This window comes from Lithobates pipiens, unplaced genomic scaffold, assembly GCF_037356315.1.
Source record: "Lithobates pipiens isolate NorthernLeopardFrog02 unplaced genomic scaffold, aLitPip1_a1.2 Scaffold_1, whole genome shotgun sequence".
Lineage (NCBI taxonomy): Eukaryota > Metazoa > Chordata > Amphibia > Anura > Ranidae > Lithobates > Lithobates pipiens.
The window spans coordinates 127,337,668-127,409,756 of record NW_027507685.1 but is presented as its reverse complement, the minus strand read 5'-3'; the positions used below and the strand labels follow the sequence as shown (position 1 = coordinate 127,409,756).

The 72,089-nt window shown below is 45.8% G+C and overlaps 1 protein-coding gene across 1 annotated transcript; it reads left to right on the top strand.

Annotated features, from left to right (window-relative positions):
* The first annotated feature begins 42,906 nt into the window (after positions 1–42,906).
* Positions 42,907–64,089, top strand: CDK20 (cyclin dependent kinase 20). Its single transcript, XM_077476333.1, has 8 exons — positions 42,907–43,083; positions 52,614–52,727; positions 54,146–54,334; positions 54,418–54,539; positions 57,258–57,320; positions 57,392–57,515; positions 57,591–57,746; positions 62,840–64,089. Exons 1-8 carry the CDS (start codon positions 43,009–43,011, stop codon positions 63,017–63,019), a joined length of 1,023 nt encoding a protein of 340 aa, XP_077332459.1. The 5' UTR covers positions 42,907–43,008; the 3' UTR covers positions 63,020–64,089.
* The last annotated feature ends 8,000 nt before the right edge of the window (positions 64,090–72,089 follow it).

The window sequence follows — 72,089 nt, the reverse complement described above, 5'->3', positions numbered from 1 at the left end:
ATCGTGGGCAGAGCTGGACTCCCAAGTTGCGTTACGTCTAAATAGCCACACTACAGTGACAAATGTCGGTGATGAAACTTACAGAGAGCTCTGTAGATATGAAGTGTATTAAGATCTCGTCAGCCTAATCCTGATTTTCCTAGTCAGTGGTGCACAAAAAATCCATCAATAGATCATGATTGCTATTTTTTGAACAGCTTGATGCACATGGGAAATCTGATGTCATCATCAAGAAGCCCAATCTGTTCTAGGTATGTGATGCCAAGACCTAAGGAGGAGCTCTGGGTAAAACTTTATTATAGTTCCGGATAGAAAGGGCTTGAAGCTCCCTCAGGTGTTAATTGCTGTCTAGAATTTTCCTTTTAAGAAACATAATGAATGTGATAGGGGTACTATTGCCAAAACCGAGAATGCCTTAGCCCTTGTACACACGGTCGGAGATTCCGACAACCAAATCCGTCTGAGTAATTCCGATGGATTAATTCTGGAAGAGGTCCGGAAGTGATGTTGCATACACACGGTTGGACTAAGTTGTCGGAAAATCAGATTGTACATAACGCGATGACGTTATTTCGTTACGACGGAACTACGTTCAGGCTAGTAGCCAATAGCTTTGGTCTAGGAATTTGATCTGAGCATGCGTGGCACTTTGTCCGTCGGAGTAGGCTACACATGATTGGAGTATGTCCGATAGGAGCATTTTGTCTGAAAATTTTACCGGCAAGTTGGAAAACTTGGTCCGTCGGATATTCCAACAGAAACAGTCCGATGCAGACCACAATATCTGACCAAGCGGTCCGATAGGAAACACTCCGTCAGAATCTCCGACCGTGTATACAAGGGCTTAGGCAGTACACAAGGTAATAAACCCATTTGCACAGGGCTTTCAAACAGTAGTCTGCCTTTAAGAAAACCAATATTAATAACCGCATACTCGCCACCTTGCCCCCTTGTTATAGCAGCAGGTTAATAAAAGTCCTATAATACTTTCCTATGCTTCCTAAAACAACGCTCCGGTCTCCCACAGTAGTCAGTCGCATTTGAAAAGTAAAGAAAACATCAGAATTCAGGCAGAACCTCTGATTGTCCAACTCTATCTGAAAGTTAAACTCTTTTCAGCAGATATGACATGACCAAATACCTAAGCATATTCTCATGTGACTGTGGGATCTGCAGCATAGGTACGTTTTTTTTTATTGTAATAAAAGGACAAGGTTGTTATGATGGAAGGTTGGGTTTAAAATTTAGATGTGCATTCAAATAGTAGGTCTCAATGGTTTCCTCCTACACACATGCTAGTAGGTAAATTCACCCAAGTATATGTACACATGCATAGCTCCCAACTGACTCTGATTTGGAAGGACTGTCTTTTTTTTTGTAACCAAATTAACTCCTCTTTTGTCCCTCCTTTTGGTCTGATGCATGTGTTGCACTCCCCCATTCCCGCAAGAGCCGCTGGATAGAATGGGTCCTCTTTTTCTGTGCCTCAACTTCTTTAATGACTTCAGTCCCTCTGACATTCTAGGTTACATGCACAAAGCCTGCAATAGCACAGAAATCACTAGGGCAATACCAAGTACAGTAAAACCTTGGATTGCGAGCATAATTAGTTCCAGAAACATGCTTGTAATCCAAAGCACTTGTATATCAAAGCAAATTTCCACATAAGAAATAATGGAAACTCAAATGATTCGTCCCACAACCATTTATTCATAAGTCCTTCAGTTTATAGTCCTTATAAAAAGATTATAGCAATGTGATCAGCTTGTGTAATCATGAAATGTCCGACCACAAATGGAAGCCTCCACAAGGGGATTAGAAAAATACAGCAGGAGCTACAGAATATTAAAGAAAAGAGAGGCACCTCTAAGTGTAGCAATATGTTGCTAAATGTTGTACCTTCATTAAATGTAACCATATTTCTTCATTTAGGCCTGATTCACACCTATGCATTTTTAGTGCTTTTTGCATTTTGCAGCTACGCTTGTCAGCATCCTCCCCCCCCCCCCCTCCACTGCCACATTTGGCACTTTTGGGGGGGGAAGCGGGAGTGGGTATTTGATTCGGCCCCTCTCATCCTTTTCTCACAGCCAACGCATGCGCAGTAGGGAACCGGCTGTGAAGGCTTCACAGCTGGTTTTCATTAGAGGAGATGGTGGTGGCAGTACCCAACTGGAAAATCGGCTCGGATGAGGACACCGATGGATTCCTGGACAGGTAAGCGTCCTAATATTAAAAGTCAGCAGCTACAGTATTTGTAGCTGCTGAATTTAAATTTTTTCTGAAGGAGCTTGGAGTTCCTCTTTAACCCCCCTGGCGGTGTTCCCGAGTCTGGCTCGGGGTGGAAGTTCTATACCAAAAGCGGTAACCCCAAGCAGACTCGGGACCGCATCGCTGAATGCAGGAGGAGGTTTACTTATCTTCTCCCTTGGATCCAGCGATGTCCCCCCCGCTGTAAGAGCGTCTCGTCCTCCGCTCGATTCATCACGGAGCCAATCTCCGTTCCCTGCAAGCGCTGCGACGCACGGGAACGGAGATCGGCGCCAAATTCAAAAAGTGAAACACACACATTACATACAGTATAATGTAATCTTACAGATTACATTACTGTAAGTAATTATTTCACATCCCCTTTGTCCCTAGTGTTCTGCCCAGTGTCCTGCATGCAGTTTTATAATATAAAAACTGTTCTTTATGCCTGGAAACTGGAGATTGTCCATAGCAACCAAAACTGTCCCTTTACATCAAAAATTATTTTAGACCAGCTAGAAAACAGCGATAATAAATTGGAATCACTCGCAGATTGAGCTATAGCGAATTGGGGGGAGATCCGTCATCAAATACTGAAAAGTAATGACAGTGACAATTCTGCAACTGAGCAAATTTCAATGTTTTTGATTTGATTACATTATTGAATAATTTTTATTATTGTTATATTATTATTTGGTATAATTATTTATAGCTATTTATTATATTATAATTTATGATTTCATTTTTCAAACTTTATCATACCCGGGATGTCTGCTAGACTCTGGTTTGGACAGATTTAAGTGAGTTATTCCTAAGAATTACAGGCTACAATATAAAACGTCAAATTTTCATGCAAAATAATTGTACCGCTTTCAGCACTTAAAATACGAAATAATCATACCGCCAGGGAGGTTAAGGAAGGAAAATTACAATATACTGTCAAACAGTATGATTCAGGCATGATCGTGATTTGGTAATAGTAATAATGCAACCCAACATACGGTAAAACCAGTAGTTAGCAGTAGGTATAGGAGAATGTTATGCACCAGGATCAGCATAAACTGTTGCAAGATCACAATGAGTGCAGCAATGAACAGTGATGTGATTAGGTTTACTGTGTTCAGGAGATTACACTGCCAAAGTGCATTAAGTGTGACTATGCTAGGTCTAAGCAAACTGGATGGTGGTACCCTTTATGAAAGTAGTAGAAAACAAAAAGGGGGGAGGGGGGCTTGTAGAATGGCATTATAGGAGGTAGGCTTTTGCTGGCTATAGTTGGGGCCCTTTAAAAATCATTGCTGCACATAACAGTCCTGATAAACCAGCATGCAGTATAATAAAGTATGGAACCAGCACGCTTCAAAGGCAACAGTCTCAAAAACAGGCAATCCAATTTATCCAATAAAGGGCATGTTTCAAAAAAAAAAAAGTCCTAGGTGTATCTTGTTCTTTTTTTTATTCTTGATATCACAAGTAAAAAAGTTCAAAGTGCCAGTTGATCACGAGTGGATCTTCCTTTCCATTGATAATGTCCTTGAAAAAAAATAATACGTAATATATTAATTCTCATATATCTCCAATATATCACCAAAAATCCTCATTAGTTTCTTCCTTATATACACTTGCCTGAAATTATTTAATCTGGTTTCTTTTAAACCACTGTGTATTACTACTGATACTGTATCCCTCTCGATAATCCCCCTCCACAAGTGTTTGCGAAATGAACCAAAAAACAAAACACTAAAATAGTGTGATATCGCATTAAATGTGCCACATTTAAGAAGTCAACTTGACGAAGCGCATCGTAGATGACCTCAGACACCAGAAGTGATGTAATTACACATCAATTAGTGACTAGAAGTGTTATGCTGCAGTAAAACAATATATCCAACCACCAAATTATAACATTTTCTGGTTTTTAATGCAGGAATAAAGAAAAAGTAGTGGGTAACAAAATCACTTGTGGTATAAAGCGCAGTCAAAATTTTAAGCACAAAAATCAGCACAAGGTACATAACATACAGTCAGCACGATGTGTCCCTTGTGCTAAGGCCTCTTCTATTAATTGAAATCCTCATCTGTCCATGACCCCCATTCCCCTGCCGTCTCAATCTTCTGATGTGGCTAGTAGGGTTAATACAACTAACGGCTGTCACATCTACTCATCAAGAAAGTCAAATTATGGGCGCTCATTCTGCACAGCTGAAGCTCCCTTCATGGGGGCAGAGCTATCAATCATGCTGCACACAAAGATTTCTCCTGATTCTCAAACGATGCTTTAGTTTGTGAATGAACAAAGCTTTCTTGCCCATTCATTCTGTCCAGCTAAGGCTGCATAAATGGAGATTGAGAGCTAAAAATAATTGTAATATATATATATATATATATATATATATATATATATATATATATATATATATATATATATATATATATATATATAATTTTTTTTTTTTAAATAAACAAAATAAAATGGTCAAAAACAAACTAACAAAAATAAAAAAACTACTGACACCAGTGGACGAACTACCAGGGTCATAGAGGTCACCGGTCCGGCACTGTGGGGGGGGGGGGGGAGATGGCAGGACGAGGGCCTGCTGCAGAGCATGTGAAAAGGTCCTGCTGTGGGACCATAATGAAGGGCCCCACAATGGGAGTAAACAAACCTCCCAACATTTTGAGATGGGAATGAGGGACACCTACTAGCAAATGTATGTAGGCGTAGGACATGCCCCCCTGCCATGCCCCTTCAATGGGACATAACCAAAAAAAAGGTTAATTAAATCCACAAGTGCTTTTTTTTACCACTACTATTCCTGTAAATTAGCTTTTAAAATTTACAAATGCAGCAATTTAGAATTTGGATGAAAAGTTTAGCACTGGGAAATACTTTTTGAAAGATAAAAAGTGCATTTTATATACAACTATATGAATCAGACCACAATGAGGGATACATGAGGAGAAATGAGGCACAGGGACGGTTCCTCAAAATCGGGGACAGTTGGGAGCTGTGGAGTAAAGAGCCCAGGATCAGTGGTAAGGGCCCTTGGGCTGGGAGGTTTGCATGGTTTCTTGCACTGGGGCCCTGAAGGTTGGTATGTGCATGTGAAGTATGGATCTTAGAGGGTAAGCTCTGTGAGGGCAGGGACTGATTTGCATGTACAATATGTAAAGAACAAAGTGAGGAAAAAAATTTTCTCTTTAGTTCATTCACGAACACAGCTCCTTTAAATCTTTAAAGTAGGGTTATCACGCCACCTTCAGGAGAGGACTAGGCAGAACATGTAACACATGTAAAAACAGTAGAACTGCATAGTTCCGCCCAGGGGGCGGTCCCTCTGGCTATAACCCCTCAGCCTGCTTCCCTCAGCTCAGTTTTTTTCTGCCTAGTGAAGGAGAAGGACCTAGGCTCCCTGAAGGGACCATTGGAAGGGACCATTGGTCCTGAGGTTTTTTGGATTTTTTCTGCAAAATTTTGATCCTGTGATCTTCTATCAACAGACAGCTGGGTGACAGGCTGGATAATGTAGATCCTTGTAGTCTCCCTAGCCTGGTCAACGATAGTGAGCAGGCCTTAGCTACGTGCTGGGTCGGCCATGACCCTTCTGCTCCAGGGGCGGCTGGGGAGCTATATGCTCCGGGGGAAAACATATGACTGGGCTACTGCTGTCTGTGTCACAGTGTGCCGTGGCCAGCAGCCACCCCGTACTGCTCGGGCGATGGGTCTGTGATGGAATGCGTTCAGCTATTCCGACCGGACGGGTAAGTACAGCTCTCCCTGTCTTGGCACGGTAGAGCAGCTGGGCATTCCCTGGGAGGTTGATTAGGGGGTCTCTCACTCTCCTTTTCTCGCTCCCTATCCCTTTTTTCCCTCCTTCCCCTGCGGGGGGGGGGGGGCGCTGCATGACTGGGCATGAGGTGCGGTGTATGTACCTGGGCCACGGGTCCTCCGGGGGGCTCTGTACCTTGACAGGGGCTGCGCTGGCTGTTTGGGTCCATGGGTTGTTTTTTCTGCCCCTTTTTCTCTATGTCTGCAGTGCCTGTGTAAACTTTTCCTCAGCATGTGCTGGCGCCATTTTCCAGCGGCCGCCGCCATTTTCCCTTAGTTTCTTTGCAGAGCATGGCTGTCAGCCATTTTCTAGAGGTCTGGCGGCCATTATCCTGTTTTTTTGTATACAATAATGGCCGGCGAACATTTTTTTGTAGCCTCAGAGCGGTTTTACCTCCAGTGCTGGGTCATTTAACCTCAGAACAGTTCGTTTTTCTCTCTAGGCACCTGTGACTAGACACAGAACACAGTGGTCAGTGGCAGCACGGCGCAGCACTCGGTCAGGGTGGTGAGTCCTGCGGGGTGGGGCCCCTCAGTCTGTGAGCAGCTAGGAGGGTGGGATCATGTACCTTGTCCTAAGTCCCCAAGTGTGGTAGACAAGGTGGGTCAGCATGGCGTCAGAAGCTGGCGCCTCTTCCCCAGACATCCCTGTAGTTGCAACTGGCTCACCTGCAAACAATGCAGTGCCTATGGATGCTTTGTCGGCGGTCCTGGAAACGTTGCCGGGGTGGAGGCGGCTTGTGGGCGCAGGGGGAGTAAAAAACGTTGTGTCAGAGGATGCGGACCAGGACCATTCGGATAGTGAGGATGATTCCGTGTCCGGGTCAGCGCAGGAAAAAGCGCTAGTAGGAGCACTTATAACCACTGTGCGGGATACCCTGAAGATGCAGGATGCAGCAGGATCTTCTCCTGAGGTGTCGGTCCCTTTTGGGTCCCTTAAGCCGACCCGTACACCTAAGGTTTTTCCATATTTGACTTATTTTGATAAGTTCATCTACAAGGAATGGGGAAGCCCGCAACTGGCCTTTTCAGTCCCAAGAAGAATGGCAGTGTGTTACCCCTTTGAGGAAAGCATCCTTAAAAAATGGACGGCTCCTCCGGTCGTTGAACCCCCTGGTATCCACGTTAAATAAAGTAACCACGATTCCTGTAGAAGGGACTCCTGCATTCAAGGACCCTACTGACAGGAGAGCCGAGGCAGTGGCCCGGCCCATGTTTACGGTAGTGGGGTCAGCATTACGACCTCTACTGGCCACAGCCTTGGCATTGCACACACTTACTAAGTGGACAAATTTATTGCACCGTGAATTAGAGTGCTGGTCTGTGGACCAGGCATCTAAAAAAAGCTCTGGCGGATTTGCTCTTCCTTGGTGGACCTACGCTGGACAACATTATTAAGAATGTTATGGGTGGGAAAAGTACGTTACTCCCTCAGTCCAGGAAAGGTAAGTAGCCAAGCCGTAAGGCCAGGGCCCTCCTTTTCCGCTCAGAAACGTATTTTTTTGCCCGCCCAGGACGACAGGTAAGCGCTCCCAGTCAGACAGGGTGCTGAAGGACGAAAGCGCCCCTGGTTTCGCAAGCCAAACAAGCCTGCAAACAAAAAAGGTACTGCATGAAGGTTTGTCCCCACCCGACACTCGGTGGGGGTCGCCTTCAGGAGTTTGCAGCTCGGTGGACCTAACTGCTGTCCGACCAATGGTCTGCGAACTGGTTTCATTGGGCTACAAGATAGAGTTTATTTCTTGTTCACCGAACAGATTTTTTCCCTCCAGCACACCTTTACTCCCGGCTCGCCGGGGAGCCCTGTTAGGAGCATTAAAGGACCCGCTCATACGCAGGGTGATAGTGCCTGTTCCAAAGCCGGAAAGGTTTCAGGGATTCTACTCCAATCTGTTTGTAGTCCCCAAAAAAAAAGGGGTACGTCCAATCCTGGACCTGAAAGCCCTCAACTGCTTTGTGAAAGTACAAAGGTTCAGAAAGGAATCAGTTTGCTCTGTGGTCGCTGCGCTCCATCAGGGCGCTGGCGTCTCTGTATATCCAGGACACGTGTACTTGCATATACCCATATGCCTCAGGCATCAGAGGTTTCTGCGATTTGCAGTTGGGGAAGAGGACTACCAATTTGTAGCTCTCCCTTTTGGCCTGGCGTCAGCACCCCGAGTTTTTACCAAAGTGTTACCAATTCTGGTGCTGTTAAGGCAACGTGGGATTGCAATCGTGGGTTACCTAGACTACCTCCTTCTGAGAGCAGCTTCCGCCTCAGAATTAAGGGAGGATGTGGCGATCACCATGCAAACTCTACAGGAGCTTGGTTGGGTGCTGAACCTAAAAATGTCGGTGCTCATGCCGACTCAATGCCTGGAGTACCTGGGCTTATTGCTGGACTCCGTGGAATCGAGAGTTTTTCTCCTTTCAGACAAGCTTCCGAGCCATGGTGAAGTTGTTGATGAACCGCAGGTGGTTGTCGCTGCGCTTCTGCATGCGAGTTCTGGGCCTCATGGTAGCCTCCTTCGAGGCAGTACCATACACCCAGTTTCACACTCGAGTCTTGCAGAAGGAGATCCTGTCAAAATGGGAGTTATCCCTTGATCGTCAGATTCGGGTGAGCCAGTTAGTCAGGGATTCTCTTCTCTGGTGGCTGAGGTCTCCGGCCCCTCATTCTGGGAGATCGTTCTAATCTCTCCATGGACGGTGATCACAACAGACGCCAGCCTGACTGGGTTGGGGTGGAGTGCTGGGGGTACAGTCGACCCAGGTCCTTTGGTCGTTAGAAGAATCCTAGCTGCCGATCAATGTGCTCAAACTTCGGGTGATCAGGCTATGCCTCTCCACTTGGTCAACGAGGCTACAGGAGCGTCCGATGAGGATCCAGTCAGGGTATATAACCATCAAGGAGGAACAAGGAGCTCAGCTGCAGCATGGGAGGTTGCTCACATCCTCCAGTGGGCAGAGTGACACGTGCTGGCCCTGTCGGCCATTTACATCCTGGGTGTAGAAAACTGGCAGGTGGACTACCCAAGTCGCCAGATGCTGGACCCAGGAGAATGGTCATTGCATCCGGAGGTATTCAGGCTTCTTTGCCTGCAGTGGGGCACACCAGATGTGGATCTCTTGGCCTCTCGGCTCAATTGAAAGGTGCAGAGGTTTGTGTCCAGGACAAGAGACCCCTAGGCGGACGCGTCAGACGCGTTGGTGGCTCAGTGGGAGCAGTATCGCCTGATTTATGCCTTTCCCCCACTCAAACTGTTGCCACGTCTGCTACGCAGAGTGGAGGCTGAGGGGATTCCAGTAATACTGATCGCCCCAGATTGGCCTTGGCGTCCCTGGTACGCCGACTTAGTACGCCAGGTGGTGGATGCTCCTTGGTGGTTGCCGATGCGAGAAGACCTCCTATTGCAAGGTCCGATACTCCATCCTGCTTTACCGTCGCTGGTTTTAACGGCGTGGCTGTTGAAAACCAGGTACTAAAGGACCGAGGTCTGTCAGACTCTGTAATTTCCACTATGCTGAGGGCACGGAAATCTTTTTCTGGGAAGATTTACCATCGTACATGGAAGGCCTACATCTCCATGTGTGAGGAGATGTGGTTGTCGTCCGCGCACTTATTCGGTTTCCAGAATCCTGCTATTTTTACAGTGAGGAGTTGGTCAGAAACTTGCCTTAAGCACCATCAAGGTACAGATATCAGCCTTGGCTGTCTTTTTTCAATGCCCCTTGGCGCCTCACTCATTGGTAAGCACCTTTGTACAAGGGGTTCAGCATGTAGTCCCTGCGGTTCGACCACCTCTACCTCAGTGGGATCTGAACCTGGTGCTATCGGCACTTCAGAAACCGCCGTTTGAAAATATCAGGGAGATTCCCTTGGTGACTATTTCCCAGAAAGTTCTCTTTTTAGTGACCATTACATCTGCCAGGAGGGTTTCTGAGTTGGCGGCCTTGTCTTGCAAGTCACCCTATCTGGTTATCCACAGGGATAAGGCGGTGCTACATCCGCAACCCTCTTTTCTTCCAAAAGTGGTTTCGGCATTCCATCTCAATGAGGACATTGTATTACCATTCCTTTGTCCTAAGCCAACATATCCAAAAGTTGCCCTACATTCCCCGGATGTGGTCCTGGCTCTGAGGGTAAATCTGTCTGCTACGGCTCCCTTCCGGTAGTCAGACTGTTTGTTTCGGTGACTGGTCCGAAAAAAGGTCTGGTGTTCTCGTCGGCCACCATTTCCCAGTGGATCAGACAGATCATGGTTCAGGCTTACGCCTTGAAGGGGCAGGTGCCCCCCTTTCCTGTCACGGCCCAATCCACCAGGGCAATTGGGACCTCCTGTGCTTCCCGACATCAAGCGTCTGTTTCCCAAGTGTGTAAGGTGGCAACTTGGTCGTCCGTTCACACTTTCACAAAATTCTACAAAGGTGATGTAAGTGCATCTTCAGATGCTTGCTTTGGCCGCAAAGTTTTGCAGGTGGCTGTGTAAAAGTTGCAAATTACACCTTTTTGTTTTTAAACCACTTAAGCCCCGGACCAATTGTCAGCCTAAGGACCAGAGGTTTTTTTTCAATTTCGCACTGCACTGCTTTAACTGGTAATTGCGCGGTCATGCAAAGTTGTACCCAAACGAAATTTGCGTCCTTTTCTTCCCACAAAGAGAGCTTTCTTTTGATGGTATTTGATTGCCTCTGCGATTTTTATTTTTTACGATATAAAAGGAAAAAGACTGAAAATTTTGGAAAAAAAAGAGATTTTCTACTTTTTGTTATAAGAAAAATCGAATAAACTCAATTTTAGTCATACATTTAGGCCAAAATTTATTCAGCCACATGTCTTTAGTAAAAAAAATGTAAATAAGTGTATATTTATTGGTTTGCGCAAAAGTTATAGCGTCTACAAACTAGAGCACATTTTCTGGAATTTACACAGCTTGTAATTTAAGACTGCCTATCTCATTTCTTGAGGTGCTAAAATGGCAGGGCAGTACAACCCCTCCCCCCAAATGACCCCATTTTGGAAAGTAGACACCCCAAGGAAATTGCTGAGAGGCATGTTGAACCCATTGAATTTTTTTTTTTTGTCCCAAGTGATTGAATAATGACAAAAAAAAAAAGTTTACAAAAAGTTGTCACTAAATGATATATTGCTCACACATGCCATAGTTATATGTGGAATTTCACCCCAAAATATATTCTGCTGCTTCTCCTGAGTACGAGGAAACCACATGTGTGGGACTTTTTGGGAGTCTAGCCGCGTACGGCACCCCGAAAATCAATTACTGCCTTCAGGATTTCTAAGCCCTTGTACACACGATCAGAGATTCCGACGGAATGTGTCCGATTGGAGCGTTTTGTAGGATATTCTGACTGTGTGTGGTCTGCATCGGACTGTTTCCGTCGGAATATCCGTCGGACCAACTTTTCCAACTTGCCGGAAATATTTTCCGCCAAAATGCTCCGATCGGACATACTCCGATCATGTGTAGAGAATTCCAATCGGACAAAGTGCCACGCATGCTCAGATCAAATTCCTACATCAAAGCTATTGGCTACTAGCCTGAATGTAGTCCCATCGTAACGAAATTACGTCATCATGAAAGATCGGATTTTCCGACAACTTTGTCTGACCGTGTGTATGCAACAGTTTCGGACAAGATCCGTCGGACAAAATCCGTCGGACAAAACCCGACGGATTTGGTTGTCGGAATCTCCGACCGTGTGTACAAGGGCTAAGGGTGCAAATTTTTGATTTCACTCCTCACTACCTATCACAGTTTCGAAGGCCATAAAATGCCACAATAGCACAAACCCCCCCCCCCCAAAATGATCCCATTTTGGAAAGTAGACACTATTTACTGAGAGGCATGTTGAGTCCATGGAATATTTTATATTTTGCCACAAGTTGCGGGAATATTACAAACTTTTTTTTTTTTTTGCAGAAAGTTGTCACCAAATGATATATTGCTCACACATGCTATGGGCATAAGTGAAATCACACCCCAAAATAAATTCTGCTGCTTCTCCTGAGTACAGGGATACCACATGTGTGGGACTTTTTGGGAACCTAGCCACGTACGGGACCAAGCACTGCCTTCAGGATTTAAATATAAAACGCTACCAAAAAAACTGTTAGCGATCGCAGGGATCAGGTCTGCGAACGCTGCAGTTATTGGTGGCGTTGGACGTGATATATTTGGATTTTGCAAAAGCGTTCGATACAGTTCCACACACACGGCTCATGTGTAAGGTAAAGTCTACAGGTTTGGAAACATCAGTTTGTAGATGGATAGAAAACTGGCTAAAAGACAGAATTCAGAGAGTAGTGGTTAATGATTCTTACTCTGAATGGTCTAAGGTTATCAGCGGTGTACCCCAAGGTTCAGTGCTGGGATCCTTGCTTTTTAATATCTTTATAAATGATATTGGGTCTGGGATCAAAAGTAACATTTCCGTCTTTGCAGATGACACCAAGCTATTCAGTGCAGTAACGTCCTTACAGGATGTCACCAATTTACAAGCCGACCTCAATGCTCTGTCTAATTGGGCGACTATGTGGCAGATGAGGTTTAATGTTGAGAAATGTAAAGTTATGCACTTGGGGGCTAAGAATATGCATGCATCATACACGCTCGGGGGAGTACAACTGGGGGAATCCATAGTGGAGAAGGATCTGGGGGTTTTGGTAGATCATAAGCTCAATAATAGCATGCAATGCCAAGCTGCGGTTTCCAAAGCGAGCAAAGTCCTTTCTTGTATTAGGAGAGGTAAGTACTCCAGAGAGAGAGATATCATTTTGCCCCTGTTCAAATCATTAGTAAGACCTCATCTGGAATATGCCGTTCAGTTTTGGGCACCAGTTCTCAAAAAGGATATTGGGGAACTGGAGAAAGTGCAGAGAAGGGCAACCAAACTGATAAGAGGCATGGAGGAACTCAGCTATGAGGAAAGATTAGAGGGACTGAATTTATTCACTCTTGATAAGAGGAGATTAAGGGGGGATATGATCAACATGTACAAATATATAAGGGGTCCATATAGGGAACTTGGTGTCGAGTTATTCACTTTACAGTCAACAAAGAGGACAAGGGGGCACTCTTTACGTCTAGAGGAGAAGAGATTTCATCTCCAAATACGGAAAGGTTTCTTCACAGTAAGAGCTGTGAAAATGTGGAATAGACTCCCTGCAGAGGTGGTTATGGCTAGCTCAGTGGATTGCTTTAAGAAAGGCCTGGATTATTTCCTAAGTGTACATAATATAAATGGGTACTGACATTTATAGGGAAAGTTTATCCGGGGAAAATCCGATTGCCTCTCGGGGGGATCAGGAAGGAATTTTTTCCCCTGCTTTAGCAAATTGGATCATGCTCTGTTGGGGTTTTTTGCCTTCCTCTGGATCAACTGTGGGTATAGAATTGGGTATATGGGCTGGTATGATATTTATTATATATATATATATATTATTTTTTTTTGGTTGAACTGGATGGACTTGTGTCTTTTTTCAACCTGACTAACTATGTAACTATGTGTTTAGTGTTTTGTAAGTGACAGTGATTGATCGATACTGCACTTGGGTGGGCTGGGCGGAGGGGCAAAACGCAGGTGCTAGCAGGTATCTGGGCTGATCCCACTAACAATGCATTTTTTTGGAACCCTAAACTGCTGGGGACGCTAGTATAGATCTGATCAGATCAGATATTGATCTGTTCAGATACTATACCACTACGGGAGGTGTATGCTTTGCGCGTGGGTATTAGCGGTACTGGCACTAACCTAGTGCTGCCTGGGGCGACGCAGACCCTACCTGACCCTAAAACCTAATTGATATCACCCGCGGGGTGATCAGGGGGTTAAACCTTTATTGGGTAATAAATGGTGGGTGCCCTGATGCTATAAAAAGCAAACTAACTAACCAGAGTCACCCGTAACAATTATACGGTGATCACTGGTGAAAGGGTTAACTAGCGGCAATCAGGGGTTTAAAACCTTTATTAGGTAGTATATGGGGGTACCTAACGCTATAAAAACCTGGCGGTGAACCTAAAAATATCTAGCTACCTAGCGGCACCAGTGACACTAATGCAGCGATCAGAAAAACGATCGCTTAGTGACACTGGCAAAAGGGGGTGAAAGGGTTAACTCTAGGGGCAATCAGGGGGTTAAACCTTTTATTAGTATGGGTCAGGGTGCTACCCTGGACCTAACACTAACTGCCCTGACAGTTTTTACAGTTACAACTGACACTAAATGCAGTGAACAGTAAATAAATGATCACTGCAATCAGTGACACAGTGCCTGGGGGGGCGGGGGGGATGATCGGGGGGGTGATCGGGGGGTGACAGTGTGCCTATGTGTACCTACATGTCTGTGTAGTGTTGGTGCACACTTACTATGTCTTCTCTCCTCACAGTCCGGTCAAAAAGACCGCCCCGAGGAGAGTGACATCACTGCCTGTGTTTACACTACACAGACAGGGGAAGCTTCTCATTCGCCAGGAGCGATCGAGAGGGGATGGCCAGAAACGAACGGCCATCCCCTCATCCCGCATTGCTCCTGAAGCAAAACGGACCACCGCAGCCAGCGGGAGGGGGTCCGATCGGACCCCCCACCCGCTGGAAGGCAGGCACGTACGGGTACGTGCTTGTGCCCATCCGTGCCATTCTGCCGACGTATAGTTACATGCGGTGGTCCTAAACTGGTTAAAGAAAGTTATAATTTTGTTGTAAATGCATTTTTGATGCATACGTTGGCCACAAGTTCCGGTGCGGCCGTTTCAGGTGGCAACTCCTCTGTCGAGGCGTGCCTCTGGTTGTGAGTGAAGTTATGTTTGGCTGTTTCCACCCCTCGTTTTGGCACTGCTTGGGGACGTCCCTACGGTCAAGATTTAAAGGAGCTGTGTCTGTCAATGAACGAAAGAGAAAATAGGATTTTTTTGTACTCACTGTAAAATCCTTTTCTCTGAAGTTCATTGATGGACACAACACCCACCCCTCCTATTTTATGTTATACTGCTTGTTGACGTACTGAGCTGCAGGAAGCAGGCTGAGGGGTTATAGCCAGAGGGACCACCCCCTGGGCGGAACTATGCAGTTCTGCTGTTTTTACATGTGTTACATGTTCTGCCTAGTCCTCTCCTGAAGGTGGCGTGATAACCCTATGGTCAAGATTTAAAGGAGCTGTGTCCATCAATGAATTTCAGAGAAAAGGATTTTACGGTGAGTACAAAAAATCCTATTATTTGATACCCTTCAGATTTTGCCCACTTACAAAGAAATAAAGGGTCTATAGTTGTTATCATAGGTGTATTTTAAATGATAAAAACAGAATATCAACCAAAAATGCAGAAAAAAACACGATACAAATATTATAAATTGAGTTTAGTGAGTAAAATAAGCAAAATATGACTTTGTACTTGGTGGACAAACCCTTGTTGACAAGCACAGAGGTAAGACGTTTCTTGTAGTTGATGACCAGATTTGCACACATCACAGGAGGGATTTTGGTCCACTCAAAGTGATCATTAGTAAAAAGAAGCCCACATTACACATATTACACTTGAGACACACATTTAACAGCTTGATCACCCTAGATGTTAACCCCTTCCCAGCCAGTGTCATTAGTACAGTGACAATGTATGTTATTAGCACTGATAACTGTATTAGAGTCATTGGTGATATCAGTGGCAATTAGTCAGTTCCCACTCAGTGTCATTTAGTGTCAGATTTTCCGCCGCACTTGTAGGTCCCATAAGTCGCGGTTCCATTGGTAGAATTAAAAAAATAAACTCCAGTATATATTCTATAGTTTGTAGACGCTATAACTTTCACACAAAGCAATCAATATACACCTTTTTTTTATTTTTTTTTATCAAAAACACGTAGCAGAATACATTTTGGCCAAAATGTATTAAGAAATTTGATATTTTACATTTTTTCATTGCATAAGTTTTATAGCAGAAATTAAAAAATATTTTCCTGACAGACTCCATGGCAGCAACGTGTGGGTTAAGTCCCGCCTCCACTACCCTATAGGACACTACTCCCATAAATCTTTGCTCCCTGCCCATGGCCGTGTTCTTTTTTTGTCCTCCTCCGTAGGACCCATTATGGTCTTTCTACCTGAAGATTGCTCCCACATGATTCCGTTGTTGGTTTGGCCGAAGAGCAACTGTGGATGGAATTGTCGCATGACTCCGCTAAGCCCTAGCTACTAGCAGGGTATGGAGTGGGCATTTGGATACAAGCGCTGGAGGAAAGCCAGGAGCCTAGCCACTGGCAGGCAGGCTGCGCATTCGGTCGGATAGCCCAGCTAAATAGCAGGCGACCTATTTTGCCCTGAGAAGTCCGGTATGTATTGTGCTTACCTTCGGCCTGGAGACGATCGTGTGGGAGCGGTAAGATTGTTCCTCTTTCTTTCATGGCAGCAGTTTGTGTTTGTTTCTTGCCTTTTCTCCTTCATTTTCCGTTCGTTCTCTGTGTATGTGGGTATAGGCATGGCGGTCGGATTAGCCTGCGTTCCAGCCGCCGCTCACTTCCGGGTCTTCGTTGGTACATTCGTTCTGCGCATGCGCGCGTACGGCACAGGATCGAGGCTTGGTTCGCGCATGCGCAGTGGCGGCAAATTGACGCTATTCGCGCATGCGCAGTAGCGGTACACAGGACGCGGTGATGACGTCATTAAGGCGCCTTATTTAAACTTAGAAAATAGCCTGCAAGCTTTGGGAATGCTTGCAGGTTACTACGTGACTTCCCCTTGTCCAGGTTTTCTGCTGTGGAGGTAGGTGGCCTTCTGAGAAGAGGGGGGTGGGCGTGTGTGTGTTTGATGCCCTCAGCCTTACTTATATGTCTTTGCAGCATTTATGGAAACCCCTAGAGATATGGACTCACCTCCGCCGGTATGTGGCCAGCCCTCTCATAATAGGTACTGTCTGGGGAGGAAGTAAGGGGGGGGGAGGGGTCCGGTATTAGTCAGTGTGTTATCTTTCCTTATCTGTATGTCTCTTCTATCTCTGTCTTAGCCCATCTAGATCAGAACAGCAACGCAGCTCAACGCACAGAGGAAGCGATTCTTCTAAGTCTTACCACCGGCACTCATATTCTAAGTCTAAACATCACGGCTCACCCTCAAGATCTGGGCGCCGTAGCGAGGATCGATCTCGCTCCTCCAGGGCTCATTCCAGCCACTCTGTTATTAATACTTGCTGGGGATGCAGATCGCAAGTTCCTATTGGGAAATCCCTGTGTGACCTCTGCTTTTCCAAAGCCTCTAGTGAGAGAGGGGGTACGGACCAGCAACTAAGATCCCTTGTGGAAAAAGTGGTGAAAGAATCCCTCAAGGGGATCGGGGCCAATCAGACCCCTGTGCCTCAGTCAGAATCACCTCAGTCACCAGTCAGGGATTCGCATGCTCAAGAGCTCTGGGAGTCCTCTTTAACAAGCCACCATTCAGCTGCTGCTTCAGACAGTGAATCTGAGAAAGATAGTCCCTGTGTGGGGTTTGACTTTGCCTTACTTTCCCCCTTGGTGAAGGCCATCAGAGAGGCTTTGAACTGGGAAGATGAGGTTGCTAATCCTTACAAACAGAGGAAGTATTTCAAGCAACTTAAAAGGGAGCGTCTTAACTTTCCATTCCTGTCTGAACTTGGTGAGGTCATCACGGATGAATGGAGTAAAGTTGAGAAAAAGAATAGTATGCTCTCAAAAGTCCTAAGGTTATATCCCTTTAAGGAGGATGAGGTCAAGTATCTGGTTTCAGCTCCTCTCGTGGATGCAGCGGTGATGAGACTAGTAAAACATGTGACCCTTCCATTGGAGGATACAGTTTCATTCAAGGATGCCTTAGATAGGCGGATTGATTCCGATTTAAAGAGAGTCTACCTCACTGCTGGTTTGGCATGCAAGCCAGCATTGGCTTTAGCGGCAATGTCCAAAGCCATGGAAGTCTGGACGGACGGTGTGGATGATACTCTCAGAAACATTTCGGATGAAGTCGCTAAAAACTCTCCTATCCAGGAGTTGCGGCTTGCTTCGGCTTTTCTGGGGGAGGCTTCGATTGACATCATCCGCCTAGTGTCCCGGGTCATGCTTTCAGCTGTAACCGCCAAACGGGCCCTTTGGCTCTGTCCCTGGCTGGCTGATCCAGCATCTAAACAGGTGTGGTGCCGTATCCCTTTCGAGGGTTCTTCCCTTTTTGGGAATAAATTGGATAATGCCATAACCCGGGCCACTGGTGGTAAGTCGGGGTTTCTTCCCCAGGATAGACGTTTAAAAAGCCAGAGGAGATTTTTTCCTAAAAAGCAGTATCAAGAGCAGGCCAGGGAGGCCCGTAGCTATAGACCGGGTCGGGAATATTCCAGATCATGGAAATCAAGGCAGTCATCCTTCAAGAAATCCGCCAAGAGCAGTGCGACAGGAGAGAGGGAACCAACCAAATCTTTTTGAGATTGGGCCCGCTCAGATAGGCCAGGTGGGGGCTCGTCTTCTACATTTTCGGCATGTCTGGGCGGCCTCAATCCAGGACTTCTGGACCGTCAGAACGGTCTCTTCAGGCCATTCTTGGACCTTCAGCAGGTCCCCAAGACTAAAGTATGTTCCCACTTCATTTCCAGCCGCAGAAGAAAAAAGGCAGATCTTGTTGGCCTACGTGAAATCTTTATTGGCTCAAGGCGCTGCCGTACCCGTACCAGACGATCAACGAGGGAGAGGAATTTATTCTCCTCTTTTTATGGTCCAGAAGAAAAACGGTTCTTGGAGACCAGTCATAGACCTTACACATCTGAATCGTTTTATCAAGAAGGAAAGGTTCAAGATGGAAACCTTGTCTACAATACAACAGTCAGTCCAGTCAGGAGACTGGATGATTTCAATAGACCTAAAGGACGCTTACTACATCTCCAGTTTGTATGTCTCCCGTTCGGACTTTCAACGTCCCCCCGAGTGTTCTCAAAGGTGTTGTTGGCCGTAGTGGCTCTATTGAGAACCAAGGGAATTCGTCTTCACCACTATTTGGACGATCTTCTGCTGCTAGCCCAGGACAGAGACCGTCTGTTACTGCACAAGGGTCAGGTTATCTCCACTCTTCAAGAGTTCGGTTGGATCCTGAATCTAGAAAAGAGTCAGTTAATTCCTTCCCAGTCTCTTGTGTTCCTAGGCGCACTCTTCAACACAGTGAGGGGTACCATCTCATTACCCGAAGAGAAAGTAGTGGTAATTCGAGACAGAATTCGTCCGGCCCTCTCAGCCTCCCAGTCCGGCTCTTCAGTGCCTGAGAATTATTGGCACCATGGTAGCCACGATTCCAATGGTGAAGTGGGCCCAATGGAAGATGAGACCGTTCCAAAAAGGGTTTCTTCACCAATGGCTAGGCAACAAGACGCAACCTATCCGGATCACATCTTCAATGAGAGTCTCTCTACTCTGGTGGCTTCGGAAGGAGAACCTATTCAATTGCCATTCCATTCTCCCCATCTCATGGGTAACAATAACTTCGGATGCCAGCAACAGGGGCTGGGGCGCCCACTGTTTGACGGAAGTAGCACAGGGCACCTGGGACTTTCCTTCCAGGAGGATGGTGTCGAATATTCTAGAATTGAGGGCAGCCTTCCAGGCGCTCCTAGCCTTTCGTCATCTGGTCTTAGGAACCTCGGTCCTACTCAGACTAGACAACACAACAGCAGTGGCATATATAAGGAGACAAGGAGGTACTCGGAGTCTGTCCCTTCTTCAGGAGGTAGAGCCAATCATGTCTTGGGCTCAGAAGAACCTGGTCAACATTACAGCAACTTATGTTCCAGGAACGCAGAACGTCCAAGCGGATTTTCTGTCTCGGGTCAGTCTGGACAACAACGAATGGTCCCTTCACGAAGAAGTGTTCAGGTGGATTCTAACGTTGTGGTTCTCCCCAGAGGTCGACCTATTTGCTTCCCCTTGCAACAAGAAACTGGCGAGGTATTATTCCAGGTTTCGGGATCCTCAGGCCTACGGAGTGGATGCGCTGATGGATCGATGGTGGTTCAACAAAGCTTACGCCTTTCCTCCAACTCCTATTATTCTACAGTTCCTGCGGAGACTCAAAACAGAAGCAGTAGAGGTGATAGCTGTAATACCTTATTGGCCCAACAGGCCATGGTTTCCGCTTCTAATGCTCCTCAGTGTCAGAGATCCGATTCCCTTACCTCTCAGACCCGATCTTCTATCCCAGGGCTCGAAGCTCCATCCCTGTCCGGCCCATCTATGTCTGAGGGTCTGGTTTTTGAGAGGGGAAGGTTAGAGGCTCTGGGTTGTCCAAAGGAGGCCATTCCTACTCTCATGAGTGCAAGGAGGAAAAGTACCAACCAGGTATATGAGAGGATTTGGTCTAGATTCACAAGTCACTTGTCTTCCAGGTCTTGCTCCAGTGGTAATTTGACGGTTCAGGATGTTCTGGGTTTCTTACAGTCCGGACTAGACATTCCCCTATCTGTCAGCGCTCTTCGTGTGCAAGTCTCGGCAATTTCGGCCTTTTCTGGAGTATCCTGGGCTAAACATCCCTTGGTTCAGCAATTTTTTTAAAGGAGCGATTAGACTTAGACCACAGAGGAAACCTAGGTTCCCCAAGTGGGATTTACCGCTAGTTCTCGACTTCTTCTCTCATCTGGACAGAACACTTTCAGTCAAAGAATTGTCCCTAATGACATCTTTTTTGGTGGCCATATCCTCAGCAAAAGAGTCTCTGAGATTCAGTCTTTAGGATCAAAGGAACCTTTCCTCACATTCTTCCCTGACAGAGTGGTCCTAGTGCCAATGCTGGGTTCGAACCCAAAGGTTACCTCAGTCTTTCACGAAAATCAGGACATTACCCTTCCCACCTTTAATTCGGCTGGGAGTCAGGATCTTCATCCTCTCGACATGGGAGTTATCTTGAAACGATACCTGGAGGCGACAGCTTCTTTCCGGCAATCAGATTATCTTTTTGTTCTTTTTCATGGTAAAAGCAAAGGCCTTAGGGCTTCGGTCAGATCCATCTCCACGTGGGTGGTTCAGGCGATCCAGTGGGCTTATAATGAGAAGGGCTTGGCCCCTCCTGAGGCGGTTACGGCACATTCCACGCGAAGTCTCTCTACTTCTTGGGCAGCTTCACGTCATGTGGCTCCTGAGGTTATCTGCAAGGCTGCCTCTTGGTCATCCATTCATACATTTATGGCTCACTATTGTGTTGAACCTGCCAGTTTATCTTCTGTTGATTTTGGTTTAAAGGTGCTGTCGGTGGACAGTGTTAAATAAATTTTTGTTCAGCATTTTTTTGCCCACCCGAGTGTGTTTGGCGAGTTATTTCCCACACGTTGCTGCCATGGAGTCTGTCAGGAAAACGGAAAATTCCTATCAAAATACTTACCGTAATTTTCCTTTCCTGATGGACTCCATGGCAGCAGGAGTTCCCTCCCAAAATGGCTGGAGTAGGCTAGTTATCGAACACGGCCATGGGCAGGGAGCAAAGATTTATGGGAGTAGTGTCCTATAGGGTAGTGGAGGCGGGACTTAACCCACACGTTGCTGCCATGGAGTCCATCAGGAAAGGAAAATTACGGTAAGTATTTTGATAGGAATTTTCCGTTGTTTTGTCTTATTTTTTTAAATTTCTGTCTTTTTTCATTTATGTACTAGAAAATAAAAACCCAGAGATAAACAAATGCCACCAAAAGAAAGCTATTTTACCAGTTAAAGTAGCGCAATGCTAAAAAGCGAAAAATGGCTTGGTCATGAACGTGGTACATCTTCTGGAACTGAGGTGGTTAAAAAATGACATTTGTTTTATCAAGCAGTGTTTTCAAGCGACCCTTTGAAGACAATAGGACATTTGATTAGTATTAGATACCGTATGTGTTTATGTACTATTCCCTAAAAAAGAACACTTTAGCAATTGTTCCTATTATGTTACAGAAAACATTAGCTCAGCCACCGCTAGAAGGTTGGCCTTGGTTTCCAGACAAGAGCACATATCTTCAATGATTAGAGACGCTTTTCAGAACAATAGTTTGACATGTCATCTGTCTATACATTTATACAAAGGAACAAGCTGAAGATTTAATTTCAGAAATATTAATGACTTCCTAGTAAAATGTCACAAGTAAACTTCTATTACAGTATCCACTATATTACCAAAAGTATTGGGACTCCTGCCTTTCTACGTACATGAACTTTAATGGCATCCCAGTCTTAGTCCGTAAGGTTCAATATTGCGTTGGCCCACCCTTTGCAGCTATAACAGCTTCAACCCTTCTGGGAAGGCTGTCCACAAGGTTTAGGAGTGTGTCTATGGGAATGTTTGACCATTCTTCCAGAAGCACATTTGTGAGGTCAGGCACACTCCTATGCCTTGTGGACAGCCTTCCCAGAAGAGTTGAAGTTGTTATAGCTGCAAAGGGTGGGCCAACTCAATATTGAACCCTAAGGACTAAGGCCGGGTTCACAATGGTACGACAAACACTCCGACATTGGGAGCTCATGTCGCATGACGTGTGAAAATCAATGTTTCCCTTTGGTCCAAGTTTGATCCTACTTCAGCCCATTGATTATCACTGAAGTTGGATCAAAGTCGGATCGCCGTCTTAATTGACCCGACTTTGGCATGCGACTTGTGCTCTGAGGATTTTCAAAGGGAACTCCATGCCAAATGAAAAAAAAAATGGCATGGGTTAATTTTTAGGGGAACCCTGACAATGAAAAAACAGCGTTGGGGTCCCCCCCAAAATCTATACCAGACCCTTATCCGAGCACACAGCTCGGTAGGTCAGGAAAGGGGGTGGCGACGAGCGATCACCACCACCCCCCACGAACAATACCAGGCCGCATGCCCTCAACATGGGGGGTGGGCTTTTGCGCCCCCCCAAAGCACCTTGTCCCGAGGTTGATGAGGACTAGGGCCCCTCCCGACAACCCTGGCCGTTAGTTGTCGGGGTCTGCAGACGGGGGGCTTATCGGAATCTGGAAGCCCCCATGTGAATGAGTATGGGGTACATTGTACCACTACCCATTCACCAAAAAAAATGGCAAAAATAAAACACATTACACGTATTTTTAATGTAATTCATTAAGGCAACTCTGTCATCTCTTCCGATCTCTTCAGCCCTCTATGGCTCTTCTGCCTCTGCTGGTTCTTCTCCGCTGAAGTCTTCTAGCCCTCTCCGGTTCTTCTCCCTCTGTCCGCTGTCTTCTGCCTCTGCTGGGTCTTCTCCGCTATCTTCTCGCTCTTTTGCTGGGTCTTCTCCGCTGTCTTTTCCCTCTGTTCTTCTTCCGGTGTTGACTCAACGCTCTCTCCTACTCTAATGCTGGATGCGCGGTGTGCCAGTACTTATAATGGCATGGGTCACCGGAGGCCCACCCCATCGCAGGGCAAAGTCGGATCCAAAGTGGTACGACTGCTGTGTCGTACCAGTGTGAACCCAGCCTAAGACTGGGATGCCATTAAAGTGTGTGTGTAAAGGCAGGTGTCCCAATAATTTTGGTAATATAGTCTAAGTCAGGGGTCTCCAAACTTTCTAAACGAAGGGCCAGTCGACTGTCCTTCAGACTTTAGGGGGGCCAGACTGTGGCCACTGGAAGTAGAAAAATGTCCCAGCATCAGTGGGAGTAAACAATGCTCCATCTTTGGTGTCAGTGCGAGGAATTGTGCCCCATCATTGGTGTCATTGGGAGGAACTGTGACCCATTGTTGGTGTCATTAGGAGAAAATTGTACCCCTTTGTTGGTGTCGGGGGGGGGTACTATGGCCCATTTTTGGCGTCAGAAGATTAAATATTTCCCCAAGGGCCAGATAAAAGCAAGAAAAGGACCGCATCTGGCCCCCTAGGCCGTAGTTTGGAGACCACTGGTCTAAATGATCACACACGTTACATTTGAACTGCTACCAACCCCCCCAGATAAATCAGTACTAACTCTCTTTCCTAAACCTCTCCACTAAAACAAACTTGTAACTTGGGCATCAAGTTTATGGAATGCTCAGAGGACCTTCACTCCAGGGCTGGTCAGGTCATACCAGCAGGTTTAAAGTGTAATTAAACCCAAAAACAAGAATGAAATGTATTGTAACTAGGGATGAGCCGATTGAGTCTATGGGACTCCAACATTCGAAATAAAAAGTGCTAATTTTAATGGCTAATATGCAAGATCTTGTCCTAAAAAGGGTTTGGGGACCAGGCTCCTTCCCCAGGGGACATGGGTCAATGCCTAAAATGATTTTAAAAACTGCTGTTTTTTCAGGAGCACTGAGTTTAATGACGATTAAAGTGAAAAAAAAATGTGCCTGGGGGTGTCTATAGTATGCCTGTGAAGTGCCATGTGTTTCCCGTGTTTAGAACAGTCCCTGCACAAAATGACATTTAACGGAAATTTTTTTAAAACTGCTTGCGATTTTAATGTAATGTCTGGTTCCGGCAATACGGATGAAAATCATTGAGAAAAATGGCATGGGTAGCCCCCCCCCCCGCCCATTACCAGCCCCTTTGGGTCTTGTACGGATATTAAGGGGAACCCCGTACCCAAATAAAAAAAGGAAAGGCATGGGCCCCCCAGGCCCTATATACTCAGAACAGCAGTATACAGGCGGTGCAAATAAGACAGGGACTGTGTAGGTTTGTTGTGTTAAGTAGAATATGTTTGTAATTTTGAACTGGTACATTTTTAAAGTGTAAAAAAGTCAAAAAAATCTATTTTTAAGCTTTTTGGAAAACATAGGGAAGGGTTATCATCCCTGTATAATTTTTTTTGCCGTCCGTCTTTTTTCATCTCACTTCCGTTTGCAAGTAGGAGACGTTTGTAAGTTGGATGTTTGAAAGTAGGGGCCTGCCCTATATGCTCTGCAGAAATGGGGGCCTAAGGTGTTGGTGTTGCCACAAAACTGCAAGCCCTCAAAGTGACTCTTGGTGGGCGCTGGATCGCCCTGCTGTGAACGATTATATCAAGAATTGTAATTACATACCATTGTTGAACAGTGGTAGAAAAGTTGGGCCTTTGGTGGTTGTGCTGGTGCCACAACACTATAAGTCCTCACAGTTACTCTCAGTGGGCACAGGAACGGCCCCTGCTGTGAAATATTATATCAAGAATTGTAATTACATGCCCTTAAACAGGGGCTGAAAATTTGGGCCTTAGGCACTGCTTGCTGGTGCCACAACACTGCAACCTCTCCCATATACTCTATTTGGAGTGCAGGAATGAGCCCTGCTGCAAAGAATTGCATCAAAAATTGTAATTACATGCCCCTGTTAAACAGGGGCTGAAAAATTGGGCTGGTGGCATCACCCAGAACCAAAAATGTTCTTCCAAGATATCAGCGGGATCACTGAGGAGAAAGAGGATAGTCAGTCAACATAACAGGACAGTCACTCAGCATCAGCATAGGCAGTCTTGAAGGGATGTGACACTCCAAAAAAAAATATTCCGTTACATCAGCTTCAGGTGCTTGGTAGCTGGTGGTGATCCAAGACTGATTCATCTTTATGAAGGTCAGTGGATCAACCGAGTCGGTGGGCAGGCGCACCCTGTGATCGGTTACAAAGCCACCAGCAGCACGGAAGGTGCGTTCCGAAAGAACGCTGGATGCAGGACAGGCCAGTAGCTCAATTGCATACTGTGCAAGCTCTGGCCAATAATCCATCCTCAAGACCCAGTAAGCCAGAGGATTTTCGGTGGGAAAGGTGTCCAAGTCTGACCTTGCCCCTAGGTATTCCTGCACCATGTAAATCAGACGCTGGCGATGGTTGCTGGAACCGATCATACCTTGGGGCTGCGGACTAAAAAATTGTCTGAGCGCATCGGTCAGATGGCCACCTTCTCCACCGCTCCTTCTGTGACTGACCGAAGCCTCAGCAACACGTTGTCCAGGACCAGGAGTTTGTAACCCAGTCTCTGGGAACGTGTTGCACAGACCTTTCTGCAAGGCCTCCCGGAGATGTCTCATCCTCTGCACCCTCTGCGATGGCAAGATAAGGTCCGCAACCTTACCCTTGTACCGTGGATCAAGGAGAGTGGAAAGCCAGTAATGATCCCTCTCCTTTATCAGAAGAATACGAGGATCCTTCCGCAGGCTTTGCAGGATCAGGGAGGCCATGCAGCGTAGGTTAGCTGAGGCATTCGGTACGGAGTCCTCTGTGTCACAACATGATCCGCAGCCACCTCCTCCCAGCCACGTAGAAGTCCACGGGTTTCTTGGGACTGTAAATCATCCCTAAAAGACTGCTGCTACTGATGCTGAGTGCCAGGGTCCACCTCCATGCTGACAGAATCCTCCTCCTCCTCCTCGTCCTCTTCCTGTGTGATGGGTGGGACAGCAGGAACACTGTCTGGATAAAGGGGCCCTTGAGAGGCAAGGAAGTCCTCCTCTTCCTGCTTCTGTTCTTCCTCAAGTGCCCTGTCCATTATTCCACGCAGCGTATGCTCCAACAGGTGGACAAGAGGTACAGTGTCACTGATGCATGCACTGTCACTGCTCACCATCTTTGTGGCCTCCTCAAATGGTGACATGACAGTGCATGCATCCCTGATCATGCCCCACTGGTGTGGTGAGAAAAAACCGAGCTCCCCTGACCCTGTCCTGGTGCCGTAGTCAGGTATTCATTAATGGCCCTCTGCTGCGTGTGCAGCCGATGCAGCATGGCCAACGTTGAGTTCCACCTGGTGGGCATGTCACATATAAGGCGGTTCTTGGGCAGGTTCAACTCCTTTTGGAGCTTAGCCAGCCGAGCACTGGCATTAAATGATCGGCAGAAATGCACACAGACTTTCCTGGCCTGCCTCAGGACATCCTGTAAGCCCGGGTACCTGCCCAAGAACCGCTGCACCATTAGGTTAAGGACGTGAGCCACACAGGGCACATGGGTCAGTTGTCCCCGTCGGAGGGCGGAGAGGAGGTTGGTGCCATTGTCGCAAACCACCATTCCTGGCTTAAGCTGGCGTGGCGTCAACCACCTCTCGGCCTGCCAGTGCAGAGCTGACAAAATATCTGCCCCAGTGTGGCTCCTGTCCCCCAAACAAACCAGCGCAAGCACGGCATGGCATCTTTTTGCCTGCGTACTTGCGTATCCCTTGAACGCCTACGGAGCACCGCTGGTTCCGAGGACAGAGCACTGGAGGCCATGGAGGAAGAAGAGAAGGGGGTGGAGCAGAGAGGTGTGTCACAACCAGTAGTAGCATTTTGGAGGCGTGGAGCAGAGAGGTGTGTCACAACCAGTAGTAGCATTTTGGAGGCGTGGTGGCAGAACAACCTCCAACACTACTGCACCTTGTCCTGCATCCTTCCCAGCTGCCAGAAGAGTGACCCAATGGGCCGTGAAAGATAGGTAACATCCCTGTCCATGCCTGCTGCACCATGAGTCAGCGGTAATATGCACCTTACCGCTGACCGCCCTGTCCAGCGAGGCAAGGACATTGCCTTCCACATGCCGGTAGAGAGGCGGAATCGGCTTCCATGAGAAAAAGTTGCGTTTGGGGACCTGCCACTGAGGAACCGCACATTGCACAAACTCACAGAAGGGGGCCGAGTCTACCAACTGAAAAGGCAGCAGTTGAAGTGCTAGCAATGTAGCCAAGCTAGCATTCAACCGCTGGGCATGTGGATGGCTGGGAGTGAACTTCTTTCGACGGTCCAGCAGCTGAGGCAGGGAAATTTGCCTGCTACAATCGGATGTGGGTGTACTGCTAGCAGAGTGCCCGCAAGTACTTGGCTGTGACACACCTAATTCTACACCTTCATTCCTCTCAGTGCAGGTTTCAGAGAGGACTGAAGGTCTAGTGGGGTTGGAGATCCCAGCTGATGAGGAGCAAGGAGAGGTCCGCTCTGTTCTTTGGTGTGGGTCTTTAAGGTACGCTTGCCAATGAGCTGCATGGAGGTCAACATATGTCTGGTCAAGCATGTGGTGCCCAAGCTGCTGATGTTTTGGCCACGCGAGATACGCTTGAGACATATGTTGCAAATAGCAGCGGTGCGATCTGATGCACTCATCTCAAAAAAGGCCCACGCCAAAGAACTTTTGGAATAACGCGCAGGGGCAGCGCCAGGCGGAGCTCTGCGGTGTTATTCAGTCGGTGTGCTGCCCATAAGCTGGCCCACAGAGGGCATCCTGCCTCATTGGAGATATGCCTCCTCCTCCTCTCTCCTATCAGGCACCCACGTGGAGTCATTGGCCTCGTCATCCCCTCCCTCTACATCACTGGAGCAAACCTGGCAGTATGCTGCAGCTGGTGGAACATGACTGCCAGATTGCTGTCCTCCTTGAGCATCCCCTCTCTCTGTGCTCAAGCTACTGCCTTCCTCTAGCTGGGTATCATCATCAGAGCCTTCAAAGCGCTGGGCATCCTCCTGGAGCATGTACCCAACACTGTGCTCAAACAGTTCGGGGGACTCCTCAGGAGGACATGGTGGGTCTAGGGAAGGAGTGACTGATGATGACATTGAGACGAGGGAAGAGGACACGTTGGCAGCTGCTTTGCTAGTACCCTGAGCCTGGTTGAGAGAGGATGAGGAGGATGAAGAGGGCTTGGTCATCCCCTCTACCAAGTCTTCGGCATGATGCGGCTCAACATGTCTAGCTGTCAAAAATAAGGACAAGCATGTCCCATGGCCACGTGCTGATGACAACGCACCGCGTCCACGACCAGCACTGTTGTCTCTAGACACAGAGCCTGCTTTCCCTCTTTTATTGGCTCATGACTGTCTGCCTCTCCTTGTTGGCCTGCAGGGAGATGGGAAAACCAGCAATTGGGTAGTGTATATTGTGCCGGAGGCACACAACACACACTAACTCCTGCAGATGCCTGTATGAGAGAACACCAGCAATAACGGGTAGATACAGGTGTATACTGTGCTGTGCTGTAGGCACACAACACCCACTAACTCCTGCAGATGCCTGTATGAGAGAACACCAGCAATAAAGGGTAGATACAGGTGTATACTGCGTTGGAGGCACACAACACCCACTAACTCCTGCAGATGCCTGAGAAAAGAACACACTGTCCCTGCCTATCTAGCTCTTTCCCTGCATGCCAAAACACACAACACAAGGCCCCCGCGCTGGCACCCTTATATAGTGTGGGGCGTGTACTAAACCCCCCTGAGCTATAATTGGCCAATTATTGCTCTCTTTGCTGCTGGCGCTGTGATTGGCCAAGCATGTGGGGTCACAGTGCATGCTTGGCCAATCATGAGCCAGCAATGCACTGCCGAACGTGCGAACAGCCGATGTTTGAGTCGAACATACCTTCGACTCGAACACAAAGCTCATCCCTAATTGCAACTTACAAATTCTTAGATGTGGTGGCTGCATTTGTTTTCTTTTTCTAGGCTTTTTTCCCTTTATTTTTCACCTGGTGATCTATCCAGGTCTGCTATTTTTCAGCTTCCTTTAACCACTTGACCTCCAGCATGCCCCGGGATTGTGACGTCATAAGGGGCAGGGTCACCATGTGACATCACCTGGTGACCCCGCCTCTTATGCCTATCTAAGTCGCCGCGCACCATGTCCACGGCATTACAGTGGGAGAGAGCGTTGTGTCAACATCGGAAGAACAGAAGAAGGAAGAAGAAGAAGACAAAGACGAAGGCAAAGATTAGCGACGATGACGACGAAGGAGAAAGCCGGGCTCCTCCACTAGAAAAATAGTGGCAAAAGAGCAGAAGATAGCTCAGGAGCCCGGCGAGAAGAACCGGAAAACGTGGAGAAGTCGGAAAAAGACCCCCGAAGCTGCCTAATAAACTACTTTAAAAACCTGTGTAGTGTGATTTTTTTTAATTGACACTTTTTCCCTCAGGTGAGTGGCCGGGATCTGGGGGCCCCCTTATTAAAGGGGGCTCCCGGATTCTGATAAGCCCCTCGCCCACAGGCCCTGACAACCAATGGCCAGGGTTGTTGGGAAGAGGCCCTTGTCCTCATCAACATGGGGACAAGGTGCTTTGGGGTGAGGGGGCCGCAGGGTGTCCCCCTTCCCCAAAGTACCCACCCCCCCATATTGAGGGCATACGGTTCAGGAAGGGGGGAACTCGCTCGTCCCCACCCCCTTTCTTGACCGGCCGGGCTGCATGCTCGGATAAGGGTCTGGTATGGACTTTAGGGGGACCCCCATGCCGTTTTTTTCAGCGTAGGGGGGTTACCCTTAAAACCCATACCAGGCGATGGAGCTCACAAGGTGTCCATCGGCGAGATTGACTTCCTTCTCTAGAACTGTCGTACCTGAAGTCATGTTCAAAATGAACGGACTTTAGTCCATGTGTGTTCAAGTTCGTTCATTTGGAAAGTCCGGCGGATTGTCCGCCGGATAGTCCGATCTTGTGTACGTGGCATATCTGACACTTTTTGGGAACCAGTGACAATGTCACTGTACTAATGACACTGGGACAGGGACAGGGAAGGGATTAACATCAGGGGCAATCAAAGAGTTATGTGTGCCTGAGCAGTGGTGTACTACTGTGGGGGAGGTGTTTGTACTTGGAGAAGGCCTTGATTGGTGCCCCTGCTTAGCAGAGACACAGAACGGCAATATGCCTTGTTTACATAGACAGACTGCCGTTCTGCCTTTGTACCGAAGCATCGGCGAATACTGGTGGACATCAAGTTCGACATACCTGTTGATCAGCTCCTGCTGTCTCAAAGCACAGCAGGAGCGGGCCAGTGGCAGTGCGCGCCCCAGACCCAGAACTCTGTGGGATCAGGTACTAGTTACGTGATCCTGCGCAGCAGAGCTGCCTTGTCACCATATATATATGAAGTATATGGTTGGCAAGTGGTTAAAAGATCAATCTGTCCAGCAAAAGTGACAGAGGGTGGATACAAGCCACTTACCACTGGCAGGGTACTTACAATAATCAGCTCTTATTTATTTATGTAAAACCTTTATTCCAAAATGGAAAAAAACTGTTGCTGTAACTGTTTATAAGGTGTTACCTGGAGCTCAGCTTTAATTTGTTAGCCAAAATATAATCACATTTTGTTGCGCTGTAGCCTGAAACAAAGACAGACATAGTTTATGTTTTATCCAACTGTATTTACCCAGTGCAACTTATAACATCCAAGTGAAAGATATAACACCAACATGTCAGAATTTTTTTTTGAAAAGACAAAAACAGAATCACAGAGTTGGAGAAAGGATCACCCCCCTTGTGTCAGTATTTTGTTGAACCACCTTTTGCTTTAATTACAGCCTTTAGTCCTTTGGGATATATTTCTACTATCTTTGCACATCTAGACTGGAATATGGAGCAACACACCAGCAGCATATTTATGTATCCGATTGAACATTGACCCTACTGGTGGATTTCTATGCACATTGCAATATACCGTGATTTTTTGTCTTCATATTGGGTACCTGTTGATTCTTTGTTAGAGAGAGGGTGCTTTTATCACTTCCCCTTTTTTCAAATGATGTATTTTAATGTATATCCAATAAAATGTGTTGATTTTTATACATACCGTCTCATGCTGTGCCTATAAAATCCGTGGTTTGAGAAGCTGTGGTCAGCTTCTCCTCTTTTTTGTATCAATTTAGATGTTGGCAAGGTGAGGGTCCTCTTTCCATGATTATTTTAAAGGGGGGGTGATTCTTTTCTATACCCACTGTATTTGCTAATACATCTAACATTGCCCTCTCCCTATGTTGATAATGCCATGGTGGCTCCATTGCTCCCTTATCCAGAGTGGAGCCACCCTAAGGCAGGAAATGTGTTACTGGTGAAAATAAATGGAAAAAAGCCTAAAAAATATAAAACTAATGCAGTCACCAAATTGACGGATTGGTACGCTGCAATATATTACATTTTCTTTTAGGTTTAGATACGCTATAAAGCCTAGAGCCAATTTGACTTTCTTTCACCAGACTTAGGGCCTTTTAAGATGGGTGAGTCACAAAGGAGAGACAACAATTTCCCCCAATGGCATTGCTCGGCCGTTGGTCTGGAATGCTGCAGAATCTCATTCATAGAGAGGGAGCGACGCCATAGAAAAAGGTAATTGCTGGTCAGACGCCTCGCCTGACATGGCTCTTACCTTTCCGCAGAGTACTTCTGAGAAAAGACAGAAGTGGGATGTTGTGAACATCAGGCCAGAGAGGAGTTAAATTTCTCACTGTTGGGTGTCAGGTGAATGCTTCATTCACACTTGCCCTGAGTGGGATGCCTGTTCTCTCTGCTGACGTCCTGACATTAAATATTCTTAGTCTGTCGCTGCTTTTCTATTATATAATCCTTTCTCAAGCCTAACAGCTAAAGAAAACCCTGCCACGTCTGGCAAACATTGAAGATAATATAAAAGGATAAAAGTAGGAACCTACTGGTAGCTGTATGAGTCTTCCTTTATCTTCCTGAGCACCCCCAGCTCCAATGCTTCCACCTCCATAGTCCAAACCCCCCTGTCATGCTCTCCTCGGCCCTGTTAGGGCTTGCAGTGAGGACATTCCAACAGTCCTTTTTTAACCTCGATTACATGACCTTAGACTGCACTATATCCCTATAAAAGGCACATCTGGGTCTGTCTGCTTTATTAGACCAAATGGAAAATGTCATGGTTATGCAGTGATCTTCCTGTTTGCTTACCTCCCCTCATGTGTTCAGGCTAAGAGGCCAGCCACTTCCACCTGGTGGTTTTTATAACCTCTCCTCTAAGCATTGCTCCACCCCAGGCCCTATAAGGGAACCTTATATTAACCTGTGCACTGCATGCCAATAGTGCTGATCAACCATTGTGTATTCCTTTGTGTGTTTGGCTTCCTGTTACCTGCCGTGTGCTCGTCTGTTGTTCCGTTACCAGCTTTGGCGTGTCTTTGACTATCCCTGTTTGCCTGTGATCCTGACCTTTTGGCGTGTCCCTGACTTTTCCCGTCTGCTTGTAGCCCCGACCTTGGCTTTGTCCCTCACCATCCCTATCCTCCTGTTGCCTACTGTGGGTGTGAGCTGGGGGACCCTGGGGGTCACGACCTGGAGCCAGTTGCAGCCAAGTCCATCCTCACCACTCGAGGCTCTGGTGAACACCTGCTGGCTCTTAGACTCCACGCCCCAGGGAATCTTACGCTATAACCCCGGTGGGACCTGTCTCCCGTCCGCAGCAGTCAGCCGTAGGGTCCACAACCTTGCGGTGCACTCCTGATCCCTACGGTGTGCATCTGTCACCTCGCCTCAAGGTGACCTGACAGAAAAAGTCTGGGTCCAGGTCCTCTTTTACTGACCTAATGAATGTGTGTGAATAGAGTACATGATTGCACTTCTGTTTAAATCCATCACCTTTAAGAATTACATGGGTCCCTTCCATCACATGATGGAGGGAAATGAAAACAGACATGAATATCACATCATATGTTCTTCTGTTCTGATCTAACCCAGCAGGGGATCAGTCCAGGATTCTCTGCTAAGATGTAGTAGAGATGTTAGAAGCACTGATTCTAATCAAGGGGCCGCTCCGCTGTCTCTTTTCTGGTAGTCGCTGCTCAGCCACTCTCCCTTCCAAGGTTGGGGCATCCCTGTAGAGTGGCAAGGCCCCTTTTCCTATAAGCCAAGAGCATGCCCCTAGAGGGAGGTCTTTGTCGCTAATTCAGCCTCCCTGATCTTGCACTTGTGTATTTCTACTGTTGCTTTACCCTTTGCATGGACATGCATTATAGCACAGTATAGAGTCTCCGGTCCCAGTCAATACCTCTTATGGGGAAACGCGTTGAGTGGAGCAGGATTCCTTGACGTCACCATGTATTAGCCTGCTGGCAAGATCCACAGCTGTGTGTTACGATATTCTACCATTCTTTTAAATTTACGTGCTGTACAGGACGCCAAGGTTGGGTCCTGGACGGGTGCTATGTGGCGCCTATATTCGGGATGTGGTCCCTTTAAGGGAATCATGGTAGGCCTCAGGGGGTCACCCAAAAATGGGTGACAAATTCCGGGGATAGTTTCGGGAGAAGACTGACTCGCGGTCCTCTCTATATTTTAAGAGAGATAGTTGGGACCCGGAATTTGGGAGGCTCTGAAGTGACATTTGGGTGGGAAAGAGCCTCCCTCCCTGACCACAGGGATTTGGCCCACAGGGGGTTAACGGCCTCCAGGAAGACAGACAGCCTATAAGACAGGAAGTAGTAGAGAGGTGGTGGTGAGAAGGAGAAGGAGATGAACACCTGTCTGAGGATCTTTCTGGCTGTGTTGTTGTATTTGCTGTTTTGGAGGCTGCAAAAAGATCTCTGCAAGGACTCTAAAGAAACTTTTTGGTGAAGACCTGTCTACAGAACTGTAGGTGCTTTTCTTTTCGTATTATTTGTGCTGAAGATAACCGGACTTTAATTTACGTTTTTTATATGCTGAAGAAAAGCTTTATTTTTGATTTAATTATAAATAAATATATTTTGGTTTCACCTTATAACGGTTTATGCACTTAATCCCGCGGAGCTCGTATCCCCAAACTTCACAACTGGTGTCTTGGATGCTGGCAAAAGTGCATTTGCAGCCGCAAAAAAACGTTTAAAAACTGACATTTAAAAGAGACTGTGTACAAATTGCATGTCTTGGGTGAAGCCAGCCCAGACGCTGCAAGCAGCAGGCAAAGACATGGAGGAGGTCATCAGGGCTTTGGCACAAGCCACCGTGACCCAGCAGCAAGCCACCGTGACCCAGCAGCAAGCTTCAGCAGACGCAAACCGTCGCTATGAGGAAGCGGTGGCTCAGCAGCAGCAGGCCCTGGCATAGGCCATAGCTGCACAACAGGAAAGCACATGGCTGCTAGCCACCCAGTTTACTGCTCAGCAGGAGTCCACTCAAGCACAGGTGGCTGCCTTGCAGGAGGCAGTACAGCGGCTGGCTCAGGGACGTGAACAAGTGGCTGTTGCCGCTGGCAACCAGGTGTCTGTGAAGGCCAGCCATTTTTTACAAAAATGAATGCCCAGCGATGATATGGAGGCTTTTCTCACCACCTTTGAGAGGATAGCAGAGAGAGAGGGGTGGCCCCGTGACCAATGGGCCGGCATTATCTCCCCTTTCCTCACCGGTGACTTGCAAAAGGCCTATTTTGACCTCCCAGCAGAACATATCAGCGACTATGAGCGTCTGAAGGCAGAGATCCTGGCCCGCCTAGGAGTGACCACAGCTGTTCGGGCTCAGAGGGTGCATCGCTGGCGGTACAAACCTGACCGACCACCCAGGTCGCAAATGCATGAACTGGTCCAGCTGGTTAAAAAATGTCTGCAGCCAGAAAAACTGTCAGGCCCACAGATGGTGGAACGAATAGTGATGGACTGGTACCTGCGGTCCCTGCCAGATGACCTACAGCGCTGGGTAAGCCATGGAGACCCCGCAACCGCTGACCAGCTGGTGGAGTTGGTTGAAAGGTACACCATGGTGAAGGACCTACTTGGGCCTGCCAGGCGTAGGGAACCCACACCAAGGGCAACCAGACCAGCCATAGCGCCTAGGAGAGAAGCCCTGCCAGGCGCTGGGATCCGCAAAACCGCATCATCTGCTACAGAACCTCAAAGGGTGGTTCCTGTCCCAAGAACAGGAGACCTACAGTGTTGGCGATGTCGGTCCTGGGGAAATACCCGGGCGCAATGTCCACTTCAGGAGGAGCCTATGGACTGCGGGATTGGTCGGAGAAGCTCCTTTTACATGCAAAGAGTCTGCACCACTCACATGGATCCAATTGCAGGACAGTTTGAGTGTGTAGTGTGGGTGAACCACCTTCCTGCCAGGGCGCTACTGGACTCTGGTAGCATGGTAACATTGGTACATGCCAGGGTGATTGGGAGACTTGGCCCTGTAAGGAAAACCCTACGGGTAGTGTGCATCCATGGGGACACCAAGGAGTACCCCATGGTTTCGGTGATTGTGTCCTATGGCCATACCTCAGTGACCCAAGAGGTCGGGATAGTGAGAAGCCTAATACATGACATTATAGTGGGGCGGGACTGTCCACTATTTTTTGAACTGTGGAGCCAGGTACAGATGGGGATGCCAGGACAGCCAGGAGAGTCGGAAGGACCTGGGCCTAAAACACCCCCCACAACCCACCCCACTGATACAGAGATACCCGTTATTGATAATGATACTGTAGAGAATATTAAGTTGAAGGATGCGACTGTTTCAGATTGCAAAACCGAGTTAAACTCTGAGGGGGGGGGAGTCTTCCCATTATAGGTTATGCTGGGGGAGGATGACGAGGAGCTCTCCCCATTGCAGTCCCTGGTTGAGGAAAATGAAGGGGAAACATCCTCAAGGCCAGTACACCCAGATCTAGATGTACCCAGGGGTGCGTTTGGCACCGCCCAGTTGCGGGATTCTACCTTGGTCAATGCCCGAGAGCAGGTTACTGTTGTGGATGGGGTCCCACAAATGCCGGGAGCAGATCAGAGGTTTCCTTTCCAGGTAGCAGTTCCTTTGAGGAAAACTTCCATTAAAGCCATTGCCCGGGAACTATTTCAAATGTTTTCGCAAACTGGTTTTCCCAAAGAGATATTAACGGACCAGGGCACCCCTTTTATGTCAAAGGAGATGGCGGACCTGTGCAAACTGTTTCAAATTAAGTAGTTGCGGACATCCGTCTATCACCCGCAGACCGATGGCCTAGTGGAGAGGTTTAATAGAACTTTAAAGACCATGCTAAAAAGAGTCGTCCAGAAGGACGGGAAGGATTGGGATATGTTACTCCCCGCCCTTTTGTTTGCCATCCGGGAGGTTCCACAAGCATCCACAGGCTTCTCCCCATTTGAGCTAGTGTATGGGCGACGGCCTCGGGGTTGCTGGATCTGGTAAAGGAAACGTGGGAAAGTGAGTCCTCACCACACATAACCATAGTAGAGCATATCTATTAAATGCGAGAGAGGGTGGCTAAGGTGATGCCGCTGGTGAGAGAGCACATGCAGAGGGCTCAGGAAGCCCAAAGAAGGGTGTATAACCGGTCTGCAAAAGTCAGACAGTTTCAAGTAGGAGACCGGGTGGCTGTCCTAATACCCACAGTGGAGAGCAAGTTCTTGGCCAAGTGGCAAGGTCCGTTTGAGATAGTGGAAAAAGTGGGGGAGGTAAACTACAAGGTACACCAGCCAGGGAAAAGGAAACCATACCAGATCTACCACGTGAATTTGTTGAAACCCTGGAGAGACAGAGACCAGGTATCCACGGTGGTAGCGGTACAGTCAGGAGACCATGCAGGGATCGACCTGGTGCAGGTGGATGCTACCTTAACTAGACCCCAAACCCAACAAGCAAAGGAGTTTCTTCAAAGAAATAGGGACATGTTTTCAGGGTTGCCAGGACTTATCCCATGCCACCGGTAGATGAGCTCATTGAGAGGTTGGGGCCTGCCAGGTATATTACCACGCTGGACCTCACGAAAGGGTACTGGCAGATTCCCCTGACCAAGGAAGCTAGGGAGAAAACGGCCTTCTCTACCCTGGAAGGCCACTTCCAGTACAAACGAATGCCGTTTGGTTTACACTCTGCCCCCGCTACGTTCCAAAGGGCCATGGACAAAACTTTGCATCCACATCATCGGTACGCTTCGGTTTATTTGGATGACATCGTCATCTTCAGCCCTGATTGGGAGTCACATCTTCCCCGAGTTCAGGCAGTCGTAGACTCCCTGAGAAGAGCAGGATTCACCATAAACCCAGAAAAATGTGCAGTTGGGGTGGAGGAAGCCAAGTACCTAGGGTACATTGTGGGTAGAGGGCTGGCAAAGCCCCAAATGAGTAAGGTGAAAGCCATACAGGACTGGCCCCGTCCCCTAACCAAGAAGCAGGTCAGAGCATTTTTGGGCATAGTTGGCTACTACCGGAGATTTATCCCCAACTTTGCCACCATTGCTGCACCCTTGACTGACCTGACCAAAGGCCGAAAGTCGGTGATGATAAAATGGAATAACAATGCTGAAAAAGCTTTTCAGAAGCTTAAGACGGCATTGTGCCAGGATCCAGTGCTTGTTGCCCCAGACTTTAATAAGGATTTTGTTGTACAGACAGACGCTTCAAATGAGGGGTTAGGAGCAGTCCTGTCGCAGGTAATCAACGGGGAAGAGCACCCCGTAGTTTTCCTAAGTAGAAAGCTGACGGTAGCGGAGAAAAACGACGCAGTGGTGGAGCGGGAGTGTCTTGCCATTAAGTGGGCCTTGGACTCCTTGCGGTATTTCCTCCTAGGCAGAAGGTTTCACCTGGTATCCGGCCACGCCCCGCTGACCTGGATGAGGCAAAATAAACACACGAATGCCAGAGTAACAAGGTGGTTCCTGTCTCTCCAGGAGTTCAATTTTGTGGTGGAGCACAGACCCGGGAGACTACATCAGAATGCCGATGCCCTCTCCCGGGTCCACTGTATGGTGTCAAATGGTGCCTCCAACACCTCCGCGTTGAGGCAGAGGGGGGGGATATGTACAGGACGCCAAGGTTGGGTCCTGGACGGGTGCTATGTGGCGCCTATATTCGGTATGTGGTCCCTTTAAGGGAATCATGGTAGGCCTCAGGGGTCACCCAAAAATGGGTGACAAATTCCGGGGATAGTTTCGGGAGAAGACTGACTCGCGGTCCTCTCTATATTTTAAGAGAGATAGTTGGGACCCGGAATTTGGGAGGCTCTGAAGTGACATTTGGGTGGGAAAGAGCCTCCCTCCCTGACCACAGGGATTTGGCCCACAGGGGGTTAACAGCCTCCAGGAAGACAGACAGCCTATAAGACAGGAAGTAGTAGAGAGGTGGTGGTGAGGAGGAGAAGGGGATGAACACCTGTCTGAGGAGCTGTCTGGCTGTGTTGTTGTATTTACTGTTTTACTGTTTTGCTGGCTGCAAAAAGATCTCTGCAAGAACTCTAAAGAAACTTTTTGGTGAAGACCTGTCTACAGAACTGTAGGTGCTTTTCTTTTTGTATTATTTGTGCTGAAGATAAGCGGACTTTAACTTATGTTTTTTATATGCTGAAGAAAAGCTTTATTTTTGATTTAATTATAAATAAATATATTTTGGTTTCACCTTATAACGGTTTATGCACTTAATCCCGCGGAGCTGGTATCCCCAAACTTCACAGTGCCTACATATTTTTAAATAAATGCACCTTTGGAATGTGGTTATTACTTTTTGACACTTTTTTGTGAATGGGTACAAAATACCCATTCACATGGGGGGAAGGGCAGGATCTGGGGATCCCCTTGTTAAAGGGGGCTTCCAGATTGTTATAAGCCCCCCCACCTAAAGACCCTGACAATCACAGCCCAGGGTTGTTGGGAAGAGGCCCTTGTCCCCATCAAGGTGCTTTGGGGTTGGGGGGGCAGAGCACCCTCTCCATGATGGCAAGCAGCCTGGAATGGTTCAGGAGGGGGCCACTCACTTGTCCTCCCCCTTTCCTGGCCCTGCCAGGCTGCATGCTCGGATAAGGGTCTGATATGGATTTTGAGGGAGACCCCACACCATTTTTTTTTTTTTAAAGTTTGACGCGGAGCTTCTAAAAGAGTCCGGCATGGATTTTGGGGGGACCCCATGCCATGTTTTCCTAGTTTTGGCATGGAGTTTCCCTTAAAATCTCTACCAGACCCGAAGGGCTGGTATGGATTTTGGGGGGGACCCCATGCCTTTTATTTTAAATTTTGGCATGGTGTTCCCCTTAAGATCTATACCAGACCTAAAGGGCTGTTTTTTCCTTAATTCTGTCATGGGGTTCCCTTTAAAATCCATACTAGACCCATTTTTTCCCCGATTTATTATATATTTTTTATTTACTTTCTTATTTTACAATTATTTTTTTAAATTCAGCTCTCAGCGGGGAAGCCTTTACAACCTATCGATTGTGCGCTTGGCGGGCGAACATCTCGCTAATTGCCCAGAAAGTTTGGGTGTACCTGAATGGGCGATGTTCAGGCCAAACTTATGCTCGGCCCAAACCATTCGCCCATCCCTAGTGTTGCCTGAACGCTGTAATCCCTCACCGCTACTCTCGCTGGGCGCAGGAACGGGCCTTCTGTTAAAAATTTTAAAAAAATTGAAATGACATGCACCTGTCAAACAGGTGTAGAAAAATTGGGCCATGCGTATTGGTGGTGCCTGAACATGTAACCCCTCACAGTTACTCTTGCTGGGTGCAACAATGGGCCATGCTGTTAAAAATTAGAAAAAGAATGACATGCACCTGTAAAACAGGTGCAGAAAAATTGGGCCTTGGATATTGGTGGTGGTGGCCTAAACCAAAAACATTGTTGGAAGCTAGCATAATCAAGATTAAGGGATAGGATAGGCAGCATAGGCAGCCTTCAAGGGATCCCATGTTTCTAGCAAATTCAATCAGTTACATCAGCATCAGGGGTTTGGTAGCTGCTGTTGATACAGAACTGATTAATTTTGATAAATGTCTGCCTGTCAATGGCATCTGTGGACAAATACACTCTTTTATCTGTTACAAAACCTCCAGCAGCACTGAATGTCTATTCAAAAAGCATGCTGGATGCAGGACAGGCCAGTAACTCGATTGCATATTGAGCACATTCTGGCCAGTGGTCCATCCTCAAGACCCAATAACCCAGTGGATGCTCAGTTGGGAAGGTCTCCAAGTCTGCTCTTGCCCCTAGATATACCTGCACCATATGATGCAGACACTGCCAACGGTTTCTTAAACCTAACAGCCCTGGGCACTGAGGACTAAAGAATTGTCTAAAGGCATTGGTCAGCCAGCCACCTTCTCCACCTCTCTTCCTTTCACTGAACGAAGCCTCAAAAACACATTGTCCAGAAAATGGTAACCTCCCAGTGTCTGGAAAGGTCTTATACACATTTTTCTTCAATGGTCCTCAAGATGTTTAATCCTCTGCTCCTTCTGCGAAGGCAGGATGAGCTCTGCAACTTTACCCTTGTAACGTTGATTGAGAATGGTTGCCAGCAAGTAATGATCCCTCTCCTTGATACCACGAATCCTCTGGTTCTTTCGCCGGCTGTTCAACGAACACATGAACACCCAATGATCGAGTTGAACTTAAGTTTGACTCGAACATCGGGCCCATGCCTTCTCCTGCATATTGTAGCTGCCTTGAACCTTGTCTGCACCTCAAAGCCATCTAACACGGTACATGAACTCTCTCTCTCTCTGAGGGTTATTGGGGAGTGTCCAGGTCCTGCAAATGTAGCATTGCTCTGGGGGCATCCAAATACCAGCATACATACTAACTTTAATGTCACATTAAAGGTTAATTTAGTAAAAAAAAAGTAAAATAACAAACATTTTATACTTACCTGTTCTGTGCAAAACCAACTTCACAGAGCAGCCCCAATCCTCTTATTTTCGGGTCCCTCGCTGGCACTCCTGGCTCCCCCTCTTCAGCCAGTGCCCCCAATAGCAAGCCGCTTGGTCTGAACACACAGAGCCATGACTCAGCCCCGCTCTCTCCTCATTGGCTCACTGGCTGTGATTGACAGTGGCAGGAGCCAATGGCTCCCACTGCTCTCTCTCAGCTGAGGAATGAAAGACCCAGGAGAATCTCAGTCATCGTGCACATCGCTGGATCGATGATCACCTGAGGGAGCTCAGGTGAGTATTGGGGGCTGAGGGTGGACGCTGCAAACAGAAGGTTTTTTTACCTTTAGGCTACTTTCCCACTGAGGTGCTTTACAGGCGCTACAGTGCTAAAAATAATGCCTGTAAAGAGCCTCTCCTGTGTCTCCAGTGTGAAAGCCTGAGTGCTTTCACACTGGCACGGTGCACTTGCATGACGGTCAAAAAAGTCCTGAAGGCTGCATCTTTGCAGCACTATAGGAGCGGTATATTCACCTCCTAAAGCACCCCTTCCCATTGAAAACAGTGGGACAACGCTGCAAACCCGTTGGCTAAGCGCCGCTGCAGCGACACTTTTAACCCTACCCTTAAAACTACGGTAAAGCGGTGCTAAATATAGTGCTGCTTTACTGCCGGCGCCCACCCACACGAGTGTAAAAGTAGCCTAAAGGTAAAAAACATTGAGCCTTTACAACCACTTCAATACTGGGCACTTTCACCTCCTTCCTGCCCAGGCCAATTTTCAGCTTTCAGCACGGTCGCATTTTAAATAATTGCGCTGTCATGCTACACTGTACCCAAACAAAATATTTATCATTTGTTCCCACAAATAGAGCTTTCTTTTGGTGGTATTTTATCACCGCTGGGATTTTTAATTTTTGCCAAAAAAAAAAAAAATACCAAAAATTCAAAAAAAAAAAAGTTTTTCTTTGTTTTTGTTATAAAAAGCTGATAAACGCCACTTGCTGGTTACCATGTGATCGGCTGTGATTGGACATTACGCTGGACATACATGTCTCGATTTTTGTTTGAAAATTTTACATTCGTTCTCTTTTCTAACATGAAATGAATTGTTTCTCTTAAAGGAAAGTTTCCCTATGTTGTCACCTGCACAGGAATTGAGCAGATACCATGCATCGGGGACACGGGAACACTATAACAATAAAATAATGTTGTTGTTAGTCTAATGGGAAATAATTAGAATGTGTGTTACTGTCAGGCAGATTCTCCTCACTTCCTGTGTAGTCCCCAAACCAGGGAGCATGGCCATAAGCATCTGACGAGTCTTCCTTGTTCTGTACCACAAATCCATTGGATTTACTCAGACACACAGGATTACCCCCAACCCACGTGACGCTCCTGTATGTGGCAAAACAAAGGGGCGGTCCCAGCAGAGAAAAAGGCGATGCTGTCCATAGCGGAGGGGCGGTCCCAACAGAAAGGGGCAGTGCGTTCCAGAGCGGAGGGGCGGTCTCAGCAGTGAAAAAGGCGGTGCTGTTCATTGCGGAGAGTCGGTCCCAGCAGTGAAAGGGGCAGGGCGGTCCAGAGCGGAGGGGTGGTCCCAGAAGGGAAAGAGGCGGTGCGGCCCAGAGCAGAGGGGCGGTCCAGAGCTGAGGGTCAGTCCCAGTACAGAAAGGGGCGGTGCCGGCTGGGCTCGCTGTCACCTGGAAGTGCTTTGTGTTGCCAGGTAACGCCGGGCAGCGTCTCGAGCCGGGAAGATGGAGCAGTACAGCCTGCTGGGTCGGATCGGGGAAGGAGCTCATGGCATCGTCTTCAAAGCCAAACACATCGAGGTGACCGGCTGGGGGGATAAGGAGGGGGCGGCGGGCCTCACTGGAGGATCATTGTGCCGTGTAGTATTCCAGCAGTGGCTGCCGGTGTCTTGTCAAATAGCGTCCTCCATCAGATAGTGTCCCCTGCGTACTGCGCATGCGCAGTACACAGCAACACAGATTCCGAAAATTGCCGAGGATGAACGGCGCCTGCGCCGTGAGTCCAGGTTCTATCCCCACTATCCAAGTGGACATAGAGTTAGAATAAAAAAGAGCCGAGCGGAGCGAGGCCGAGCCCGAAGCGTGGCAAACGAAGCTCGCCCGCGAGGGGCCCTCTAAAATTCACAACCCTATGTCCGCTTCGATGGTGGGGCTACCACCTACACTCACGGCGCAGGCGCCGTTCAGCTTCGGAGATTTTCCGAAGCTTCGTCTGCTCCGTACTGAGCATGCGCAGTACGGAGCGGACACCATTTGATGGGCGGACTCTATTAGGCACCGGCACCCTCCTTGTATACAGCCTCTCCCTTACCCCTTATAGCTGTCCTATGATCGCTGCCCCTCCTCCCTGTTCTCAGGTGTCCCCTGTGCCTTGTGGAGTCCCCTGGAGACACCCTCACCTGTACCTTGCCAGGCTTCTTTCAGACAGGTGGTAAGCTTACCACCCTCTGAATGGCAATCCACAATGGATCACTTTTCAGAGGGTGGTATAGAAGCAGTTGGCATGGTGGGACTGTGCCACAAGTGGCTGAGAATTGATCCTTGGTGGTGCCCCCTGTCATACTCTGCCTCATGTATACAGATCTGTCAGGCTGCAATGATAGAATGTTGTTTGTGGGTGGACCTAGAGCATGCGCAGTGCTGTCAGTCAGATGAACGATGGGCCCAGGCGACCGCATGATTTCACTGCCAATAGATCACTCTTTTTGTTGATAGTTTACTGATAAGGCCTCATACACACAGAGCTTAAAGCAGTAGTAACCCCTTGGTGCTGGCTGCCAAGAGGCCACATATTTGCATGAATTGCTGTCACTAGAGCTGTGCGCTCCAGACACAGTTCCTGGCGCCTAACCGAAAGCTCTCGATCAAAAGTTTTCAAATCATGTGACTGCCATGACAGCCAATCACGGTGGTCATGTGATTTTAAGCCCCACCTCCCAGTGCCTTAAACCTCTTAAATTGGAGTTCCACATAAAAATGGAATTTCCGCTTTTTGGAACCCTCTCCCCTCCAGTGTCACATTTTGTCACCCTTCAGGGGGGAAGGGGGAAGCAGATACCAGCCTAATACAGGTATCTTGCTCCCACTTCCGGGCATAGATACTCGCACCACCCGCAGTGGCGGTGGCAGCATCTGAGAGCCGAGGGAGCCGAGGGACAGATCGAGCCGACATCGTGGGAGCCCTGAACAGGTAAGTGTCCTTATTTTAAAAGTCAGCAGCTGCAGTATTTGTAAAAAAAACAAACAGCGTAACTCCGCTTTAAATGACCGTAAGGCGCCAGCTAGAAGAGGTTAACGTAGAACTATAGGCAACCTTTTTTTCCTCATTTTGAACAGAGTAAGGGCCAGTTCACACCACATGCAGTTCAGTGTGTTTTTTATTTTATTTTTTTTTTTTTTTCTGCATCAAAAACACATGGAAAGTGGGTTATGGGGTTTTTAATGGCACAGTTCACACCAGTGCGGTCAGTTCCAGGGCATTCCAGAAAAAAAGTAGAACATGCTGCATTTTCCCTGCACTGGACTGTACTGGAATGCTGTAAAAGCATTAAAATGCACCGGAACGCACATGTCCTTATTTAAGGTGACAGCACGTGAGGAAAGGAGAGCCAATAACCTGCAACTCTGTTTACATTGTGATCAACTGTGATTGGACACAGCTGATCAAATGTTAAAGGTCTGCTGTGATTGGCCCTTTACCACAATCTGTGATCAACTGTGTCCAAAGGATACAAGGACCACAGAATGTGCTGGATGCACGTGAGAGGTGTGATTCCGGGAGGACATCCATAAACTGCCCTCCTGGAATGAGAGAGCCGCTCTGTAGCCATCTTTCGGCTATAGCACGATAAGGAAGTAGGGAACACAGTCAGGAGTGCCTACAATGATCAGCTTTTATTAATTTATGTTAAACCTTTATCCCATAACGAAAAAAAAAAATTGCTGCTGTAACAGTTTATTAAGTGTTAGCTGGAAATCAGCTTAAAATGGAAGATTAAAGCCCGTCATACATGGATTGAAATTCAGACGATTTCAGCAAGAAAAAGCCAAATTTCAACCCATGTATCGACAGGATGGTTGTATGGAAGCTGATTTTATTTACAACCAGGCTGTCAGATTTTCCCCACTTGATCAGTGCTGCTGGCTATAGCTGGCAACACTGATCGATTGTGTCTTCTGGGTGCAGGGAAGTCTCCCCACTGTCAGAATACAATACAACAGCAGGGAGGATTCCCCCATCCGCATTGAATGTGTGGATGGGAGAACTTGCTTACAGAATGGAAAAAAAATGGGCTATCTATGGGCTGCTTAACACTACCCTCTCCCCAGACTGACAATACTGCTGTCCAAAGGTGTCTCCATTGCTTCTATATCCAATGTGGAGACACCCTGTGACTGGAGGTGTATTAGTGGCCAGATCACCAGGCTAAAAACTAATGCAGCCACCACATCTAACGATGAGTAAGTTAGCACTCCCAAACTGCCCCAAAGGTGCTGCTTGCAGGACTTTTTCTGACGTTTTGCAAGCGCACTGCCCCAGTGTGAAAAGTCACACTAAAATGAATCGGAGGCTGCTTTCATGCACTTTACGCAGGGCTGGACTGGGACAAAAATTTGGCCCTGGACTTCATCCAGACCGGCCCACTTTAATTTTGAGTGTACCCATCAGCAGTCCCCTTAGCCCTTGTACAGACGGTCGGAGAATCCGTCGGAATGTGTCCTATCGGACCGTGTTGTCGGATATTCCGACTGTGTGTGGTATGCATCGGACTGTTTCCGTCGGAATATCCATCGGACCCAATTTTCCAACTTGTTAGAAATATTTTCCGACAAACTGGTCCGATCGGACATACTCCGATCATGTGTAGAGAATTCCGATCGGACAAAGTGCCACGCATGCTCAGATCGAATTCCTAGACCAAAGCTATTGGCTACTAGCCTGAACTTAGTCCCGTCGTAACGAAATAACGTCATCACGTTATGTACAATCGGATTTTCCGACAACTTGGTCCGAGTGTGTGTATGCAACAGTTTCAGACACAATCCGTCAGACAAAATCCGTCGGACAAAATCCAACGGATTTGGTTGGCAGAATGTCCAACCGTGTGTACAGGGGCTTACATCTGAGTGTCCTCATCACCAGCAGCCCCCTTACATCAGAGTGTCCTCATGCTCCCCCCCCTCACGTGTACTCACAGTTCTGAAGGCAGCATCTCGTTCCACTTTCCAGTCATGTGATACGTGACAAGTGATAAGGGGAGAGAGGAAGGAAAGAAAGTCTGTCGGCTGTCTAGCTCCCCCTGCAGGCTGGAGGGAGCAGAAAGCCTAATCCTCTCTCCAGCAAGTGACAGCAGCTGCTCCACCCGACAGGAGTGAAACCGCGATCACTCACTGTCAGAGAGGAGCGGCTCCAGAACTGCACCTGACCGGCCCACTGAGCCATCGGCCCACCGGGAAACTCCCTATGGTCCCGATGGCCAGTACATGCCTGACTTTACAGATGCTATTTCTAGCGCTAAAAGACCTGTAAACCGCCTCAGTGTGAAAGGGGTCTTATGCCACGTACACACAATCAGAATTTCAGCCAGCAAAAGACCGGTGAGAGCTTTTTAATCGGAAAATGTCAACGTGTGTATGTTCCATCGTAATTTACCTGCCCGAATTCCCGCCAGCAAAAATTTGATAGCATGTTCTCAATTTTCCCAATGCAAAAACTTTTTATCGGAAATTCCGATCGTGTGTATGCAATTCCAACGTGTAAAAACTCACGTATGCTCAGATTCAACTACAAGATGGAAGCTATTGGCTACTAGGTATTGAACTTCCTTTTTCTAGTCTCATTGTACGGGTTGTACGTCACCGCATTCTTGGCGGTCGGAATTTGGTGTGACCGTGTGTAGGCAAAACAGTTTGAGCGGAATTCCATCTGAATTCCGACGGGAAAACCATCAGAGCTTTTTCCGAGGAGAATTCCGATTGTGTGTACGCGGCATTAGAGATATATGGGCTCTGTCACCCAGAGGATATGAACCTGTGTGTCTCCGAAATGCCAGTGCAATGATGTCTGTTTTTTACTTCAATTACCTCAATAAAGTATATATAGTTTATGCTTATAAATTTACATACCCTGACAGAATTTATGATTTCTTGGCCATTTTTTAGAGAATATGAATGATAACACAAAAACATTTCTTTCACTCATGTTTAGTATTTTGGCTGAAGCCATTTATTATCAATCAACTGTGTTTTACTCTTTTTAAATCATAATAACAACAGAAACTACCCAAATTACCCAGATCAAAAGTTTACATACCCTGGTGATTCTGATAACATGCACACAAGTTGACACAAAGGGGTTTGAATTGCTATTAAAGGTAACCATCCTGACCTGTGATCTGTTTGCTTGTAATTAGTGTGTGTGTATAAAAGGTCAATGAGTTTCTGGACTCCTGGCAGACCCTTGAATCTTTCATCCAGTGCTGCACTGACCTTTCTGGATTCTGAGTCATTGGGAAAGCAAAGAATTGTCAAAGGATCTACGGGAAAAGGTTGTTGAACTGTATAAAACAGGAAATGGATATAAAAAGATATCCAAGGAATTGAGAATGGCAATTAACAGTGTTAATTCTAATCAAGAAGTGGAAAATGAGGGGTTCTGTTGAAACCAAACCATGGTCAGGTAGACCAACTAAAATTTCAGACACAACTTCCAGGAAAATTGTTCAGGATGCAAAGAAAAACCCACAAATAACTTCAGGTGAAATACAGGACTCTCTGAAAACATGTGGTGTGGCTGTTTCAAGATGTACAATAAGGAGGTACTTGAAGAAAGATGGGCTGCATGGTCGAGTCGCCAGAAGAAAGCCATTACTACGCAAATGCCACAAAGTATCCGCATACAATACGCCAAACAGCACAGACAAACCTCAAACCTTGTACAGAGACACAGAGACAAGCTTTTTGGCCAAAACTATAAACTACATTTGGAGAGGAGTCAACAAGGCCTATGATGAAAGGTACGGAGGTGGATCGCTTGATTATTTATTTTTTTTTTTTATTTATTTTTTTTTGGGATGTGTGAGCTACAAAGGCACAGAAAATTTGGTCAAAATTGTTAACAAGATGAATGCAGTATGTTATCAAAAAATACTGGAGGAACATTTGCATTCATCAGCCAGGAAGCTGCGCACGGGACGTACTTGGACATTCCAACATGATAATGAGCAAAAACATAAGGCCAAGTCAACCTGTCATTGGCTACAGCAGAATAAAGTGAAGGTTCTGGAGTGGCCATCTGTCTCCTACCCTCAATATCATTGAGCCACTCTGGGGAGATCTCAAATGTGCAGTTCATGCAAGACAGCCCAAGAATTTACAGGAACTGGAGGCTTTTTGCAAAGAGGAATGGGCAGCTTTACAATCTGAGAAGATAAAGAGCCTCTTCCACAAATACCACAAAAGACTTCAAGCTGTCATTGATATTTAAAGGGGGCAATACATGGTATTTAGAACTGGGGTATGTAAACTTTTGATCAGGGTCATTTGGGTAGTTTCTGCTGTCATTATGATTTTAAAAAGAGTAAACACATTTGATTAATAATAAATGGCTTCAGCCAAACGCTAACGATAAGTGAAAAGTTTTTGTTATCATTCACATTCTCTGAAAAATGCCCAAGAAATCATAAATTCTGCCAGGGTATGTAAAGTTATGATCACAACTGTACTTATGGCCAAGTACATCAGCACAGGATGGTAATGTGGGTGTACACTAATGGATAGCACAGTGCCATGTCCTAATCATGATATATATTTTTGGAAAAGAAACATGGACTTTGTAGGCACCACTGATAAAAAGCAAGTTTTATTTTTAACAATTCACATATAAATTATAAAAACATTACTGTAGCGAGCTACAGATGGAAACTTGATATATTGTAAATATTTTATTATATCTTTTCATGTGACAACACTGAAGAAATTACACTTTGCTACAATGTAAAGTAGTGAGTGTACAGCTTTTATATCACTGTACATTTGCTGGCCACTCAAAATAACTCAACACACAGCCATTAATGTCTAAACCGCTGGCAACAAAAGTGAGTACACCCCTAAGTTAAAATGTACAAATTGGGCCCAATGTTAGTGTTACAAGATCTCAGGTGTGAATGGGGAGCAGGTGTGTTTAAATTTGGTGTTATCGCTCTCACTCTCTCATACTGGTCACTGGAAGTTCAACATGGCACCTCATGGCAAAAAACTCTGAGGATCTGAAAAAAACAATTGTTCATCTACATAAAGATGGCACTGTACTCTGACATACTGAAGAGGGCATGATCCCCTCCCTTCAGAGACTGGGCAGTATTCCATCATGAGAACAACCCCAAACACACCTCAAAGACGACCACTGCCTTGCTAAAGAAGCTGAGGGTAAAGTTGATGGACTGGCCAAGCATGTCTCCAGACCTAAACCCTATTGAGCATCTGTAGGGCATTCTCAAATGGAAGGTAGAGGAGCGCAAGGTCTCTAACATCCACCAGCTCCGTGATGTCATCACGGAGGAGTGGAAGAAGACTCCAGTGGCAACCTGTAAAGCTCTGGTGAACTCCATGCCCAAGAGGGTTAAGGCAGTGCTGGAAAATAATGGTGGCCACACAAAATATTGACACTTTGGGCCCAATTTCAACGTTTTCACTTAGGGGTGTACTCACTTTTGTTGCCAGCAGCTTAGACGTAAATGACTGTGTTGAGGTATTTTGAGGGGACAACAAATTTACACTTTTAGACCTTGTACACACGGTCGGAAATTCTGATGGAAAATGTCCGATCGGACCATGTTGTCGGATAATCCGACCGTGTGTGGGCTCCATCGGTCCTTTCCCGTCGGAATGTCCGATCAACAAAGTTTGAGAGCTGGATATAACATTTTTCGACAACATGATCCAATTGGACTTTGTCCGATCGTTTGTAGAGAATGCCATGCATGTTCAGATCAAATTACGAGACCAAAGCTATTGGCTACTAGCCTGAACGTAGTCCTGTCGGATTTTCCAACAACTTTGTCCGACCGTGTGTTTGCAACACCAGTTTCGGACAAAATCCGTCGGAAAAAATCAGACTAAATAAGTGGTCGGAATGTCCGTCCGTGTGTACAAGGGCTAATACAAGCTGTACACTCACTACTTTACATTGTAGCAAAGTGTCATTTCTTCAGTGTTGTCACATAAATAATAAAATATTTACAAAAATGTGAGGGGTGTACTCACTTTTGTGAGATACTGTAGTTGCAGTCCTATAGATTTCTATTAAGTTGCGCATTTTTATTTTTTTTTGCATTTTCTGAAAGGGCACAAATCCCGCATGCTGCATCTTTAACGCACTTTCAGAAAACTAAATACATTATATATTTCTTTTTCTTGGGGAGGGGGGGGGGGGGTGACGCCATGTTTTACTGCACCAGATGACACCAACCCTAGTGACACCACTGGCAGTAGCACATAGTAAGTGTGCCACTACCAGTTACATGTATTTCTGTCTGGCGCCGATGACAATCCTTGGGTGGGTCGGCGATTGTTTTTGCAGAGGAGAAGGGGCTTGGATGCCCGGGGGAGCAAAGGGAGGAGGATTCTTCTGGGTTTCTGGCCGCAGCGCGCAGAGTTGCTACGCGTGATGTTACTGCCTCGGGGGTGCTAGATATAGGATAACCCCCGGCTGACAAATGCTCTAGGTCTGGCCGGGGGGGGGGGGGCATGGATGGAGGACATCAGCACAAGGGATACATCCTACTGACTCTAAGTTATGTCCCTTATACTGAATTCTTATGTATATTTTGGCCGCACTTAGGCTTTAAATTACAGAGCTGCATTATCTGTGTCTTGTATGTCTGCCTTCAGTTCAACTTTAGGAAGATTTTGTAAAGTGTCATACTGTCATCTAACACTATGTGGCACTGTAGCTCCAAATGTGCAGGCAGCTTTTATTTTTGACTGTCCTGGGCAGTTCCTCTTGAGACAATGTTGCATGCAAGGGTTGAGACAACATGTTGCTAAACAGAGAAGTTCATCTATCCAGAGGGGGCGTATTCAGTGATGCCCATAGCCTCTTTATTGTCGCGTTTCTTTTGATCAAGCAAATAATTACACACCCGGTATCTAGTATATATGGGAAGTTTTTTTTTTTTCTTCTACATATTTGTAACTCAGCCACTAATGCGAATGACAAAACCTTGTCATCTATACAGCCAAAGAGTCACAAATATTCAGGGTCTTCATGTCTGCAGCTTCCCATGTTGCCTGATCACCACTACTCGCCTAGGCACCGCGGAGAGAAGTCGGGGGAGGAGGGTGGGGTAAGGTAAGTATGAAATCTAACTTTTTTTTATTTTTTTTCTCCTTAGGCCCCTTTCACATATGCTGTTCGTTCAGATGAAATATGGACATCAACGCAGCTCAATGAAAAAACGGATGTAAATGGATGATCATCCGTCGGCATCCGTGTTTTTTTTATTTATTTATTTTTTTTTTTAAACGGATCAAAGCTCTATTTTTCTTCTGTTTAAAAAAAATGGATCGATTGAAAAACAGATATAAACTGACAAATGGTCAATTTTTCATCCGTTTTTGCATTGGTAGTAAATAATAGTGTGTAAAAAAAAAAAAAAAATGATGAAAAACTGATGCGTTTTGAAGTGACTGAAATGAATGGTCCGCATGCGCATGTGTTAAAGGGGCCTTACAGTTCTTTTTGCATAATAAGAGATGGTGACTATTACACGAGGAAGGGAACCCAGACGTTACAAATAGACTTTGCAATTTACTGCAAGTTTCACTTTTAAATGTGTGAGCTAAAACTATTTGCAGTTTTGGATAGAGAATGGAAGGATTAGAGCCCCTGTCAGGTTTTTACTGAAGCCCCTGTCTGTTTTTTTATTTTTTTATACAGAGCAGCCATTTTTGTTCATGCAGGTTGTTTTTCCTGCTTAGTAGTGCTGCAGAGAAGTATTTTCCTGTTCTCCTCTACTAGTCAGGTCTGACGGAATAAAACCAAAACGCTTTCAATGCGGCTTAGATTTTGTCTCTGCAGTTGCTGATCAGGGAGGCTGAGTGAAATACAGTTGGCAGGCTCTACATATCTCTGTAATGCAAATATGGTACAGCAAACATGTAAAAAATGAAAGTGACTTAAATGGATCTAGATAAAGATTATGGAAGTACCATAACATATGTGTGTTCAAGCTTTAGAATGTGTGTATATATATATATATAATATATATTCTAAAGATTTTTATATTTAGAATTATGATGATATAATCATATTTTTTTTTGTTTTCCAGACAGGTGAAGCTGTTGCCCTGAAGAAGGTGGCACTGAGAAAACTGGAGGAGGGTATTCCCAATCAGGCCCTACGAGAGATTAAAGCTCTACGGGAGATAGAAGACAATCCATATGTGAGTGACCAGCTATAGCAGATGATCAAAACTTCATTTTGACTGCAGTAAACTGACATTTGAGTGAAATTTTGCACAAACTTCTTACCCTGGTCTTTTTCAGTTTTGTAACAATCCATTTCCAGTTTCTCTCTTTTTTTTTTTTTTTTTTATAATCTATAGCCCTGCCCTAAACATTTCCACTCGCATTAGGCAAGTGGAAATAAGCTGAGAGTGAGTGTGGAGCAGGAGCAGACTGAGCTGGGGGGGCAGGGAGGCAGTTGCCCCCTGGACCGCTTTGATGCCCTGTAAAAAAATAAAAATAAAATGTTGCACTGCTTCTTCCAGAAGCGATCAGACAGGAAATTGTCGGGAGGAGAGCCGGCCGGATCACACAGAGGATCTCCCACTGTGACACAGCTTGGATCTGAAACGCCAGCCACTGTCAAAGTCCCGGCACACTGATTCAATGCCGGGAAATTTAATCAGTGCCTTCTCTACCATAGGAGCCGGTCCAAGAACTTTTTTTTTTGACAGCTGTCAGCGTTTCAGATCCAAGCTGTGTGATCTGGCCGGCTCTCCTCCTGATTCCTCCCTGTGATCCCCATGCAGTGATAGGCTGCACTGATGGCCACTGATGAGGCTGCTCTGATGGCCACTGATATGCTTCATGTTAATGTTGTTAAAGTTGTTGTTAACATTATTTTTTTAACAACATTTAACGTCTGAATAAAACATTTAACAATGTAATTTAATGGGATAATTTACAAGGGCATGCTTAGGGGTGGGATTAGGAACGGGTAGGGTAGTGGTTGGGTGGTGCAGTTGGTGGCAAGTAACGCTTAAGGCATGGCTAGTAGCTCAGGACTTGATATTTTGAGCCCTGCTATAGCCCATCACTTCTACCAGTAAAAAACAGTCAGTGTTGATGGGGGAATCCCTCCCGCGGAGGGGATTGTTTTCTCCCGGCAGGGAGGGGGGTGTTCACGGGGAGCTGTCCCTGCTGGGAGAAGACAATGATTATTGCTAGTGGTTATAATGCTGACAATAATCGCATGCTGAAAATCTGACATGCTGGTTATACCCAAGTTGATTGATGAATTGACTTGGGTAGAATCAGCCTGCCTATATAGATAGATTGAATCTCGGCTGGTCTCTGCTGAATCGGCCAAGATTCGGTCCATCTGTGACCGGCTATACTATCTGCCTTTGATCACGGTTCAGCTTGTTCAATTAAGCTTTGACAAAAAAAGAAACCTGGAAGCTGGTTGGTTTCTATGCAGATCTGCACCAGGTGTTGCACTCTCCAGTTTTAGTAAATCAACCCCATTGCGTTTAATGTGGAATTGGGCTTTAGGAAAATTACTGTTGAGCTTATTACCCACAATGCCATCTACCAGTTTGTTTTTAGTTACCTTCCGTCCTCTATCCTATTTCAGGTAGTTAAACTGAGAGATATGTTTCCACATGGCACAGGGTTTGTGTTGGTCTTTGAGTACATGCTCTCCGACCTTTCTGAGGTCATCAGGAACTCTGACCAGCCACTGACTGAGGCCCAGGTTAAAGGCTATATGATGATGCTGCTGAAAGGGGTCAAGTTCTGCCATGAGAATTCCATCATGCATCGGGTAGGTACTTATCAGCTTGTTTATACATGAAATATTTCAGCGTTGTCTTACGCCTACTCAGCAGCTTCTGCTTCCTTTCACAGGACCTAAAACCAGCAAATCTTCTGATCAGCTCCACTGGCATCCTGAAGATTGCCGACTTTGGCCTAGCCCGTGTTTTCTCCAATGACCGGGGACGCTTGTACAGTCATCAAGTAGCCACCCGGTCAGTAGAGATGTTTATCTGTGTTTAATTATTCTACTCCTTGTGGTAAGAGTCCATTCCAGAGACCACGTCTGTCAGGAGGAACTGTTTAAAAATGTAAATTAACAATAGCATTAAAGAGGAAGTAAAGCCTGATGGGTGTTACTTCCTCTTTGTTTCCCTGCAAAGGTAAAGCATAATGGGCATAATATGCATCGCATAGTAGCCCATTATGTGACACTTACCTGCAGGAGAAGCCCGCAATATCCCCCATCTTTCTCGCTAGCAGCGAGCATCCATTCTTCACCCCTCTTCCTTCCGGGGCCACAAACTCTGTGACTGGCCAGAGTCGTGTGACGTTACTCCCGCGCATGCGCGTGGCATCTGCCAGTCACATAATGGCCCGAGTTAGAAACAGCTAACTCCAGCGCATGCGCAGAAGAAATCGCCCTACAGTGATTTGCAAATATCTCCTAGACCGTGTAGGTTTAGGAGATATTTCAAGCATTTACAGGTAGCCTTAATCTAGATGTACCTGTAAGGGTTTACAACCACTTTCAGCTAGCTTTACTCCCAGTTCGGGGGCGTCTTAAAGTAAACGCCATTTACATATCATTTTTTTTTTTTTTTCTTCAAATCTTCTTGCCAGTTCACAAAATCCTGGAGTGCCACATTAAAGAGAAGCTTACCTAGTTTCAGCTTCAGTGACACCTCATTGTAGTTTATAGTTAAAGCTGAACTCCAGGCAAACAGATACAGTGCCTTTAAAAAAGTATTCATATCCCTTGAAATTGTCCACATTTTGGCTTATTCAGAGATGGCTCTAGGCTTTGTGAGGTCTTGGAGCCGGTTCACACAGGGGCAACATGACTCTGGCCGCTACTTTGCAAGGCGACCTGGACACAACCTGAGCGCACACCACAGTTCGACTTGGGGCGATTTACAAGGCGACTTCAAGTCGCCACCAGGACAGGCGACTTTCCAGTGGCCAATCAAACAACAATCAGCTCTGTGGGAGAGAGGGGGGAGGGAGGGGTTTGCTTGAGAAAAAAATTTCTCTTCCTGTATTGTTGCTTCAGTTAAGACACGATCCGACTTTGGAGACAACTTCCATTAAAATCAATGGGTACAAGTTTGTATTGTTATCGAGAAAAAAATGTAACTATCAAACACTACAGTTTTTTGATGCATTTCATGCAAGTTTGAAGTAGTACAGGAACCTTTTCTGAAGTCGGAGCGACTTCAGTAGTGTGCATTAAGATCGGTCTCATTGATTAACATGGAATTTGACATGTTACCTGACTTGGGGCGACTTCAAGTCGGATCCCAAGTTGCCCCTGTGTGAACCGGCTCTTAAGCAAAACCTAGACATGAGGCCCAACTTACGCCCATAATGGAAAAAATATTTCAAGCAATAAAAAATTTTACGCTATAAATTGCATATATTAAGAGCTTTTAAAGTGTGGGTGTCAGTGCTCTCTATTTCAATGCTGGTGTCGGTGCTCTCTCTCTTGGTGCCGGTTTCGGTGCTCTCTCTCTCTCGGTGCCGGTGTCGGTGCTCTCTCTCTCTCGGTGCCGGTGTCGGTGCTCTCTCTCTCTCGGTGCCGGTGTCGGTGCTCTCTCTCTCTCTCGGTGCCGGTGTCGGTGCTCTCTCTCTCTCGGTGCCGGTGTCGGTGCTCTCTCTCTCTCTCGGTGCCGGTGTCGGTGCTCTCTATCTCGGTGCCGGTGTCGGTGCTCTCTATCTCGGTGCCGGCTTGCCAGTTCTTAGTTGTGGTTGCTGCATTTGTTTTTATTTTCTAGGCTTTCATTTTTCTATTTTCATCTGATAATTCAGCCAATACGTCTGTTGTTTTTCAAAAGAGCAAGCTACCAAGCAGAATCTATCAGTTTACAGGGATGCGCCAAGCCGTTTACCACTGTCAGGGGTGCTTACGTTAGTCGGCTTTTATTTTATGTAAAACCTTTATCCCAAAAGGAAAAAAAAATGTTTGCTCTGTAACTGCTTTTAAATTGTGATCTAGAGTTTGGCTTCAGTTTGTTAGTAAATCTAAATCTGCTAGTCCAGCTAAAACTCCTCTCCACCCAGACTGACAATTCTGCTGTCCAAATAAGCCCCTGTGCTCCTTCATCTAGATTGGGGGCACTCACAACACAGGAGGCTTGTTACAGGCCAGATCATCAGGTAAAAACCGAGGGGAGAAAAAAGGAAAACGAAGGCAGCCACCACGTGTGATGATTGGTATGCTACAATAGAGTATATTTTTTATTTAATATGGCTTTAAACAACATTTGCAATTAAAAAAATAAAAAAAAAAAGGCAAAAAAGAAAATTTGGCCATTTGTATTGATATGTAGAAAAAATTAAAACTATCAAACGCTACAGTTTTTTTTTTTTTCTGCATTTCATATATTCCAATACAGGCAGACTTAGAAGGCTTTTCACAGTGCTTTGGGGCTGGTGCAGCCTCTTGTAATATAATGGTGTGCTGTACCTCAATCCCTTTCTGCCAATCATCTAGCCCTTGCTATATGCATATACAGCAACCTAGTGTGAGGCAAGTACACTTGTGGTTCTGGATTGGCTCTGTTTATCAGGAGAGAACTACAAGGACCGTCGCTGTCTCCTAATGAAAATGCCAGTTGCCTGGCTGTTATGCTGACCATCTGGTTTCTGTTTTTTGATCTTGTGTATAGGTCTCTTTTAATTGGGGTCCTGGGGTGAAATATGTCTCCCTACAGGTGGTACAGAGCCCCTGAACTGCTATATGGAGCCCGCAAGTACGAGGAAGGAGTGGACTTATGGTGAGTATGCCCTTTCTTCCTCCAGAGATCAAGGCTCTCATGTCTGCTAACAACATTGTCCTTCCTATCAGGGCGGTTGGCTGCATATTTGGGGAGCTCCTAAATGGCTCTCCTCTCTTCCCCGGGGAGAATGACATTGAACAGTTGTGCTGTGTCCTGCGCACTTTGGGGACACCTACCGCTAAAACCTGGCCTGTGAGTAAAATATTTGTGCGTCTTCTTCACACACTCCTGCTTTTCCTCCGCTAATTTGTTTTGTCATGTTTTTAGGAAATTACTGAACTGCCAGATTATAACAAGATCTCATTCAAGGAACATCGGCCTCTCCCTCCCGAGCGTATTGTACCGGACACCTCCCCTGAAGCCCTGCAGCTTCTCATGCGCTTCCTGGTATATCCGTCCAGCCACCGGATCCGAGCAGCTGAGGTGAGTCCTGCTGGGAGGAACCCATACCTCCCAACTTTTTGAGATGGGATTGAGGGACACCTATCAGCAAAAGTATGCAGGCATAGGACACACCCCTTGCCACGCCCCCTTAAAAGGAGAATTGTACAAAAAAACAAGATTGGTTAAACCCACGAGTGCTTTTTTTTTTTTTTTTATACCACTTATTCCTTTTCAAATTTACAAATGCAGCAATTTAGGACAGATGAAAGGTTTAGCGCTGTAAAAAACTTTTTGATAGATGAAAAGTGCATTTTATATACATCTATATGGATCGGGACAAATGAGGAGGAATGAGGGACAGGGACATTGTTCCAAATCAGGGGCAGTCCCTCAAAATCAGGGACAGTTGGGAGCTATGGGAACTGAAAATACAAACAAATCAGGAAACAGGCCCCTGCCCTCACCTCTAACTGGCCTTTACAACAAGGAGCACATGGAAGGGCGACTCATGTAAAACAAAACCCAGGTCAACTTACCGACCAGCCTGCTAACCAACCGAATTGTCCTGTCTAACAGTATGCGTTTAAAAACAGCGGTTTTAGGCTGGGTTCACACTTATGTGAATTAGATGTGGGTTTCCCTGCATCTAATTCGCATGTCAGGAGATTCGACCAGATGTGTGTCTTTGGCTCAGTTTCAGGTCCAAATTCAGGAAAAAATTGGGGCCTGATTCATCCCTAAAAATTAGAACAGGGACGCACTGGACCCCTGCTGTGAGCCACATGCGTCTTAGTTGTGAACATAGCCTTAGGCTGGCCATACATAGTCGAATTTCGAAATAATTTTCTTTTGAAAATCAGAAGATTTGTGCGTTTTGTGATCCGATGGTGCCACCATTGATTTCGTAATTTGGCCAACCAAGCCTTCAATTCCACCTCATGTTGCTACAGAAAATAATTTTGTGGCCGAGAATCTTCTTTTCTTTCTTTCTTTTCCAGCACATGCACATTTTTTTTTTTTTCAATTTTACATTTCACACACAATTCCCCCATCATTGATTAGAAAATCGTTTGTTTTTCAAAAAATTTACAACATGTCTGATTACACAAAAATTTGATTGCCGCAAGAAAATCGGCTGTTGCTGCAGCCCACTAATGGTACGACATACGAACGAAAACTCTTAGATAAGATTTTCGAAAGAAGATTCTTTTGAAATTCGACTAATGCCTTACATTTGCAAATACATGTGTAGGCTACAGGCCCCATAAAGGCACCCCAGTTTCTGTAGTCCTAACTCTCTAAATTTTGAGAGCCTCCACAGCGGAAGAACATGCTTCCTCCAGGCTCACCTGTCCTCTGCCTATCCATTATAATGCATGTTCTTCCACTATAGAGGCTCTCAGAATTTAGAGTTAGGACTACAGAAAATGGGGTGCCTTGACGAGGCTCTGTAGCTTATGCATGTATTTGAAAATTTGTGCAAACTAAACCCCTGTTTTTTTTTTTTTTAACTCCTACTGTTAGACAGGATAATTTGGTTGGTTAGCAGGCTGGTCAGTAAGTTGAGCTGGGAATTTCTTTTAATTTTGTTTTACATGGGAGAACCGAGACCCTGGTATTAACCTTCCTTAGGTCATGCCCCAGGAGGCAGAAAGGAAGTAGAAATTAGAAAATGTGACTCGCTTAATGGTGAAAGAGAAAGTGCTGGACTGTGAACCGGTACTTTCCCCAAACTGGATTATGGAACATAAGCAAAATTTATTTACTTCCTTTTACTCACTTTCCTGTGCCTCTGATTCATTACTGACCCATCTGAGACCCACCAGAGATCTTGCAGGAGGTGCATTCCCTCACATCCCACAATATGAGCAGCCAATGCCCCAGGCCTAAGCTCTGGAGTAGGAGTGTGCTGTCCATGGAGCCTATTTAAAAATGGAAAGAAATGTATGTGCCACTTATAACAGTGACTTTGATAAATCCTAAAAAGTCCCCAGAGGATGCTTTTCTTCATAGTAGGTTCCCTGCTGTACCTACGGCCCTGTTCACACGTGAGCGTTTTGTAGCTTGAAGCTCAAACACTAAACAAGCTATTGTTTTCGATAGCCCTTGTTCACATCTGAGTGTCCTGTCACTTGTAGCAAAACGTCTGTCACTCAAAAGAGTACATAAGCTACTTTTCAGGCAGAATTGAGCATCTTTGTCTCCATAAGCTTTTTTTTTTTTGTAAGTATTTTGTCGTGCGTTTTCTGCTCAAACAGCACCTCTCCGCCCATTTTCAGCAACACTTCACACTTTTTAGTTGAAAAAACCTCCCTCAAAAGCTGCAAAAACATGCAATAGCTACAAAATGCTCCCAAAAAATGTTAAAAAACGCTTATAAAAGACAGTTGAAAATGTTACGCTTAGTGGGGCTGAGCCTATTGCCTATATTGCTAGCTGCTGGAATTGTGATCAACAGATGTTGGCATAAATTGGCAATTCCTTTTGGAGTTGGTCAAGAGCCAACCTAACTGGGTCATGTTTAATGATTAATGAGCATATGCATAACTTATTAGCTGAGTTTAGAGGTTACGTGGGGTCCATGAATCCAATGTATTTCACCCTCCTAAGAACTGATGTGGAGTCCTCATGCATTTCTTCTTGTCTTTCCTCTTTCTTATCCTTTTAATTTCCAATTTTGTCCTGTTTGTACCTGCCTGTGAATCTTGTTGTACGATGGTTGAAATAATTGTGCTATAAGCTACGGATATTCTTAGATCATGTCTTTGACATCAGCAGGTGGTGCCTTGGTCGGAGAAATTTGGTGGTGTTGGAGGTCATATGGTCTTTTTGGGATTTTTATGTTAACTGTTTAACTTTTGAGGTCAGAACTACAGCAAGAAAAAGTGTGGAGCGTTAAAGTGGTTGTGAACCTCAGACATGAAATGTGAACAAAGCATATCCCTCTATAGTGTGTATTTGTATCATTAACAGCACTAAGTGTCATTTCTGTCAGTGGCTTTGTTCCTCTATCAGCATGAATCACTTCTGGCAAGTTTTCCTGACACCAAGAGAAGAAAAGGGACAGGAGGGATTTCCAGATGATTGACAGCTTCAGCTCTGTTCCTGCATGAAAGGGGGGGGGGGGGGCGGTGTCCTTTCCTTCCAATTAGCTCTTAGATCTTCTCACTGAGCTCTGCAGAGTGTAACTTCAGCTCTCCACCCCCTTTTATGACGGCTCAGGAAAGTTTATAAATTCTGCACTTTGAACAGATATAGAGAACAGACAGCAGTTACACAGGTACATCTTACAGGATTTGTTTTATCTCTGTTTATCACCTGAGGATAGCCACTTCACTGGGTATATGTGAGGGTTTCCAATCACTTTCTAATTGTATATGATGTAGGAATCCTGTTGATGTCAGGATATGGATGTAGTCACTCTCATGTATAAGGTTGTTTTTATAAAAACAATAAAAAATATTGTAATCTAAAATGGAAAGGAGATAACACTATCTGCTCTCCTTTGGATACAGTGGAGTTTGTGATGACCTAAGTGTTCTCTGCATAATGCTGTAGAGAAGAGTTGAGCCTGGTCCGGTCATGGGAGTGTGCAAGACTTAAGACCTTTTCACCCTACCGCAACTTAAAAGTCGTGCAATTTTGCCGCAATTTCAGGGAATGCCTGTGTAAACTTGAGGTCTGTGGACCTCAACTCGCATCAAGGTTGGGCCAAAGTAGTACAGGGACAACACTTAGGACTTTTTGTAGCTAGGCACTGCAGAGTGGGAGGGAACAAATGGAAAATATGAAGAATTCGCCAGTGGGATCCATGAGAGTTATGCAAAGCCAATGGGTGATTCAACCCAGCAGATTCTAATTAGTAATGTATGGACCTCCAGGGCCCCTTTTACACTTGTATGACTTGAAGGTAGCTCAACTTTTCCCGCAACTTCAAAGTGACTTGAAGCAATGCCTGTGTAATCTTGAAGTCTATGGACCTATCGTGCAGGGACTACTTTGAAGTTGGTGCGACTTGAAGTCGCACAGATATGAATGGTACCAATTGGAAATCATGAGGAATGACTTGTCATGCGACTTCCCAAGACAGTCCCAAGTCACAGGACAAGTTGCACAAGTGTAAAAGGGGCCTAAGACTCCTAATGATCTGTACACACGGTCCGACATTCTGGCGACAAAATCCGTTTGATTTTTCAGATTAATTTTGGCCCAAACTTGTCTTGCATACACAAGGTCGCACAAAGTTGTAGGAAAATCTGATCGTTCTGAATGCGGTGACGTAACACACGTACGAGGGGACTATAAAGAGGCCAGTAGCCAATAGCTTTCATCTCGTAATTTATTCTGAGCATGCGTGGCACTTTGTCTGACGGAATTGTCTACACACAATCGGAATTTAATCAATCGGATTTTGTTGTCTGAAAATTTTAGATCCTGCTCTCAAACTTTGTGTGTTGGAAATGCCAACGGAAAAAGTCAGATGGAGCCCACACACGATCGGATTTTCTGACAAATCCGATCACACATTTTCATTCAGAAAGTCCGACCGTCTGTACAGGGCATAAGGCTGCGGTCACACCTGAGTGTTTGACTTTCAGACAGAAAGTTGCTTGTTTTTACGATTCTTGTACAGGTCAAAAGGTCACTAATGTAAAAAGCAGAAAACACCTGTAATCTGCCCAAATAGAAGCTTGTGTCCTTTTTTGAACTTAAGGCATTTTGCTGCAGGTGACAAAAAGCACAGATTTGAACAGGTGCTATTGAAATGAATAGGATTTTGCTTTTTGGTCATTTTTCAGACATTTTGTTTCTGGCGTTTTTATGAGCCAAAAATGCTCAGGTGTGAATGCAGCCTTAAACCCCATACACACTTTTTTTTGCTGATTTTTGTCTTCAGATTTACCAAAACCATGTAGTGCAAGGGCCTGCCTGATTGACTGGTTTTGGTAAATCTGAAGACCAAAATCAGCAGAAAATCTGATAGTGTGTATGGGGCTTTCGTCTGACTTACTCAGCAAGTTGACACACAGGAATCTTCTGTATTAAACTGCATTGTATGTAATGGCTGGCAGAAGTCCACCAGCTTGTCTGATGTTCCCATTTTACTGATTCTATGTTTTTCTTCCATACAGGCCCTCGTTCACCCATATTTCTTCCTTGAACCCCTTCCCGCACACCATTCCGAGTTGCCCATCCCCCAGAGAGGTGGAAGAGGAAACCGGCAGCTCCAGAGGGAGTTTCATACGGAACAGCCTGTGGGTGACAGTTTGCTAGACCCTGCACTGGTCAGTGATTACCTCCAAGGACTCTGACCTAGGCTGGCCACACAAGACTTTTACTGTATGGACCAACCTGAGACCACGATCCATTGTGGATCAGGAGGCCAGCAATGGCAGCCCTTGTACTCCTCACATGACAGGTAGAATATAGTGGATGCAATTGCTGGCCTCTTCAAGTAAATGCTAGCTGCCTGTCTGTTAAAGCATATGTAAACCCTCACCTTGTAAAACAACCCATTCACTTTGAAATAGAAATGAAAGGCAAAACATTTGTGCATCTATACAGTATATATAAGAAACATTATAAATACATTTCCCCACCCCCCCTTTTTTTTTTTTTTTATGATCACATAATCTCTGTTCTCAGCTGCATAAGGAGCTCAGAGAGTGGGAGGAGAAATAGCAGCACACTGGTCTTCTTAGTGAGTGGCTGTGCAATGGAGGTTTATCAGGACAAGTCCGATCATTGGAGGAAAGCAGCCTGGGTTCTCAGCACAGCTAGAGGACTGACCATGATGTGCTCTCATGCTTAGTTTGGTCAGTTTTTAATAGCAAAGCAGAGTGGACTGGCAGGAACACTCGGGATTTTACACAAAGGAAACAATACAAAGAGAATAGGTTTTTGTTTTTTTATGAGTACATGGTACAGTAGGCACATATCGGGTATATGAAATGTTGGGTTTACATAATCTTTAAGTCTGGCCTGCTGTTCCAGAGCTTTGACTTCATGACGTCTTCCTAACTTGCTTGTTCGGTGATTCGTATTTGTAAGAGGCTATGAGAAGTACCACTTGAGCACCACTGGTAGTGTGGCCAACGATCACAGTGGCTGGAGTGATATTTCTCTCCTCCTCGGTTGTGTAAAGTGGATGTAAACCCAAAATTTATTTTTCGCTATGTTTGACATGTTTCACTGTAAACCGTTATCTCAAGAAAACTTTTTTTTTTTTGTTTGTTTGTTTTTGTTTTCTTTTGCTTTTCCTGTTGCAAACTGACAACATTAGGCTACCGCCTTGTAAATAAATTGTCAGCCTGCCATGCGCTGTTCTTCAGTTAGCTGTTGCGCTGCCTTCTGACGAACCTAATAAACAGCTTAAAGTGTTTTTTCAGTGGTTCTGTAGGAAATTAAAATTCAGCAGCTACAAGTACTGTAATGCTGACTTTAAATAATTGGACACTTACCTGTCCAAGGATCCAGCAACGTCCTCACCCAAGCTGGCTTTTCAGCCATCTATTAGTCCAGGTACCGCCATGTGTACTTTGGGAAGCTGGCTGTGACAGCTTGCCCCCTCACAGCCCTTCCCACTGCGCATGCTGCACTTGGTGAAAGGGCCTGCAGCTTTCTGGGACCTGTGATGTGTCGTCGTCGCCCCCCAAAAAACAAAAGTGGCAAGAGGAGGGGGGGGGGAGGCAGATAAGGGGAACCTCCCCTTAAGGTTGACGTTTCGCTTTAACAGCCAACTGAAGGAGGGGCACACACAACAGACTGATAATTGAAAGCCTGAAAGAGAAGAGGAAGTGCTGCTACTGCCAGAATGTTCAGATTCCAAAAAAAAAAAATTGCTGAAGAACATTGTATATAGTGAGGCGTGATGCAAACAAAGCATATTATAAATAAGATTTAGCGCTTGAGTGCACTTTAAGGCTTGGTTCACATCAATGCAGTTTGTGATTGGTGCATTATGCATTGTGTATGTGTGTTTTTGATGTGTTTTGAACAATTTTTTAATGCGTTTTGCATCTTTAATCTTTATTGAATATAAAAACAAGCATTGCCAGCAATAAAAAAAAAAAAAAAAAGGAACCACTAGGGGGCAGTGTAGGTGTTAAGTATGTCCTGGGGAGTGTTTCTAACTGGGGGGGGGGGGGGGTACGTGTCACACGTCACTGATCTCTGCTCCCAATCACAGGGAGCTGTGATCAGTGACACTGTCACTAGGCAGAACGGGGAGATGCTTGTTTACATTAGCATCTCCCCGTTCTTCCTCCCTGTGAGACGATCGTGGGTATCCCTGCGGCGATCGAGTCCACAGGACCCGCGACCCGACTCACGGAGCTTGCCGCGGGCACGCACGCCCGCAGGCCGCCTCTTAAAGGGCAACATACGGGTACCTTAGTTTTACTGTACGAACCCTTCTGCTGACATATATCGATGTGAGGCGGTCGGCAAGCGGTTAAATGGACTGTAGTGCGTTTCCGCAAAAAAAGCATTAAAAAAACGCATAGGTGTAAACCGAGCCTAAATGCATCTGGTTGTCTATGGTCAACTAAAGCCGTCCATAATTGGAATGAAATTTGGCTGGTTCAGCGGGGACCAGACAAATTTTGGTCCATGTATGGACTACATGTTCAACTAGTGGTTGAATTGGATGGACTTGTGTCTTTTTTCAACCTGACTATGTAACTATGTAGCTGGATGTACACAAGTCTATCTATTGATCGACTGTCATGTTTTCCCTCAGCAATCTGTGTGGGGAAGGCTCCCTGCGGGCAGAATACAATAGCTTATTGGGAGTGATTCCCCTATCCACATCAAGTGTGTGGATGGGGGAATTGGTTCAGTTTTTTTTTTTTATTGTTAATTCAACCTGCTGGTTAAACAAAAAAAAAAAAAATCCTGTACGGCCTGCCTTAAGCCGGGCACACACAGCCGAATGTCGGGAGACAACGGCTGGTTTTAAGAAAACACAGCTGACGTTCGGCCCGTGTGTATGTCGGACGTGCATGCTGGAAAACCAGTATCCGGCTGACTCCTGATCAGCATTTTCAGCCAATCACAGAGCACTGATGGGAATGTTCTGGTGGGGGGGGGCCGTCGCACTGTCAGAACAGAACAGCTCAGCGGGGTGGGGGGGGGGGGGGGGGGGGAGATTGCTGGACTAACCATGCATGGTTAGTAAAGTTCCTCCGACTGGAGCTGTCAGTGTGTACCAAGCTTTAAGCCAGCCATAGACAGTTCAAATATGCTGAACCGGATGAGATTCAAACCATGTTTGAGCAGGCATTCGATCAACTTGGGTACAACCAGCCTGTTGGATTTTGCATGCGATTATTGCCAGCATCTATTATAGCCACTAGCTGTAATCTCTGTGTTTGCAGAAAATCACTCCGTCTATGACTGGGTTCCCACTTGTGCGATCACAGACATCGCATGTGATTTGTGCCGCTTAGCTGTGCACATAACATGCAATGCAAATTCAGCCATACAGACTGGATAAAATCACATATTTGCACCAAAATGGTGCAGGACCCCTTTTTTTTTTTTTTTGGGTCCACACTAGAATTGGATTACATATGTGTTCACACCCAAGCGATGTGATTCCTGTACCATTTGACAGTTCACACTGCGATCTTCAAACCGATCTTAGGGTGTCACTAACTTTACACCTTTGGCACCTGCAGCGGTTCGCTGATGTCCGTGTACACTGCCTTGCGATTTCAGGTGCGATGTGGGAACTCGCACAGGAATCGCAGGGTTTTTCCTGCAATGCACTGGTGTGAACCCAGCCTCTGGCCAGCATTAGTCAATCCGTCAGCTCAGACTGGCTGAACATAATTCAGTGTCTATGTGGCTTATCTTGTTTTTATCTCGGCAGTTCTATAGCAGTCTGCAGCAGCCCTGTCTGACGTTCAGATAACTTCTAGAGGGATCTATAAATCTTTTATGTATGAATCTTCGTCACATTGTACCAAGATAAGCATGTATTCATGCATCAGTCAGCTATGACTTGTAAAAGGCGTTAGAATAATCCCTACGATTGAATATTCCCACATTCTAATCCCCTGAAAGTTCTAGCTTTCTATTAAAGGAAAACATGTTTTCTTGTAGTAGATGTAGTAGTGTGCTTTGTGCAGGCCTCCTGTGCCTTTCCCTGGTGATGTAGAGAGTCAGCACTGGTGAGTGGGATGGGACTGGGACGGGCGCAGCACACAGTGGGTTATCTGGGTGCCAGAGATAAGGACTGCTAGTCAGTCACTCTAGGCGCAGGGGTGTGCGGGGAGCTTCATGTCTCAGCACTTTGTGTGACAGCTGGAGACATGACAGGGACCAGGGCCGGAGCAGCTTTGGTTAACCCCTGCCATGCTAGAGAGAGCCGTCAAGAACCTTTACCCCCCCAAAACCACTCCCCAATCCAGTGTAATGGAACAAGAGAACCTGTTTTCGGATTCTTACAGTGCCTTGAAAAAGTATTCATACCCCTTGAAGTTTTCTACATTTTGTCATGTCACAACCAAAAACGTAAATGTATTTTATTGGGATTTTGTTTGATAGACCAACACAAAGTGGCACATAATTGTGAAGTTGAAGGAAAATTATAAATGTTTTTCACTTCTTTTTTTTTTTTTACAAACAAATATCCGAAATGTGTGGCATGTATTTGTATCTGATACCTAAAATCTAGTGGAACCAATTGCCTTCAGAAGTCACCTAGGTAGTAGAGTTCACCTGTGTGTAATTTAATCTCAGTATAAATACAGCTGTTCTGTGAAGCCCTCGGAGGTTTGTTAGAGAACCTTAGTGAACAAACAGCATTATGAAGTCCAAGGAACACACCAGACAGGTCAGGGGAGTTGTGGAGAAGTTTAAAGCAAGGTTAGGTTATAAAAAAAAAATTATGCTAAGCTGTGAACATCTCATGGAGCACTGTTCAATCCATCATCTGAAAATGGAAAGAGTATGGCACATCTGCAAACCTACCAAGACATGGCCGTCCACCTAAACTGACGGGTCGGGCAAGGAGAGCATTAATCAGAGAAGCAACCAAGAGGCTCATGGTAACGGCAGAGATGCGCAGCTCAGGTGGGAGAATCTGTCCACAGGACAACTATTAGTCGTGCACTTCACAAATCTGACCTTTATGGAAGAGTGGCAAGAAGAAAGCCACTGTTGAAAGAAAGCCATAAGAAGTCCCGCTCACAGTTTGCAAGAAGCCATGTGGGGCACACAGCAAACATGTGGAAGAAGGTGCTCTGGTTAGATGAGACCAAACTTTTTATTCATAGCCTAAAAGAAAAACACTATGTGTGGCAGAAAACTAACACTACACATCACTCTGAACACCCCACCACCACTGTGAAACATGGTGTTGGCAGCATTATGTTATGGGGATGCTTTTCTTCAGCAGGGACAGGAAGCTGGTCAGAGTTGATGGGAAGATGGATAGAGCCAAATACAGGGCAATCCTAGAAGAAAACCTGTTAAGTCTGCAAAAGACTTGAGACTGGGGTGGAGGTTCACCTTCCAGCAGAACAACGGCCCTAAACATACAGCCAGAGCTACAATGGAATGGTTTAGATCAGGGGTCTCAAACTGGCGGCCCTCCAGCTGTTGTGAAACTACAAGTCCCATCATGCCTCTGCCTGTGGAAGTCATGCTTGTAACTGTCAGCCTTGCAATGCCTCATGGGACTTGTAGTTTTGCAACAGCTGGAGGGCCGCCAGTTTTGAGACCCCTGGTTTAGATCAAAGTATATTCATGTGTTAGAATGGCCCAGTCAAAGTCCAGACCTAAATCCAAATGAGAATCTGGGGCAAGACTTGAAAATGACTGTTCACAGAAGCTCTCCATCCAATCTGACAGAGCTTGAGCTATTTTGCTAAGATGAATGGGCAAAAATGTCACTCTCTAAATGTGCAAAGCTGCTAGAGAAATCCCCAAAAAGACTTGCAGATGTAATTGCAGAGAAAGGTGGTTCTACAAAGTATTGACTCAGGAGGCTGAATACAAATACACCCCACACTTTTCACATATTGTGTGTGGAAAAACATTTATCATTTTCCTTTCACTTCACAACTATGTGCCACTTTGTGTTGGTCTATCACATAAAATCCCAATAAAATACATTTACGTTCTATTTGTAACATGACAAAATGTGGAAAATTTCAAGGGGTATGAATACTTTTTCAAAGCACTGTACCTGTCTGGTTCTGCCATGGCTCCTCAAACAGTGCTAGTCCTAGAAGACATCCACATATTTTTTACATGCTTCCTTCCTAACTAATATGTAGTCCGGCACCTGACACCCTGAAATATTTTGTCTGTACCCAGCAATGAACAGATTGATAGAACAGATCTGGGAGAAAAATGTTGTGCCTTGTTTACACTTTTTTGCACTCTGAAGAGCGATCCATGTTGGATAGCTTTTCAGAGGCCATTTGACAGGCTATGAAGAGGCATTATATTGCCTCCTCACTGTATTTACCTCTTAAACCTGCAGCAGTGCATTTCAACTGCATGTATTCCATCCAGTTGAATGCGTTTCGTCTGGTGGACGTTTGTGGCCACCAATAATGTCTGCAACTCCAGCCAGGGAATATGTACACCTTCCCCCTGCTGCCTTTGCAGCTTAAAGCGGAGTTATATTCCCCTTCACTTCATAGTGATGCGGCATCTTGTTCTCTCTCTCTTTTTTTTTTTTGCTGCCCCCCCCCCCCCCCCCCCCCCAACTGCAAGTGTAAACTAGGTCTTATACATGTTTTTCCAGATTCAGAACTGCTCAGCTTTAACGTGTTGTAGAACAGCCATTTAAAGCTGAATTGTAAAAGACACAAATGAATGCAGCTCTGTATTCATTAATACACCATTAAATGTATTTTCTAAATACAAGTGGTGTAGGCACCTGAATTTGATCTGGTATCCGCTCTTGCAGTCCCTCTAGAGCATGGCAGTAGCATGAGAAGAAGCAGTACAAGGAGCCAGTAAGTTAAGGTGCTGACAAGACGCATACTGATAGGAGGAGACAGCAGAGTGACAGAGGTGATCTCATCACTGTGCTGCTTCTCCATTCACTGTCCAGTCACAAGCTGTGGCTGGTCCAAGATAATCTGGGCTCAGAGAAAGCGAGTTGAATCATGCTGACCATTAGACTGATGACCGCTATTTTCAGAATAAAAGTATTACAGGGGGAAAACTCTGGATTGAAGGTGAATATTGCAGCAAAAGCTGTTTTTATTATTTAAAATTTTAATTGTAAAATTGTTTTTATCTTGCTATTTTAGGCTGGAGTTCTGCTGCAACTTCTGCCATATGCGCCTGACGGTTTAAAGCATGGGCACTACATAAACTGATTTTTGTTTTTTCTTCACAGTTTTACTATGATTTAATTGGGTTGTGCAGTCAGATCAGATGTATCAGAGTTCTTGATGACAGCACATTGATACATTATATGGCACTACCTTCATTCCTACCAATAATCATCAAGTATTAAAGTGATTGTAAAGGTTGTGTGTTTGTTATTTGTAATACTTCCATCCTCTGTGTAATGGTTTTGTACACAGCAGCCCCAATCCTCTTTTTTTTTTTTTGGGGTCCCTGCTGGTGGTCCTGGTTCTCCACCCTGCAGTGTGCCCCCATTGCAAGCCTCTTGCTATGGGGGCACTTGAGCACACTCGCTCCTAAGCTGCGCTCCTGTGACTGGACATTTTCTATTCACACACACACACTGTGGCTTGGCCCCACCCCCAATCTCTCCTCATTGGCTCACTGGCTTTGATTGACAGCAGCAGGAGCCAAGGGCTCCCACTGCTTTGTAAGCCAAAGATGAGAGAGTGAGAGACCTGGGAGAGCCATTGCTCTCATGCACATGGCTGGATCGCAATGGGGCTCAAGTAAGTATGGGGGGGGGGCTGGGGAGCTGCACCCAGAAGGTATTTTACCTTAATGCATATAATGAATGAGGGTAAAAAAATCTTCTGTCTCTAGAACCACTTTAAAACATGGTGTTGTTTAATGACATGCTTATTCTACAGGAGGATACGTTTTGATGAATCGTCATAGCTATTGCCTCTTCTTTTTCCCCACAATTCTTTGTTATTGTCTTTTTTTTTTTTTTTTGCAAGCTTAACCACTTTCAGACCGGACCATTTTGCTGGTAAATGACCAGAGGTCTTTTTACAATTTGGCACTGCGCTGCTTTAACTGGTAATTGCGCGGTCATGCAATGTTGTACCCAAACAAAATTTGCGTCCTTTTCTTCCCACAAATAGAGCTTTCTTTTGATGGTATTTGATTGCCTCTGCGATTTTTATTTTTTGCGATATAAATGGAAAAAGACCGCAAATTTTGAAAAAAAATGATATTTTCTACTTTTTGTTATTAGAAAAATCCAATAAACTCAATTTTAGTCATACATTTAGGCCAAAATGTATTCAGCCACATGTCTTTGGTAAAAAAAAAGTCAATAACTGTATATTGATTGGTTTGCGCAAAAGTTGTCACATCTACAAACTAAGGTACGTTTTCTGGAATTTACGCAGCTTTTAGTTTACGACTGCCTATCTCATTTCTTGAGGTGCTAAAATGGCAGGGCAGTACAAAACCCCCCCAAATGACCCCATTTTGGAAAGTAGACCCCCTAAGGAAATTGATAAGTGGCATGTTGAGCCCATTGAATATTTTATTTTTTTGCCTCAAGCGATTGAATAATGACAAAAAAAAATTTTTTTTTTTTTTTTTTACACAAAGTTGTCACTAAATGATATATTGCTCACACATGCTATGGGCATATGTGAAATGACACCCCAAAATAAATTCTGCTGCTTCTCCTGAGTACGGGGATACCACACGTGTGGGATTTTTTGGGAGCCTAGCCGCGTACGGGGCCCCGAAAGCCAAGAACCGCCTTCAGGTTTTCTAAGGGCGTAAATATTTGACTTCACTCCTCACTACCTATTACAGTTTTGAAGGCCATAAAATGCCAAGATGGCACAAAACCCCCACAAATGACCCCATTTTAGAAAGTAGACACCCCAAGCTATTTGCTGAGAGGCATGTTGAGTCCATGGAATATTTTATATTTTGCCACAAGTTGCGGGAAAATTACAAACTTTAATTTTTTTTCATTTTTTTTTCACAAAGTTGTCACTAAATGATATATTGCTCACACATGCCATGGGCATATGTGAAATGACACCCCAAAATAAATTCTGCTGCTTCTCCTGAGTACGGGGATACCACATGTGTGGGATTTTTTGGGAGCCTAGCCGCGTACGGGGCCCCGAAAGCCAAGAACCGCCTTCAGGTTTTCTAAGGGCGTAAATATTTGACTTCACTCCTCACTACCTATTACAGTTTTGAAGGCCATAAAATGCCAAGATGGCACAA

Excerpts from the sequence above, each read along its gene's own strand:
- CDK20 (XM_077476333.1), top strand. The coding sequence starts at position 43,009 with ATGGAGCAGTACAGCCTGCTGGGTCGGATCGGGGAAGGAGCTCATGGC. Across the intron at positions 54,335-54,417 it reads AGAATTCCATCATGCATCGG|GACCTAAAACCAGCAAATCT; the intron begins GTAGGTACTTAT and ends TTCCTTTCACAG. Across the intron at positions 57,747-62,839 it reads ACCGGATCCGAGCAGCTGAG|GCCCTCGTTCACCCATATTT; the intron begins GTGAGTCCTGCT and ends TCTTCCATACAG.